Below are 72,089 nucleotides of genomic sequence, written 5' to 3' on the forward strand. Positions count from 1 at the left end.
GTGTATATCAGAATCTTCATGCTAATTCTAAAATATGTAGGGCATTAGAATTTGAGAGTTAGCTTCCTTCCAGTAAAAGCAACACTTGTACTTAATAAACATTGTTTTTCCCAGTTGTCTGTTTTCTAAGCAAGTTATGGAATTACTAGCATTAAAATATTTTAATTGAAACAAAACCTTTGGCACTGTAAGATAGTCTTTAATCTTTGGTAAATAAACATATGACTTCGCAAGCAAACACATTACGGGATAAATGCTCCATGTTGAATGGATCAGGCCCATTTGTAGAGAGTGTGTTGCCAGTTAATTGGTTATACAGAGCACGCTTTTTACAAAATAATGGATGATGCATCTATTCCCAGGGCCATCCCTTAAATTGCCATGTGAAGGTTTCTTCGTCATTACTATTCTAAACTATGGAATCATGGCTCAATATGCCTGTAACTCAATTATGAATAAATTCTGTCTGCATGGCTCTTTCTTTTAATAGGATTTCTTTTTCAGGTTCACAGAAGAATGGAGCAGAACACTGAGAGTTCCTACATACTCCCAACCATACCATCCACATCCCACACAAGACTGGTATATTTGTTATAATCTATGAACCTATGTTGTTACACATTATCACCCAAAGTCCGTAGTTTATGTTCAAGCTCACTCTTGGTGGTGTGCCTTTTATGGGTCTGACCAATTTATAATGACATGTGTATTCCATACAAAATAGAGTAGTTTCACTATCCTAAAAATCCTCTGTGCTTTGGCAATTCATCCTTTCCTCCTCCACCACTCCCCAACCTCTAGCATTGATCTTTTTACTGTCTTCATAGTTTTGCCTTTCCAGAGTGTCATGGTTGGTATCATACAATATATAACTTTCTCAGGTTGGTTTTTTTCAGATCGCAATGTACATTTAAGGTTCTTCCATGTCTTTTCATAGCATTTCATGACATTTCTTTTTAGTGCTGAATAATATTCCAACTGTCTAGATGTAACACTGTTTATCCATTCACCTATTAGAGGACATCTTGGTTGCTTCCAACTTTTGGCAGTTATAAACAAAGCTTCTATAAATATCCATGTTCAGGTTTTTGTGTTTTGTGTAGACATAAGTGTTCAATTCATTTAGGTAGATACCAAGGAGTGCAATCGATGGATTGTATGGTAAGAATATGTTCAGTTTTACAAGGAACTGCCAAGCTGTCTTCCAACGTGGCTGTACCATTTTGCATCCCCACTAACAATGAATGAGGGTTTCTGTTGTTCCACCTCTTTGCCAGCATCTGGTGGTGTCAGTGTTTTGGATTTTTGCCACTTTCATAGGTATGCAGTAGTATCTCATTGTTATTTTAATGTGAAATTCCTTAATGACATATGATGTTGAACATGTTTTCATATGCCTATTTGCCATATGTATATTCTCTTTGGTGAAGTGTCAGCTCAGATCTTTGCCTATTTTTTTAATCAAATTGTCCATTTTCTTATTGTTGAGTGTTGGGAGTTCTTTGTGTATTTTGGATAACAGTCCTTTACCAGATATGTCTTTTGCAAATATTTTCTTCTACTCTGTGACTTGTCTTCTCATTCTCTTCAGTGAACATATATATTTTGTTTTCCTTGTTATTTTATATACCTGACATTTAAGTATATTTCTCTTTCCATTATAATGTTTATTAATTTAATGTTAACTATAATGATTGTTTAATTAATGTTGACTTTTAGAGGCATTTGAAAGAACTTCCTGTGACGTTCAGATACTCAATACAATGGCAATATAAAATCCTCACTATAAATTGTGTGGGTGACAAGGCGTTACATGTTACAGAATCACACTGTGATGGATGTTGGGTCAGACAAGGCTTACTTATTAGCAGTGACTAACTTGGACATACCAGTCTCAAAGCAAAATTCAAATGGTTGCCTCTGCAAAATGACAAAGTACTGAATGCCAAGAACCTTCTGAGTTGCTTAAAAATAGCTGAAATATGGAATGCTACATACACAAATGCTGAGAAATTACTATATTTCAAAGGAAGAAATGTAAATATATTTAAATCACATTTGTTAAAGCTTGATTTTCTTCCCAAAGTTTTATAGACTGGATTTCATGGATCCTTAGGAGATGCACAGATGCATTAGCAGTGTTTCTCAAACTATCTATCGTGAAGGGTTTATTTTCTAATTTGTTGTAGGTTGATCATTTGCCTTATATATACCTCTCCTTTATTTTTACAATTATGAGTGTGTGTTTGTGTGTGTGTGTGTGTGTGAGAGAGAGATAGTGATAGTGATAAAGGTTGCAGCTTTTTTTTTTTTTCGGTACGCTGCTGTGGCCTCTCCCGTTGCGGAGCACAGGCTCCGGACGCGCAGGCTCAGCGGCCATGGCTCACGGGCCCAGCCGCCCCGCGGCATGTGGGATCTTCCCAGACCGGGGCACGAACCCGTGTCCCCTGCATCAGCAGGCGGACTCTCAACCACTGTGCCACCAGGGAAGCCCAAGGTTGCAGCTTTAAAAAGCATTTTGACTGCTTTCTGTTGTTTGTAGTCCCTGGTAAAGAGAGTGCTATTGAGATTGGTTCCCATATTTCAGAGAAATGAAAGAATCTCAAGTTGTCGGAGACAAATGGCAGTTCTAAATTTCCAGACAGTAGATGGGCTATGTTTATCAGAGTAGGCAGAAAGTGTGTAAAAGTAATCAGAAAGATCTGAGCACACAACAGAAATATATGTGTAACCCACTAGTTTTATACTTGATTTTTATAACTGAAAGGACTCTAGTTCTGTCCACCAGAGACCTGATTTAGGCCATCACCATATAAAGTCAAAATATCTCACCCCTAATCCAAATCTAGCATCCCCCGAATTAAAAAGAAGCTGGGTAACTTTGAGGCAGGATGGATCAATCACTTCACAAATACTTTCTGTAAATTTTCTTCTTACTTTTCTCTAATATGCTTACATCCATTTATCAGAGTAAATGTGCACTGGGCAAAGGGAAATAACCAGACCCTTCAGGTTTCATTGAGTAGAGACTACGAGTCAACTCCAGCTCCTGAGATCACAAACACAACAGCCAACCAGGAATAGTGGAGCCTTGTGTAGTGAGCTGATAAATGTAGTTTTAATTTGATTCCATCTCACAGTAAGCCCAGTATATACTGAATCCATCTCTATTTCCAAGTGTATGCTTGAAATAAATATTCTCTACAACTAGAAGAATCCCAGCCTGAGTTTCTGTCACTGTGAAGAGCCATACCAACCCGGATAGGATATCTCCAGACCCTTGACTATGAGATAGTAATGAGTAGCTAACTTGTTTAAGCCACTGTGATTTTGGGTTTTTCTCTTACGGTTAAAATTAATCTTAACCAATATATTATTTAGTATCCTTTCATAATTATTCGAGAAATGCAAATAAAAACTACAATGAGGTATCACCTCACACTTGTCAGAATGGCCATCATCAAAAAATCTACAAACAGTAAATGCTGGAGAGGGTGCAGAGAAAAGGGAACCCTCTTGCAATGTTGGTGGGAATGTAGATTTATACAGTTCCTATGGAGAACAATATTGAGGTTCCTTAAAAAACTAAAAATAGAACTACCATATGACCCAGCAATCCCACTCACTACTGGGTATATACCCTGAGAAACCCATAATTCAAAAAGACATATGCACCCCCAATGTTCATTGCAGCACTATTTACAATAGCCAGGACATGGAAGCAACCTAAAAGTCCATCTACAGATGAATGGATAAAGAAGATGTGGTACGTTTATACAATGGAATATTACTCAGCCGTAAAAAGGAATGATATTGGGTCATTTGTAGAGACGTGGATGGACCTAGAGACTGTCATACAGAGTGAAGCAAGTGAGAAAGAGAAAAACAAATATCATATATTAACATATATATATATGGAATCTAGAAAAATGGTACAGATGAACCTATTTGCAAAGCAGAAATAGAGACACAGTCATAGAGAACAAACATATGGACACCAAGTGGGGAAAGGAGGGGTGGGATGAATTGGGAGATTGGGATTGACATACATACACTAGTATGTATAAAATAGATAACTAATGAGAACCTGCTGTGTAGCACAGGGAACTCTACTCAATGCTCTGTGGTAATCTAAATGAGAAGGAAATCCAAAAAGGAGGAGATATATGTATACATATAGCTGATTCACTTTGCTGTACAGAAGAAACAAACACAACATTGTACAGCAACTCTCTACCCCAATTTTTTAAAAAATCCTTTCAATTCTTTTTTCTAAGTTAAGTTGTTTCTTTATTTATAATCAAAAAAAATTAAATAGGACCTATTCAAATTATATCAATTCTCAAAACTCCAAGAGTTTGGCATTATTATTTTTATATGTTAAGGCTCTGGTGCTCAGAAAGGTTAAAGATATTGGAAAACATCACAGGGGAGGAAGTAGTATATCAATGCTACAGGTCATTCTCTCTTGATGCTTATACAATATTACCTCTTAAGTTGAGAATACCCTACTTTATGGGGTCTATTTTCTCTGTGAAATAATGAGATAATTTCCTGACAGTGACAGGGATAGTGCTAGGTTAGTGGAGAGTGATGATGAATATTTGAAATAAGGGAAGGCGATAGAGCCTTGTGACTCAAAGAATAGCCATTAGTCAAGTAGCTTTGGCATCCCCTGGTAGCTTGATAGAAATGCAGCTCTCAGCACTCCACCAACTGAATCAAATCTTTTTGAAATATCCCCAGGTGATTTGTGTGTACATTAATGTTTGAGATGCACTGGGACAAGCAGGCGTATTGTCAAGTACCACTGAAGCGCCAGCTGAAAATGGAGACTAAATGGAGACCATTTATAAGCATCAATGTTCATGTTTAGGAAACCCTCATTGTTGCCTATCCAGAAGCCAATCCATGCTTGGTGACAAACCTGAACTCCTACTAAAACGCCAGATCCTTGCTTTCTCTCTTGCATTTATATCAAGGGCTTATGACCCAAACCTGGCCAATGAAAGCTTAGGGGAAATACACCGAGAGAACTTTCAGAGACTTTCATCTCATTCAAACAAATGAATAGGATTAAACTCGTGCTTTCTTGTTCTGAATATTTTTCTATCTATGTGTGATGCATAAAACTGTAGCAACCATTTTGCAGTCTTAAAGGCATAAGCCCAAGGACCAAGCCAAGATAACAATCTGATGAATCAATGTTAGGAATGAAGCAGCATTCCTTTGGATTTCTTGTTATATGAAATAATAAACATCCTTATTGTTTAAAGCATTTTCATTTAGTTTTTCCATAACTTGAAGCTAAGAATTTCCTAAGTAAAAGAAAATGGTTTTGTGGTTTTTCTGTTAAAATGCTCAGAACAGGGGGCTTCCCTGGTGGCGCAGTGGTTGAGAATCTGCCTGCCAATGCAGGGGACACGGATTCGAGTCCTGGTCTGGGAAGATCCCACATGCTGCGGAGCAACTAGGCCCGTGAGCCACAACTACTGAGCCTGCGCGTCTGGAGCCTGTGCTCTGCAACAAGAGAGGCCGCGATAGTGAGAGGCCCGCTCACCGCGATGAAGAGTGGCCCCCACTTGCCACAACTAGAGAAAGCCCTCGCACAGAAACGAAGACCCAACACAGCCATAAATAAATAATTAATTAAAGTTGCAACCTCCCTTAAAAAAAAAAAAATCCTCAGAACATAAGATTAAGGTAAAATGAAGCAAATTACCGAATTACTGGTGGAACTTGTACAGGGTGAGTTTGTCTGAGTAAAAGCAGTTGAAGGTGTAGGCAAGTGTTTCCCTAAAGTACTGAACCACGAGGTTGGTGCTGGGTAGGGACATGCCAACAGCCAGGATGGTGTTTATGGGATGACCAAAAACAGAAAGTCAATATTTGATGAGACTAAAAAATTGTCACATTGGGAGAAAGAGTTAGAGGGGAAGCTGTAGTCAGAAAAAGGGCTTTAGAGTTTAAGATTCCAGAGGTGAAACAATTGCTATGGATGCCATCCATGTAGATGGATGAAATGGAATAAATATGAAGACCACTGGGGTTCAGGAAGTCAAAGAAGTGTCAAACTAGGTTGTCAAACGAGTCAACCACATGGATATTGGAGACACTTGGAATTATAATAGATCTTGAGGTCGAAATAGAATTTGATGAATATGGGGGAGCGATTAGGACATTGGGGAACAACGAAATCGAGAAAAGCTTCATAAAAGGGGGGACATCTGACTTGGATCTCATAGAAAAATAGGAATGATCTACATAGAGAAAATGTAATGGTAGGTATGTCTGGCAGAGGAAATAGTACGTGCAAAGTTCATGGACACAAAAAACCACTCAGGGGATGGTGGGTGGTTCTATGCTGCTAGAACAGAGAGAGGAAATACAGATTTGTGCCAGCTTACGAAGGCTCTTACATGTTATAAAAAGGGGGTTGGATATACTCTGGTTAACAACTGTTGCTGATTATAGTTTTCTAAACCTAGGGAATCAAAAGCTTTTATTTTATGTGTGTGAAAGGAAACATTCTCCACAATACAGATAAGACAAATATCCCACCTCCACCCCTTTCTTTTTGGACTCTGCATTGCTTGGGACGGTTAGGAGGCAAACAGGTCTGACTTAATTACAATTTTATTTCCTTTGCTTTATTGAATCCGTTTGGGCCTGGGTAGATGTAGTTTATCACCCATGTCTGACTGAAGGACGGGGAAAGGTCAGGTGATAAAGCATCTTCCAGGACAAGGATTTCATGGCTTATCAGTCAGCTTTGCTACAGCAGTAAACGATAGCATATAGGAAACAACATTCATTTCTTGCTGTGATTATCTGCTACTTTCCCGGTTTCTTCTGGGATCTATTGGATGTCACTGGCTTCACTGGGCTCTTTTGGGCTTTTCTAGGCCTTTTCGAGCTCTGTTGGACTCTACTTAGCCCTACTAGTAGGCTTTTCTGAGCTCCATTGGGTTCTGTGGGCTAGACTCAGCTCCATATATCTTTTGGTAGTTACTTTTGGGGATATACTGTTACCACGATGGAAGGCCAGAGGAAGAGGGCAGCAAACAAGTCATTCTGTGCTGTTTAAAGCTTCTTCTGGACAGCGTGATGGCAAAGAGGGTCTCTCTGACCAAACTCTAGTCAAATTCCTCTGATCCTCTGATCCTTTTTCTCCACTAGGAGAATCTTGGCTCATAAAAACATCAGAATCTTGGCTCATAAAAACATCAGATCCTCAGCACACCCCTCTTCCCTTCCCCACTCACACACATCTTGGATGACCCCAACCCTTCTTAAAATGCATGCCTGAGAAAGCTCAGTACTGCCAGGAAAATTTACTGTTTGTTGCAGCCCAAACCTGGTGATAGGTAGGTTCCTAAAACCCCTCTTAGAGCAGTTACTTGAGAAAGCTTGCAATTATAAATCCCTTCTCTGCCTCTTTGACATGTAACTCTTTCACCAACTAGAACCATCTCCTCTGGGACCTGAGAGCCATCTCTTTGAAACTTAAATATTTGACGACTCTAGCTTCTGGTCCCCATGGGAAGATAAGAACCTAACTTCTTACATCACTACCTCCTGTCATAAAGATACAGAAATTTGTTTCTCCTCCAGATAAGCACCAGTTAACAAATCCAGATGGCCTGGTCACATTATATAACCCCCTTCCTGCTTTCTGTAAGTAAGTTTTCCCTTCCCCGATTCTGCTCAATCTCTATTCCCTCACTCTTCCCTAAAATCCCAGTCACCTCTGCGAAGTTGAGTTCAGTTCATGTTAGACCCTTTTCCCTATTGCAAGAGTTTATTACTGAATAAAATCCATCCTCACTGCTTTACCTAGTGTTTATTTATCTTCGACAGTGACAAATGTCACATTTCTCATACAAGGGCAGAGAGAATAAGCAACTAGATAAACCAATGATAACACACATAGCTTTTTAACAAAAATGAGTTCTTTAGATTCCAGGAAGTGGTCTTCCTATCAGATTTCATGAAAGAAATGTTAAAAAAGTGTTTTGACACAGCAAATATGAATAGAAAAAGTTACAGCCGTGTGGCTTTCTTAATTGGCCAGTACAAAATTTCCTCAAGGGAACTAAACCCATAAATTGAAAAAGTGTATAAACTTTAATATCAGAAATATTTTAGGGCTCCCCTGGTGGTGCAGTGGTTGAGAGTCCACCTGCCAATGCAGGGGACATGGGTTCATGCCCCGGTCCGGGAAGATCCCATATGCGGCGGAGCGGCTGGGCCCGTGAGCCATGGCCGCTGAGCCTGCGCATCTGGAGCCTGTGCTCCTCAACGGGAGAGGCCACAACAGTGAGAGGCCCGTGTACCGCAAAAAAAAAAAAGAAAAAAAAAGAAATATGTTATTCATTTTCATTCTGAACTGATGAGTAATGTTCAAATGCTCTTTAAATCAAGCCAATTAGATGTACTGCCTTGTTATTATTAAAAATGTGTATTTGGTAGTGAAAACTAGGAAAAGCCATAAAAATTGCAGGCAAATCAGAAGTTTAAAAAGCATCTAAGATCCCTACTTCCTGTAAATTTTGTTAAATATCTCTCCACCGATTTTATTTTTAGTTTACTTAACAAAATCAAGGTACACTGTGTGACTGCCACTTAATGTGCCTTGTCAGATCTTTTACAGCCATTTTTTTTAGGCCACATTAGGATAGATAAGGCCAACTATTTAAGACAGTAGGGTATCTAGCGAAATTGTTCAGCCTTTTAAATTTCAGCTCACTATGCTCCAGCAGACAGTACAAAATGTACTACTTGGATCATATTCACAGCCCAGTGTTGACAAACAGTCTCAGAATATTAAATTCCATCCTAGTGTGTGTTCCCTTATGTCCTGTGATATTTGACTTGAAAGGAAAATGCCTCTGCAATGTAGTGACAAATTTGAAGTGAGAGAGGTAATATATCTTCACTTCAAATACATATGCTTAACATTTTTAGTAATTAGTCGGCGGGGGGGGGGCAAGAACACAATAATAAGTGGATAATTATATTGAAAGATTTGAAATTACTTTGTTCAAGGCATTAAATGATCACCTATTAGGTGTAAAGATTATCTGCATTTTGTAGGTGGGGGAATAGAAAAAAAAGGGAAAAATTAATGAGGTATCATCTTTGTCCTCCATGAATTTGTTGGGTAGTGAAGAGTTCTAGGAATTGATGTTAAACATTTGTGTGTTTGATGTTGCTCGTGACATAATCTGTGTTCACAACAATATCATACTGAGTGGAGAACAGGAAAAAAAAGAGGAGGAAGCTGCTCTTTAGAGAGGGTTAGATTTCAGAATCATTTGAACAAATTGGAACCATAAATGAACACTGCCAAAATAACATTTAAGGAGAAGCAAATTTATCTAAAAATAACTTGTAGTAAATTTGGAGAGATTGTTTTATATAAATATGACTAAAATTTACACGGTTACAGCAAATCAAATAGGAAGCCAAATGATCTAAGGAATTAGATCAGATTTAAAATAAAACTAATGACAGAAATAACAATATTAACAATAGCAAAAGCTACATATTCACTGAGTATTTGCTCTGGTGCCAGTCATTGTGCTAGGCCATTTATATACCTTACTCTTTTTTTTTTTAATTTAAAAATTTTTTGCAGCCGTTTTTAAAATTGACATATAGTTGATGTACAATATTTTACAAGTTACAGGTGTACAATACAGTGAATCTCAATTTTTAAAGATTATGCTCCATTTATAGTTATTATAGAATATTGACTAATAAGAAAATAAATAAACATTAACAAAATACTCTTTTGTATTTAAAGGAAAAAGATTTGTATTTAAAGACATTGCTTTCAGTGTAATTTATAATGATGAGAAACTGGAAATAACCAAGTTTTCCAAATAAAGAAAGCTGGTTAAAAAGAAAAATTGGCTATATTCCCTGTGTTGTACAACATATCCTTGTAGCTTATTTTATACCTAATCATTTGTACCTCTTTATACATTACTCTTTTAATTCTTAAAACTGGCCTGTGAGTTTTGGTGCTATTATTATCCCTATTTCACCAGTGGTGAAAACTAAGGCTTGGCATGATCTGGTAACTTTCCCAAGTTTGAAAACTGTTAAGTTAGTGGAACAAAGATTTGGATCTGACTCCAGAGTTTGTATTAGCCTGAATAATCAGCTGGGGTACCTTTTTCAGTAGTAAGAAGTAAAAAGTCTCTAGTTATATGATCACAGTATCATAATACTCTACAGACTACCAAATAGGGTACCATGAGTTTTTGGTTTTATTTTCTCTACAGAATAACTCATAGTTGGTCCCAGGAGAGTAATTCTTTATGTTGGTCCATGTCATCCTAGGGGGAGGTAAGTGACTTTAAATGGGGGTGAAGGGCAGGCACAGAGAACAGACTTGTGGATGCCAAAGGAGAGGAGGGTGTGGAAGGGAAGGATTGGGAGTTTGGGATTAGCAGATGCAAACTAACATATAGGATGGATAAACAAGATCCTACTGTATAGCACAGTGAACTATATTCAATATCCTTTGATAAACCATAATGGAAAAGAATATGAAAAATAATGTATATATATGTATAACTGAATCACTTTGCTGTACAGCAGAAATTAACACAACACTGTAAATCAACTATACCTCAAATTTTTTTAAAAATGGGGGTGAAGGAGATGAGATTTTTCTGACTTGATTAGCTAAAAGAGACATGATTTTAGAGAAGACAAAAACTGGAACAATCTTATTCTGGAATCTTTCTTGCTAGAAAGAAGCTATTTACAAATATTATTTTGCCTTATTGGAATTTTGCTATTTAGGAGTGAGGCCTGACTTCTCCCAGCTGTTGCGTGAGTCTATAGAGGGTAAATTATCCTGAGTCCTGGCATTTGGGAAATACATGTGAGATTGTCCGAACTCCTGGGGTAACATTCCTGCCATCTAAAGTTCCCTGAGCTGAGCATGGGGTCTTGGTGGCAGTTGAAGCGACACTTCCCCTCATCACTTGCTCAAGAGAACCACAGTATAAAGTCAAGTCAGTCAAGGAAAACTATTGATCAAATAGATAAACTCTGGTTTATGTAGAGAAATCCCAGACTGAGACTCCTGCTTCCTAGAGAGACACTTCTACCCCAGGAGTGATTTCAGTGATGCTTTACTGCTAATGCCCCTTCCTCACTCTCCAAACCTAGAGAATGCTCTCTGTGCTGCAAAGATTTTCCCAGGATAAGCCCAATTCCTGGTATAGGTCTTGGACATTGTCTTCTACAACCCCAAACAAACTGGCCCCGTCAAGACACAGAGGAGACTTGACAAACTCAAGAAGGTCTCCAAAGACTCTCTGGGGTCAACTCTTACTACAGTTTCAGCAATATTATGGTTTTAAAATGGTTGGATTAGACGATTTTTTAAGTCCCCTTAGCTCTAACACTTTATGACTAAACAGTTCTTGGGCAGGCCTAAGAACACACCCATCACATTTCTCTGGGAAAATACATTACAAATCCACACAGGCTCAATAAATGGACTTCTGGAACACAACTTATTAACGCTGGGAATAGGCTAAGTGGGGGCAAAGCATATAGGCTTTGGAAGAGAACATGTTGTGTCAATATTTGGGAGACCCTAGGGTCACTTTGCTACTCCAAATGCTGAAGTAAACATGGGGCCCATTCTTTTGGTCTAAGAATAATCCTGAATACTTTGACTGAATTTGGTGATGATTTTTTTTCTCTCTGAATTGATCTACTTAGCTGGTTGTTTTATTATTACAATGACTATTCACTCACAAGGAGAGTTTTTAAAGTAATAGAAACTTTGGAAAACTGACTTCATGAGGAAAAACTCAAATATTCAGTATATGATTCTATGAAGGAACTTAAATTTTTTATTTAATTTGATGCTATGTAGGTAGCTATATAGATAAAACAATGTTACTTCTTGTACCAAAAATGAGGACACAAAATAAGCTAAATATGAATATTCTTAAAGGGCAAAATAGAAAATAGTTTTTACTATCCTTCAAAATCTGAGAACTATATGAGTGTCAAATTTATAGGTTTTGTATTTATTTCCTAAGCTTGGAAAATGAGAATGTGAGATCAGTGGACTAAAAGCTAAGAAAGAGACAAAATCCTGGTTATGAAAAACAGGAGTTTTAAATGGTGAATAGTTGAAGATTCTTCTTTTTAACTTTCAGGGAATAAATTTCCTCTTCCTCCTCCTTCTCAAATGTTGTATTTCACCAAGGGGGTGAGGAGATGAGGTTGGATTTTAAAAGTGAAGTGAGGTAATGTTTGGTATGAGACAGTGATGGTCTGAAACTTGGGAATCATGCATGCTGTTGATAAAGATTTTGAGCTGAGATAGAGGAGCACTGCCAGAAGATGACCCAACCCCAGAGATAGACTATCATAGCAGTAATGTGGTGAACTAATGGTAAGAATGCAGTTGAGAAATCCAGCCTGGATACTATATATGGTCAATATTTATTACATGTTTGTCCAATGAATGAAAGATCCTTTATATCAGGGATTCTTAATTGGGATTGCAAGAGGATGAGGCTATACCCACAGGGACAGAGTAAATCACAATCATAAATCATTTGGGGGATCATTTTTACACTATGTACTGTACTTCAGAAATGTATATCTAGGGTTGTGTTTTGTATTTTCTGTCCTCCTTCTCTCCTACCCTGACATTAAAGCAGTAAGAAACCCATGTGTTTGGGGTGGGAAGAAGAAATCCTGACAACTAGTGTCCTATATGAAGATAGAATGTACATGAGAAGAATAGTTGCTGGAAGCAAACCAGAAAGAAAAAATACCCTTTTTTAAATATAAAACTTTGGTCACTCTGGTATCTCTGTAAAATACTTAGTTTCTATACATGTACCCACACCTCTATTTCTTTCTTTCTTTTTTAAGTGTATTACCCAGGTAACAGTTGGATTCTCCTGGCCTTGGGAGCATCATATGAACCTTGACAAGATTTTTACTAGTTCTCAGAGTTTATTCTATCTTGATGCTGTTTGGATCTGTGCACTGGCACAATTTGGAGTGGATAATATTTTTTGTCAAAATTCTGCTTCTACATGATAAAGTATTCTTAATGCTAATCATGAAATTAAATAATACTAGTGGCCAGAAAAGATAGTGGAAGTTCTCAGGTATTGCACTGTATATATATACATATATATTTTTTTCTTACATATATACAATTATGACCATAAAAACATGAAAAATAGAATAAATACAACAGTACTGAAAGAAAAACTTATGGGCTAATATTTTTAAATTTCATTGATTCATTTTTGAAACAAAGACATAAGGACTTATAACTACATATTAGTCTGTCACAATAATAAATAACATTACTGTGTCTGTTTTTAATCTCTAACTTCTGAAAAATTGAAGTGACTTCATAGAAATTATTTTTCTTTGTGTATTTATGTTCAATAGAAAGCATAGTCAGATTTTCTCATACTTAATGAAAGAACAATTTTTACTAATTTTAGCTTCAAAATTTTTCTTCCACATGCAGTAATAATTATATAAATAATCATGAAGCTAGCTCAAAGAGTTCCCATACACGAGCACCCATTTCCCCCTATTAACAAGCTACATTAGAATGGTATATTTGTTACAATTAATAAACTGATATTTAAGCATTATTATTAACTAAAGCACGTACTTTATTTAAATTTCCTTAGATTTTTACCTAATGTCCTTTGTTTGCTAGTTAGGAAAAAATGTAAGCATAAGAATGTTAGGCAGAGATCCATAAAACCCCCCCATTTTACAATACATTCAAGAAGTTGCAAAACTGTCATGTCTGCCTAGATCAATTTTAGTTAGTGGCTTTCAAATGATATATTCACCAAAAAAATCATAATTTCTGTATATGGTTTGAAGAAGTTTGAGATCTAATATTACATATTCCTGAATTTAAATAGTCAATTTGAGTTGATCAAGATGGCAGAGCAGGAAGACCCTGAGCTCACCTTCTCCTACAGATACACCAAAATTACAGCTATTTACAGAGAAACAAACTGTCTATGAGAATGACCTGAAGACTAGCAGAAAAGATTTTCCAGAACTAAAGAGAAAAAGAAAGAGCCACAACAAGATAGGTAGAAGGGGTGGAGATGCACTCTAGTCAGGACCCACACACCCTGGTCAGTGACCCATGAATGGAAAGGATATCACAACGACAAAGGTCCTCCCTGAGGAGTGAGGGGTCCAAACCCCACATCAGGCTCCCCAGCCCAAGGGTCCTGCCCAGGAAGAGGAACCTCCCAAAAGTCAGGCTATGAAAACTAGTGGTGCTTACATGAGGGCTATAGGAAACAGAGACTTCACTTTTTTTTTTTTTTGGCTTTAATCAGCAAAAATTTAATATTGCTCATAATTCCATGAATTGGCTGGGCAATTCTGGCCTTGGCTGGCTCAGTTGGGACTGGAAGGTCTAGAGGTCCTCTACATTCACATGTCCAGCAGTTGGCTCGATGACCATGCATCTCTCATCGTCCAGTGGGCTAGCCCGGCTCCTCCCCACAGTGGTGACTGCAGTGTTCCCAGCAACAAGAGGCAACAATCCCCAGTGCACAAGTGCTTTTCAAGCCTTTGCTTGCATCATGTTTGCCAACATCTAACATGCCAAAGCAACTTACATAGACTGGAGAAATGGACACCACTTCTTTTTTTTTTTTTTTTTTTTTTGCTCATGAATGTAAAATTTTTTTTTACATTTTAAGTTATTATCAATTTACAAGGTGGAAACCCATTGTTGTTTATGAGACCCCACACTTAAAGGGAGCATGCAAAAATCTCACATGCCCCGAGTCCCACAACAGAGGAGGCAGCAGGGACACCCCCTGGGGACTGATACACTGGTGGCAGCCATTTTGAGGAGCTTGGATTATTTTTTATTTCTTTCACTAGCCTGATTGCCTTGGTTAGGATATCCAATCTTCTTAGATTTAGTGCGATTGTTTTGTGGCCTGTCATGTGATCTATCCTGGAAAATGTTCCATGTACACTTGAAAAGAATATGTATTCTATGTTTGGATGGAACATTCTATACACAAAACTATTAAGTCTATCTGGTCTAATTTATCTTTAAAGCCAATGCATCCTTTTTGATTTTCTGTCTGGATGATCTGTCCACTGATGTAAGTGAGGTGGTAGAGTTTACTACTATTATTGTATTACTATCAATTTCTTCCTTACTGTCTGCTAATATTTGCCCTATGTATTTAGGTGCTACTATGTTGAGTGCATATGTATTTGCAAGTGTTCTATCTTCTTGTTGGATTGGTCCCTTTATCATTATGTGATGCTCTTCTTTGTCTCTTATTACAGTCTTTGTTTTAAAGTGTAATTTATAGGTATGCTACCCAAGCATTCTTTTTGTTTCCACTTGCATAGAATATCTTTTTCCTTCCCCTCACTTTCCATCTATGTGTGTCTTTAGATCTAAAATAAGTCTGTTGTAGCCAGCATATATTTGGGTCTTGTTTTTTTATCCATTCAGCCACTCTTTGCCTTTTAATTGAAGCACTCAATCAAAATTAACATATGGAGATCTGTTACATTTTTATACACTAATAATTAACCATTAGAAAAAGAAATCATGAAAACAATTCCCTATACAATTGCATAAAAAACATAAAATACCTGGGAATAAATCTATCCAAAGAGGTAAAAGAATTATACTTGAAAAACTATTAAGACATTGGTGAAAGAAATTGAAGATGACACAAACAAATGGAAAGTTATACCTTGCTCAAGGATGAGAAGAATTAATATTGCTAAAATGACCATACTACACAAGACAATCTACAGATTCAGTGCAATCCCTATCAAAATACAAATGGCATTTTTCACAAAACTTGAACAAGTAATCCTAAAATTTGTATGGAATCACAAAAGACCCTGAAGAGCAAGCAATCTTGAGAAGAAAGAAGAAAGCCAAAGGTATCATGTTCACTGACTTCAAACCATAATATAAAGCACAGTAATCAAAACAGTATGGTACTGGCACAAAAACAGATACATAGGTCAGTGGAAGAGAATAGAGAGCCCAGAAACAAACCCATTCTTATATGCCCACTAGTCTATGGCAAAGGAAGTAGGAATATACAATGGATGAAAAGACAGCCTTTTCAATAAATAGGGCTGAGAAAAATGGACAGCTACATGCAAAAGAATGACACTGGACCACTTTCTCACACCATATACAAAACTAAACTTGAAATGTATTAAAGACTTAAATGTAAGAGGTGAAACTAAAAATTCTAGAAGAAAACATAGGCAATACACTCTTTGGCATTGGTTTTAGCAATATTTTTTTTGACCTGTCTCCTCTGGCAAGGGAAATAAAAACAAAGTTAAACAAATAAGACAGCATCAAACTAAAAAACTTTTGCACAGCAAAGGAAACTATCAACAAAATGAAAAAGTCAGCCTACTGAATTTGCAAATGACATATCTGACAAGGAGTTAATAACCAAAATGTACGAAGAACTCATACAACTTAATACCAACAAAACAATAGGATTAAAAAAGGGCAGAGGACCTGAATAGACATTTTCCCAAAAATGTGCAGATGGCCAACTGACTCATGAAAAGATGCTCAACATCACTAATCATCAGGGAAATTCAGATCAAAACCACAATGAAATATCACCTCACAGCTGTCAGGATGGCTATTATAAAAAGTAAAATAAAATAAAATAAAAATAACAAGTGTTTGCATGGATGTGGAGAAAAGGGAACACTTGTGCACTGTCGATGGAATTGTAAATTGGTGTAGCTACTAATGAAGATGGTATGGAGGTTCCTCAAAAAATTAAAAATAGAAGTACCACATAGTCCATCAATTTCCTTTCTGGGAAGGAAAGAAAACCAGAAGCAAAAAAGTCTCACTAATTAGAAAAGATATATGCACCCCTATGTTTATTGCAGCATTATTTACAATAGCCAAGTTATGAAAGCAACATGTGTCTACTGACACATGGATAAAGAAGATGTGATATATATAGTGAACTATTACTCAGCCATTAAATATGCCATTTACAATAACATGGATGGCTCTAGAGGGCATTATGCTAAGTGAAATAAGTCAGACAAAAGAAATACAAATACCATATTTTATCACTTACATATGGAATCCAAGACACAAAACAAATGAATAAACAAATAAATGGATAAACAAACCACAATGAAAATAGACTCATAGACACCAAGAACAAACAGGTGGTTGCCAGAGGGGAGGAGGTGGGGGGATGGCAAAATAAGTGAAGGGAATTAAGCAGTACAAGCTTCTAGTCATAAAATAAGTAAGTCATGGGGATGTAATATACAACATTAGCCTTATGGTCAATAATACTGTAATACCTTTGTATGGGGTCAAATGGTTACTAGACTTACTGTGGTAATCATTTTGTAATGTATTTAAACGTTGAATCACTATGTTGTATGCCTGAATTTAACATAATATTGTACATCAACTATATTTCAATGGAAAAAAAGGAAATTTGAAATGAACAATGATACCACAGTGACTGTAAAATGAAAGAAACAGTTGACTTCTTGGTCTTGAAATGAATACATGACACCAAGTCTGCATATTTGGGGGTTGATGGTTTAATTGGAATTTCTTCAAATTAACTTCTATGTAGAAGACAATGCTTATTAAAAGATAAGTAATAAAAGTGTGCCCATTTTTAGCTTACTTATATGTTATTAAATTTCAACAGTAATAAGGGAAATTGTTTAGATTTAGAACTTAGAGCAAGAAAAAAACAAAATTTTTTCCAAGGAAGAGTACTGTATCACTCATGTTGTTTAGAATTGGTAGCCTAAACAGACAGACATTTAGTTCATTTTAGTAGTGCCTTTAAAGTCCTACTGGCAATCCCCTTTCCCATCATTCACTGTGCCTCTCCCATTACCCACAGCTCTGCACTTCGTACCTCAATGGGTATGTCAGGGCTCATAGCACCTTAGATGCAAATCTCAGCTTCCTTCAGCTGTTTTCACAGGAAATCTGTTTACTCCAGTCCAAGAAAGCATTTTCCCTCCTCCTTTATTTTGGTATAATTGACAAATAAAATTGTGAGATATTTAAAGTGTACAGTGTGATAATTTGATATAAATATATATTGTAAAATTCATCCCATCTCGATTCATCCCATTGAGTTAATTAATACATCCATCACCTCACATATTTATCTTTCTTTGTGTGTGTGAGAACATTTAAGTTCTACTCTCTTAGCAAATTTCAGTTATACCATAACAGTGTTATCAACTATAGTCATCACGTTTTACATTAGATCCTCAGAACTTTTTCATCTTATAACAAAGTTTGTACTCTTTTATCAACCTCTCCCTATTTCCCCCACCCCTAGCCCCTGGCAGTCAATTTTCTAATCTCTGTTTATATGAGTTCACTTTTTTTTTTTTAAGATTCCATATATAATTGATACTATGAGGGTATTTGTCTTTTTCTCTCTGGCTTGTTTCACTTATCATAATGCCCTTTGGGTTTATCCATGTCATTGCAAATAGTAGGATCTCCTTCTGTTTTAAGGCTGAATAATATTCCACTGTCAAATTTTAGAAGATGTACTGATGATGTGATGTGTTAAGGGCAGCCTCACAGAGTTCCATCTCCTGTTGGGGTCAAGGCTGACACTGCCCCACCCAACCATATTTTTCCTTCCTCTCAGAAGCAACAAACAAATCCCTATCTCTCTTTGTCACTGCATGCCTGACAATGCCCCTTACCAACCCCCTTCCCCTCCACTTTCAAGATTATAACTGATTGTTTTAACAAATGTGTGTCCCTCCATAAAAGAATTCTCATAGGGACTGCCAAGAGAATGGCATTTTACCTATTTTGTTACATAAATGACAGGTTATATGTAATTTTTTCAGAGAGTAGTTCTTTTTTTTCCCCAAAGGATTTTAGCTTTGAGAATGTATTGATAGTCATCACTGGTCAAGTTCATGATCTGTAGCTAGAAAAACATAAACACTAAGAAGCAAAATTGGTTTCTCCTTTCTAGAAAGACTGACTGCAAGCCTAATTCTACAGCTTGTCCCAGATGCTTAAAAACTATTGCATTTAAGTTTTGTCACTGATTAAGCCCCTTTATTAACATTTTGAGGAAATTAAAGGAAACACAAGAATTCTTTTATATATTTTTTGCATATTTATAAGCAATCATTAATAAGTGCTTGCCTGCCTTTTCCTTTTAAACTGATTGCATAAATTTCATGTGAAACTTTCTCTCCTGGTTACCATTTTCTAAAACTTTAATCATACCTCTTGCTCTTTTCCTAACTTTTCTGCATTTAACATTCTCTGCACTTATTTGATTAGTTGTGATTAAATAGTAAAACTGTACACAAATAATTTGGATATTTTTACTGATTATAACATTTAATAAATATATTTTGATTTTAATTATATTTAATCCACATGAATTAGTGGATTCTAATTTCATATAAGTACTTAAGTGTCTTCCATGCTCACATTTTGGTTATTTCCTTTACACAACCCATTTCCTGCTTTTACTGGAAGTTGAGCAGGGTTTTTCTATTTTTGTTTTTAATTTTACTGTTCCCCAAGGCTTTCTTCATTGTGTTTTTCTTGGGTAGGCAACATCTTGCCATGGAATATTTGAGCAATCACTAAAGTATACCCACATGCCACTTATTAAATGAGTTGCTTTTTTTTAAATGAAGTATTTGGTTAATAGGTAACAAAGACAATTTCCAATACATCACTCCACAGCCCAGTATCTAGAATTTTCCTAGTGAAATATAATTCTAGAAATGATCTCCTTTCATATTTGTTATTTAACTTATCACATTATGGATCTCAAGAGTTGGTGGTAATAGCCAATGAAATACTACGCTTAAGAAAGACGGTAAATAATGTTATTTGAACGCATTCATTAGTTTTGTGCTTTACATAAAATATTTTATTCTATTCTCTCAACTCTCATAATATAATTAATTCCAAAATTTAGAGATGAGGAATTTAGGATTTATAGATATTCAAAACCTTGGCCAAGGTCGTATTAGTAAGTGGTAATGCTCCTCTCCCCTACTGCTTAAGTTTTTTCGTGATTTTTGCAGAGTCCGTGAATTTTAAGACTAAATTGTTTTATTTTCCTGGTGTACTTAGGCCTACATTTTTTAGAAGAATGATGTATCAAAAATAGTATCAAAAGGATTTTCAAATGAAATCAGCTCTACAGAAAGTCTTCCTGTTCCTTTCCCTTATTCACTCCTGTGATTGTGATGAGTGCAACAATGTGTTCTATTCCATATGCTCTTCTTGCAACTAAATTTTGACACTGTTCCCACTAAGGAAAGGGATCTGTGTTCTTTCCACTTAAATCCGGTTGTCAGTGGTAGTGACACTTTGTGACTTCCAATGCTAAATCATAAAAGGTGACTTTTTTATTTTTTGCCTTGTTCACTTGGGACCCTCACTCAATTCAGTCACCATAGTGTAAGGAAGCCCAAGAAGCTCGTAGAGAGGTACACATGGAGAGCCTCCAAGGCTCCAGTCATCAGCCACATATGACTAAACTCCCAGCAAACAGCCAGCACCAACTTGCCAGCCATGTGAGTGAATCACCTTGGAAGTGATCCCATAGTCCTCAGCTGAGCTGATGCCACGTGGAGCAGAGATGAGCCTTCCACACAGATCACAGTCCAAATTGAAGGTATGAAAGCTCAATAAACTATTGCTGTTGTTTTAAGCCACTAAGTTTTGTGGTGATTTGTAATTCAACCACAAATAACTATTGAAAAGATACATGCACCCCCATATTCATAGCGGCACTGTTTACAATAGCCAAGATAATGAAGCAACCTAAGTGTCCATCAACAGATGAATGGATAAAGAAGATGGGGTACATATATATAACGGAATATTACTCAGCCATAAAAAGAATGCAATAATGCCATTTGCAGCAACATGGATGAACCTAGAGATTATCATACTAAGTGAAGTAAGTCAGACAAACAAAGACAAATATATGATATCACTTATATGTGGAATCTAAAAACTAGTACAAATAAACTTATTTACAAAACAGAAACAGACATAGACATAGAAAAAAAACAACTTATTTTTACTAAAGGGGAAGGCAGAGAGGAGGGGAAAATTGGGAGTATGGGATTAACAAATGCACACTATCATATAAAATAGCTAAACAACAAGGATTTACTGTATAGACCAGGGAACTATATTCAATGTCTTATAATAAACTATAATGGAAAAGAATAAAAAAAGAATATAGATATATACATATATGTATAACCGAACCACTTTGCTGTACACCTGGAACTAACACAATATTGTAAATCAACTGTACTTCAATTTAAAAAAAACAACCTAAACAAGTATCAAATATTCGTTTGGATTCATGGAAAACTTACTTTTAAAAATCATTTTCATTGCACTATATTTCTGAAAGTTTCCTATCCATTAGGTGAACTCAGAACTACTCTGATAAACATGACCCAAGCAAAATTGCCCAGCTCCAGGAAGACTTGCACAAACAGAAATCATTTCTGTTTTGTACTTTTATACTTATTCTGCTTTACTGTAAAGCCCTGTTTGTCTATTTTGACCAGAAAGTTCTAGGAAAAAGGAAATTAATTTATTTGACCTGGACTTGCTGCAGTGGTATGAATAGAGGAAGTAACCTTTGTACTAGTTAACAATTTAAAATAAATGTATTTGAACCTCAGACTGTTCTATTGCTACAAGTTATCTAACTTCTATTAATTCTATAATTGGATAAATATTTTATTTAAGTTAAGGATTTTTTTCCTTCTAAAAACCTGCTTCTTTCAGTCACAGCTTATCCCCCTTTAGTCCCTTTTTTGTATTTTATTCACAGATTTTTTAAAATGTGATTTTTCTTAGAAATATAATTTTTCTTTCTCATTTTCCTTAGTCTTACCATGATAATTGGTCATAAACATCAAGGTCATGGTTTGCAATTATCCAGATTAGACATCCATTTGATAAGCTTGTAAGATCATCAATTATATTGTCTATTTGCATATTTTAACATGACATAAATAGACCATATTCTGCAATGTTGTTGAATATATGTACCAATAAATACATAACTCATATTAACTATTTGAAAGGGTAAGTGGACAGGAACTCAGGAAATTTGTATAGGTGGCCTCAATTGTTTCTGAGGGTCCATTTTCTAGGGACACTAAATCCGAGTGTCTAGTGTCGCAACTGCCCTAGCCTCGGTTGCCCTTCCCTTTCAAACAAAGCTTGAAACAGGGGCTTGTGTGTAGGTAATTCATTTAGGAAGAGACCCCAGGTAACAGGAATGGGGACTGAGGGAGTGTAACCTGGAAGGAGGGAAAGGAATGATTGGAGTAATTTATCAAACTGGTCATCACTGTAGCTACAGGGGCTCAATTCCAGCTTCTGATGAGCTGTTTAGAAGGTACATGCACCATTGTCCCGTCAGACTTCACTTCGGAAACACAAGTTCAAAGACAGAATAATTAAGAATTTCAAGAGAGTTACAACAGGGGACTAAACTCACGTCCTTCTGAATGCAGGACCATGCATAACTGCAGTGGTTACATGCTCATGAAGCTGGCCCTGCTTGTGATCTTTGAGATGTGGCACTAAAAGGCTGGAGATGGTTGTCTCAAGGCAAAGCAGAGACTGAAGTGTGAACGCAGGAGCTGGGGGGCTGAGGGGATTGTGAGAACATGAGCTCACAAGCTTTAGGAATGCACGGAAGTCCAGGGAAGCATTTATATGTAAGCAGCTTAGAAATTGGCAATTCAATGCAAGATCATCTAAATCTAATTGAGACGAAGTCCCAGCCGGCATTTGGGATACACCTGTATTAGGACAGCTTTGGCTATATTACCTTTTGGAACAGCTTTAACACATTTGCAATTCATATAGCGTTTTTGATGATAAACTCTTTTTTTATGTTTATTTATTTCCTTATTAGTCAACCATCTTATACACATCAGTGTATACATGTCAATCCCAATCTCCCAATTCACCACAACACAACACCCACCCCCCCGCCGCTTTCCCACTTTGGTGTCCATACGTTTGTTCTCTACATCTGTGTCTCAATTTCTGCTCTGCAAACCGGTTCATCTGTACCATTTTCTTGGTTCCACACATAAGCGTTAATATACAATATGTGTTTTTCTCCTTCTGACTTACTTCACTCTGTATGACAGTCTCTACATTCATCCATGTCTCTACAAATGACCCAATTTCGTTCCTTTTTATGGCTGAGTAATATTCCATTGTATATATGTACCATATCTTCTATATCCATTCGTCTGTCAGTGGGCATTTAGGTTGCTTCCATGACCTGGCTATTGTAAAGAGTGCTACAATGAACATTGGGGTGCCTGCGTCTTTGTGAATTATGGTTTTCTCTCAGAATATGCCCAGTAGCGGGATTGCTGGATCATATGGTAATTCTATTTTGAGGGCTTTAAGGAACCTCCATACTGTTCTCCATAGTGGCTGTATCTATTTGCATTCCCACCAACAGTGCAAGAGGGTTCCCATTTCTCCACACCCTCTCCAGCATTTGTTGTCTGTAGATTTTCCGATGATGCCCATTCTAACTGGTGTGAGGTGATACCTCATTGTAGTTTTGATTTGGATTTCTCTAATAATTAGTGATGTTGAGCAGCTTTTCATATGCTTCTTGGCCATCTGTATGTCTTCTTTGGAGAAATGTCTATTTAAGTCTTCTGACCATTTTTGGATGGGGTTGTTTGTTTTTTTAATATCGAGCTGCATGAGCTGTTTATATATTTCGAAGATTAATCCTTTGTCCGATGATTCATTTGTAAATATTTTCTCCCGTTCTGAGGGTTGTCTTTTCGTCTTGTTTATGGTTTCCTTTGCTGCGCAAAAGCTTTTAAGTTTCATTAGGTCTCATTTGTTTATTTTTGTTTTTACTTCCATTACTCTAGGAGGTGGATCAAAAAATATCTTACTCTGATTTATGTCAAACAATGTTCTTCCTATGTTCTCCTCTAAGAGTTTTATAGTACCCAGTCTTACATTTAGGTCTCTAATCCATTTTGAGTTTATTTTTGTGTATGGTGTTAGGGAGTGTTCTAATTTCATTCTTTTACAGGTAACTGTCCAGTTTTCCCAGCATAACTTATTGAAAAGACTGTCTTTTCTCCAATGTATATCCTTGCCTCCTTTGTCATAGATTAGTTGACCATAGGTGCATGGGTTTATCTCTTGGCTTTCTATTCTGTTCCATTGATCTATATTTCTGTTTTTGAGCCAGTACCATGTTGTCTTAATGACTGTTTTGTAGTAGCTTTGCAGTATAGTCTGAAATCAGGGAGTCTGATTCCTATAGCTCCATTTTTTTTGCTCAAGACTGCTTTGGCTATTCAGGGTCTTTTGTGTATCCATACAAATTGTGAAATTTTTTGTTCTAGTTCTGTGAAAAATGCCAGTGGTAGTTTGATAGGGATTGCATTGAATCTGTAGATTGCTTTGGGTAGTATAGTCATTTTCACAATATTGATTCTTCCAATCCAAGAACATGGTATATCTCTCCATCTACTGGTATCATTTTTAATTTATTTCATCAGCGTCTTATAGTTTTCTGCATACAGGTCTTTTGTCTCCCTAGGTAGGTTTATTCCTAGGTATTTTATTCATTTTGTTGCAATGGTAAATGGGAGTGTCTCCTTAATTTCTCTTTCAGATTTTTCATCGTTAATGTATAGGAATGCAAGAGATTTCTGTGCATTAATTTAGTATCCTGCAACTTTACCAAATTCATTGATTAGTTCTAGTAGTTTTCTGGTGGCATCTTTAGGATTCTCTATGTACAGTATCATGTCATCTGCAAACAGTGGCAGTTTTACTTCTTTTCCAATTTGTATTCCATTTATTTCTTTTTCTTATCTGATGGCCATGGCTAGGACTTCCAAAACTATGTTGAATAATAGTGGTGAGAGTGGATATCCTTGTCTTGTTCCTGATCTTAGAGGAAATGCTTTCAGTTTTTCACCATTGAGAATGATGTTTGCTGTGGGTTTGCCATATATGGCCTTTATTATATTGAAGTAGGTTCCCTCTATGCCCACTTTCTGGAGAGTATTTATCATAAATCGGTGTTGAATTTTGTCAAAAGCTTTTTCTGCATCTATTGAGATGATCATATGGTTTTTATTCTTCAATTTGTTAATATGGTGTATCACATTGTTTGATTTGTGTATATTGAAGAATCTTGCATCCCTGGGCTAAATGCCACTTGATCATGGTGTATGATCCTTTTAATGTGTTGTTGGATTCTGTTCGCTAGCATTTTGTTGAGGATTTCTGCATCTATATTCATGAGTGATATTGGTCTCTAGTTTTCTTTTTTTGTCATATCTTTGTCTGGTTTTGGTATCAGGGTGATGGTGGTCTCATAGAATGTGTTTGGGAGTTTTATTTCCTCTGAAATTTTTTGCAAGAGTTTGAGAAGTATGGGTGTTAGCTCTTCTCTAAATGTTTGATAGAATTCACCTGTGAAGCCATCTGGTCCTGGATTTTTGCTTGCTGGAAGATTTTTTTTTTTTTTTTTTGTGGTACACGGGCCTCTCACTGTTGTGGCCCCTCCCGTTGCGGAGCACAGGCTCCAGGTGTGCAGGCCCAGTGGCCATGGCTCATGGGCCCAGCTGCTCCGTGGCATGTGGGATCTTCCCAGAGTGGGTCATGAACCCATGTCCCCTGCATCAGCAGGTGGACTCTCAACCACTGCACCACCAGGGAAGCCCTGTTGGAAGATTTTTAATCACAGTTTCAATATCATTACTTGTGAATGGCCAGTTCATATTTTCTATTTCTTCCTGGTTCAGTCTTGGAAGGTTATACCTTTCTAAGAATTTGTCCATTTCTTCCAGGTTGGCCTTTTTATTGGCATTGAGTTGCTTGTAATAGTCTCTTTGGATCCTTTGTATTTCTGCGGTGTCTGTTGTAACTTCTCCTTTGTCATTTCTAATTTTATTGATTTGAGTCCTCTCCCTCTTTTTCTTGATGAGTCTGGCTAATGGTTAATCAATTTTGTTTATCTTCTCAAAGAACCAGCTTTTAGTTTTATTGATTTTTGCTATTGTTTTCTTTGTTTCTATTTCATTTATTTCTGCCCTGATCTTTACGATTGCTTTCCTTCTGCTAACTTTGGGTTTCGTTTGTTCTTCTTTCTCTAGTTCCTTTAGGTGTAAGGTTAGATTATTTATTTGAGATTTTTTTTGTTTCTTGAGGTAGGCTTGTATAGCTATAAACTTCCCTCTTAGAACTGCTTTTGCTGCATCACATACGCTTTGGATCATCGTGTTCTCATTGTCATTTGTCTCTAGGTATTTTTTGATTTCCTCTTTGATTTCTTCAGTGATCTCTTGGTTATTTAGTAACGTATTGTTTAGCCTCCATGTGTTCATGTTTTTTACATTTCTTTCACTGTAATTGATTTCTAATCTCATAGCATTGTGGTCTGAAAAGATGCTTGATATGATTTCAATTTTCTTAAATTTACTGAGGCTTGATTTGTGACCCAAGATGTGATCTATCCTGGAGAATGTTCTGTGCGCACTTGAGAAGAAAGTGTAATCTGCTGTTTTTGGATGGAATGTCCTATAAATACCAATCAAATCTCTCTGGTCTATTGTGTCATTTAAAGCTTGTGTTTCCTTATTAATTTTCTCTTTGGATGATCCATCCATTGGTGTAATTGAGGTGTTAAAGTCCCCCAGTATTATTGTGCTACTGTTGATTTCCTCTTTTAGAGCTGTTAGCAGTTGCCTTATGTATTGAGGTGCTCTTAAGTTGGATGCATATATATTTATAATTGTTATATCATCTTGTTGGATTGATCCCTTGATCATTACGTAGTGTGCTTCCTTGTCTCTTGTAACATTCTTCATTTTAAAGTCTATTTTATCTGATATGAATAATGCTACTCCAGGTTTCTTTTGTTTTCCATTTGCATGGAATACCTTTTTCCATCCCCATACTTTCAGTCTGTATGTGTCCGTAGGTCTGAAGTGGGTCCCTTGGAGAAAGCATATATATGGGTCTTGTTTTTGTATCCATTCAGCAAGCCTGTGTCTTTTGGTTGGAGCATTTAGTCCATTCATGTTTAAGGTAATTATTGTTATATGTGTTCCTATTACCATTTTCTGAATTGTTTTGCATTAGTTTTTGTAGGTCCTTTTCTCCTCTTGTCTTTCCCAGTCAGAAAAGTTCCTTTAGCATTTGTTGTAGAGCTGGTTTGGTGGTGCTGAATTCTCTTAGCTTTTGCTTGTCTGTAAAGCTTTTGATTTTTCCTTCGAATCTGAATGAGATCCTTGCTGGGTAGAGTAATCTTGGTTGTAGGTTCTTCCCTTTCATCACTTTAAGTATATCATGACACTGTCTTCTTGCTTGTAGAGTTTCTGCTGAGAAATCAGCTGTTAACCATTATGGGAGTTCCCTTGTATATTATTTGTTGTTTTTCCCTTGCTGCTTTCAATAATTTTTCTTTGTCTTTAATTTTTACCAGCTTGATTACTATGTGTCTCTGCGTGTTTCTCCTTGAGTTTATCCTGTATGGACTCTCTATGCTTCCTGGACTTGGGTGGCTATTTCCTTTCCCATGTTAGGGAAGTTTTCGACTATAATCTCTTCTTGGGTCCTTTCTGTCTCTCTTCTCCTTCTGGGACCCCTATAACGCGAATGTTGTTGTGTTTAATGTTGTCCCAGAGGTCTCTTAGGCTGTCTTCATTTCTTTTCATTCTTTTTTCTTTATTCTGTTCCACAGCAGTGAATTGCACCATTCTGTCTTCCAGGTCACTTACCCATTCTTCTGCCTCAGTTATTTTGCTATTGATTCCTTCTAGTGTAGTTTTCCTTTCAGTTATTGTATTGTTCATCTCTGTTTTTTTATTCTTTAATTCTTCTAGGGCTTTGTTAAACATTTCTTGCATCTTCTCGATCTTTGCCTCCATCCTTTTTTGGAGGTCCTGGATCATCTTCACTATCATTATTCTGAATTCTTTTTCTGGAAGATTGCCTCTCTCCATTTCATTTAGTTGTTTTTCTGGGGTTTTATCTTGTTCCTTCATCTGGTACATTGCCCTCTGCCTTTTTATCTTGTCTATCATTCTGTGAATGTGGTTTTCATTCCACAGGCTGCAGGGTTGTAGTTCTTTTTGCTTCTGCTCTCCACCCTCTGGTGGATGAGGCTGTCTAAGAGGCTTGTGGAAGTTTTCTGATGGGAGGCACTAGTGGTGGGTAGAGCTGGCTGTTGCTCTCTGATGAGAAACTCTTGAGTCTTTGTCACATTTTCTATTCATCTTCTCTCTTCATCTTTTATTAGTATTGTCTTAGTCAGATCAGGCTGCCATAACAAAGTACCATAGTATAAGTGGCTTTAAATAACAGAAATTTAATTCTTACAGTTCTAGAGGCTGAGAAGTGTAAGATCAAGGTGTCAGCTGATTTGGTTCCTGGTGAGAACTCTCTTCCTGATTTACAGATGGCCACCTTCTTGGTATATCGTCATATGGCCTTTCCTCCATGCATACTAGTGTGAAGAGAGAGATAGAGAGATAGAGATAGAGAGAGAGGCACTCTTTTCCTCTTTTTATAAGGCCTCTAATCCCATTCTATTAAGATCTCACTCTTATAAACTCATTTTAACCATAATTACCTCCTAAAAGCCCTATCTCCAAATACAATCATAAAAGTGGGGGGGCATGAGTAGGGCTTCAATATATAATTTTTTTTTTTTTGGCAGGGGATGCAATTCAGTCTATAGCAAGTATAAACTTTAAAATCCTAAGTGATGGATTTCATATTTATCAATATTCAATCTGATATAGTTTTATTTTGCCCATCTTTCTAACTGTCTGTAATACTTTGAGCTTTTATTCTGTGGAGTAGATACTTATATCGGTGTATTGCCATCTCATGGCCCTATACTTTTGGGAAGCTCTTCACATGGAAAACTGGATGGGCTCCACCTCTCCCCCAAATATATCAAAATGCTAATGAGAATAAAGGCTTCTTGCATTTCTCAAGATTTACCTCATTGTAAGGCAGTTTGGGCTGTAATAGTAATATTTTTCTGTATCAGAAGAAGTGTCTATACACCAGAAAAGCTGGTTCTGCTTTCATCTGTTCTAAGGAGTTGACACTGGGAATTTGGCTTTCACTTCTGGATGCTACACTTAGGAGGGACACTGGGATGCCCAGCAGGGGTGGTGAATGTCTACAAGAGCATGGTCTAAGAGGAACAGTTGAAATTCTTGGTAGAAAAGAAAATGGGGGCACATGTATCTGATTTTAAATGTTTAAAGGCTTATCATATGAAAGAGGGATTAGGGTCCTCCTGAGTGCCCTCATAAAACAGAGCTAGTATTAATGGATAGATGTGAGAAGAAGGCAAATTAGTTTATGAGGAAAAACCCTTAAACAGCCAGAGCTGTGCAAAAAATGGTGGCGATGGGAGGTTCTCTGAATCATGACATAAGAAGCTTTTCTTTATTGACAGTATTGAAGCAGGGGAAGAGTATTTTATACCAGCGTCATTGTCCAAGACTGAATTTGTCCTAGGGCAGTGGAATTGTATGTAAATAGTAGGGAATGGTTCTTAAATTGTGCAGCACCACTTGGTGCTCTGAGAAGGCTGATTTTCTGTTATTAAGTGCTGTGTCAAAGAATGCATAGTGTCTGTATTAATTTCCTAGGTATACCATAACAAAGTACTTAAAACTAGGTGGTATCAAACAACAGAAATTTGTTGTCTCAAAGTTCTACAGGCTAGAAATTTGAAATCCAGGTGTTGGCAGGGCCAGACTCCCTCTGAAATTTATAGGGGAGAATATTTCCTTTGCTTTTCCTAGTTTCTGAGGATTGCCATCAACTCTTGGCATTCTTTGGCTTGCAGCTTTGTCACTCCAATCTTTGCCTCTGTTGTCACATGGCATTTCTCTTCTCATAAAGATACCAGTAATGTTCGATTAGGGCTCACTCTAATGATTTCAACTTAACAACATCTACTAACACCCTGTTTCTAAATAAGGTCACATTGACAGGTACCAGGGATTACGACTTCAACATATCCTTTTGGAGGACACAATTTAACCATTAATGGCATCTCCAGGAGGCAGATATACTGTGCTTTCATACTGGTTCTGTCCTTGCCATGCTCAATTACCTAAGCAAGTCAGTTTACCTCTTGGCACTTCAGTTATGCTTCTGTAAAATGAGAGCAGTAACTTTCTCTGGCCAGACATAGATAAAGGACATGTGGACACAGTGGGGAAAAGGGAGGGTGGGACGAATTGGGAGAGTAGCATTGACATATATACACTACCATGTGTAAAACAGATAGCTAGTGGGAAGCTGCTGCATAGCACAGGGAGCTCAGCTCAGTGCTCTGTGATGACCTAGAGGAGTGGGATGGAGCTGGTGGGAGGGAGGCTCAAGAAGGAGGGGATATATATATATATGTATCTCTTGTGTGTGTGTATATATATATATATATATATATATATATATATATATGTAGCTGATTTACTTTGTTGTACAGCAGAAACTAATACAACATTGTAAAGCAATTATATTCCAATAAAAAAATAAATGAATAAATACTATAATAAAAAAATAACTTTCTTTGGCCAACTGACAATGTCTGATGTGACTACGTAAAGTGTTCACACATGGTCATGTGATCTCAGAAGCCCTCATATATAGATATGTTTATTGCAACCCTCTCAATATAGGTGCATCTCCAAATGATAACCTTTTTTCATTTGAACATAATTAAAGCATGAAATGCTTAATCTCTAACAGGTATAAAGATTCTCATAGACACTAACTACAAAAGGCCAAAAGGCAGGGTCTGCAATAAGAACATGAGAAACAGCACAGCTTTATTTCATTTTGGAAGAGTCTGAGAGAACGAACTAACTTAATCAACACAATCTACCCAGTCCACATGAGGAAGAGGAAAACACAAGAGATCTGTTTTAGGATTTATTCTAAGATTTATGATCTAATTTTTCACCATGACAGTCACTTTGTTCCCACAACATCCTATTCAAAGACTTTCTGGTGACCTAAATCTGTCATTTTCTTTTAAAAGCCCCTGTTTTCCATCCTGTCCTTGATTTCCAGCTGTTCTTTGTGCTCATTGTTAATTACCATGAGTGATAATTTGGGGAGGCATGCAACATGTTTGCAAGCAAAGGGAATGAATGGTCTGGCATTTGAGGAAGGACTAAAAGAAACATTTCAGTCTGGAACCAGGCAAGCTGGAAGAATATGTTCTCAACAGCTTAAAGTAATGGATATGGACTGAAAATGGCAAAAACAATCTTGAAAAAGAAGAACAAAGTTAAAGGACTCATACTTCCTGGTTTGAAAACTTATTACAAAGCTACAGTAATCAAGACAGTGTGGTAGTGGCATAAGGATAGACATATAGATCAATGGAATAGGATTGAGAGTCCAGAAGTAAACTCTTACATTCATGACGAATTTATTTCCAACAAATGTGCTAAGATAATTCAATGGAAGAAATAATTATCCTTTTAACAAATGGTACTGGGAAAATGGAATATCCACATGTAAAAGAGTGAAATTGGACATCTACCTCACACCATACACAAAAATGAACTCAAATGGATCATAGACTTAAATGTAAGAACTACATCTAGAAAACTCCTGGAAGAAAACATGAGAGTAAACCTTAGTGACCTTAATTTAGGCAATGGTTTCTTTGATATCATACCAAAAGCAGGAAAAAAATAGCTAAATTGGACTTCATCCAAATTAAAACTTTCTGTGCTGTAAATGATACAATCAAGAAAATAAAAAGATAACCCACAAAATGGGAGAAGATATTTGCAAATCATATGTCTGATAAGAGATTTGTATCCAGAATATATAAAGAACCCTGACAACCCAATACTATAAGGACAAATAGCTCAATTAAAAAGTAGGAAAAGAATATTGAATATACCTTTATCCTAAGAAAATATACAAATGGCCAATGTGCACATGAAAAGGTGCTCAACATCATTAGTCTGTAGGGAAATACCAGGCAAAACTACAATGAAATACCTATAACTTCAAACTAACTAGGATGATTATAATAAAAAAAGGTGGATAAGCAAGCTTAGTGAGAGGAGAGTGTTGGAGAGGTCTCTGAGCCCTGACGTTCCAGGATGATTTCATCAGGCATAAGAATCTTAGACCACAGAAAGATGAATGGAAACAGAGGCAAAAGTTTCAGCCAGCCTGCGGAGGCCAGTGCAAATACCCAGAGTATGAATCACTGATCAGACACTCTCCACGTGCCTTGTGGCCTGATGAGGGGCCAGGGCCTCAGAAACCAGAATATTCTTAGCCAGTTGATGGAGATGATGGTGCATTTGCTGTAGATCACTGAAGAACATATCATGCAGCTGATGACCAAGCACATGCAGCAGGACCTGGTGCTGGAAGAGCAGAGGCATAATCAGGCCAGCCAGGAGCAGGAAGCCCTCCTGGACCACTTAATATGCCAACTGGTCTACCTCCTGTAGTCTGGGGCCATGGGTGGCCTGGGACTCCAACTGCTTTGCCCTTCCCAGGACTCTAGGGGTGAAGTCAGAGGTGGGCAGTGGGCCCATCATCCAGGCAGCCTGACCAGCTAGTTCCTCAATGGAGTGATTTTGAAGCTGCATTTGCCAGCCATGACCTATTCAACTGTGGGATTGACATCTCTGCCTTGTACCATTCCAGCTTCTAGGGCTACAAGAACTGCCATGGAGACAAATACCATGAGGACAAGAACACTTTGGGTTTCATTAATCTTGGTACCAGTGAGAATAAGCTGTGCTTTGATCTGATTACTGAAATTTTGAATCACAGTGACATGAACTGCATTGAGGAGATCCTGCTGCAATATCCTGATTAGAGAGGGCAACCATCCCTGGGAAGAAGTGGGCTCGTTCCTGACCTACTACTGCAAGACACCTGCCCACCTGGATCCAGAAAACTTGGTTGTTCTAAATGGCTGCCACTCTGTCTTCTCCGTGCTGACCATGGTTCTGTGCAATTCAGGTGAGGCCTTTCTGACCCCTCACCACCTTCTATGGTGGCTTCCTCTTCAGCTCCCACCGGTATGTGAAAGTTGAGCTGATGCTTGTCCACCCAGACAGTGAGATCACCGGTGTGAACATCCATCCTTTCCAGCTCAAGTGTAGAAGGTGGAGCAAGCCCCACTTGAGGCTATGCTTAAGGGCAGTAAGGTCAGAGACCTTGTGTTAATTAACCCTCAGAATCCTCTGGGTGACCTCTACTCCTGGGACTCACTGAAGGAATACCTAGAATTTGCCAAGCGGTGCAACCTACGTGTCATTATAGATGAGATTTACATGCTATCTGTGTTGGATGAATACATGATATTTCACAGTGTTCTGGGCATGGAAAGTTTGCCTGGTTTCAACAGGGCCCATGTGATCTGAAGCACCAGTAAGGATTTTATCATTTCTGGCTTCTATTTTGGCACTCTGTATACCCACAACAAGGAGGTGGGCTCTGCTGTGAGCTCCTCTGGCTGCCTCTGCAGCGTTTCTGGCATCACCCAGCACAAACTGTGTTGGCTACTCCAGGACAGAGAACAGATTGACAAAGTGTATCCACCTGCTAACCCCCACAGGTACATCATTAACAAGTTGAAGGCATTGAAGATCCCCTTTCTCAATTGTGGCTCTGGCCCCTATATCTGGGTCAACTTGGAAAACTTCCTGGACCTGTGTGCATTGGAGGAAGAGCTGTTCCTCCATTGCTGCTTCCTGAACAATAAGCTGATATTGTCCCGTGGTGAGACCTACAAGTATTAGAAGCCTGAAATTTTCCACCTAATCATGGTGGATAAGCTCATCTGGCTAAAACACACTTCCCACATCAGTTCTATCAGGTGCTAGTGGAGCAGAAGCAGGATTTGATAGCGAAGCAGCTGGAGGATGCACAGAGGGAGTGAGCGCTCTGCCCTCCAGGCAGTCACTCCAGCCAGTCACAACGCTCAGGGATCCCTGCTATCAGCCTCTGGTCTAGAAGGCTGGGGCACTGAACTGGTGCTGTGACTGAGGAAACAATGGGCTCCTCCAGAAATGGGCTCATGTGACGCAGTCATCAACCTCCTTCAGCTGAGCATGTGTAATTTTTGGAAGCTTTGCATCTTTTTAGTCTCTGCTAGCCGTTGTGTGTGCAAAACATTTTTATGGGGTTGGGGTCGGAAAGCCTACAGGAATAAAGGGAACTCCCTGGGGCCCTATTTAGATGGGTGTATTTTTGTATTTGATGTCCTCTAAATTCTATATTCTCTTAAATTCCGGGCCTGCTCTATGTCTTGTTGATATTTTTTATAATCACCTTTGGGAGCTAGATGATTTTTTTGTCCTTCAAAAATTCTAAAGCAGGTTGAATGTGAAGAATAATGTCAGAGGTAGGCCAGAAAGGAAGGGAAAAAATGATCTCTAACTGAAGGAGCACATTCCAGGCGTTGGAGGCACTGTCCCATAGGATCCTGACAAGATCACACCATCCTTACCCATGAATGACTGAATGGCAGGGTGGGGATAGAATTCCAGAAGTTCCTGCTTCCAAACATCAGTTCTTTCCATTCTTGCCTTTTCAAAAGACTTAAAATGAATCTCTGTGACAAGCCTGGGGTTTTCCATTTCTATCTCTAGTGTTTTCAACTGTTCTAATCACACTGCTTGTGAGTTTCTCTGCAAAGCTTTTGCATATCTGAGCTTCAGGCCGAGCACTGATGCTGTGAGATGGGTGAGGCAGGGACCACCATCATTTTATAGATGATGAAAGGGCTTTTAGCACCAACTGGTGGCTTTGGTCAATCACTTCGGTTTGTGGCCATCTTCCCTCCCTTGAGTCTAGGTTTGGTGGTTCTTGTTCTTCAGTGACAATTTTCCTTTAAAAACATCAACAAAAAGCAGCATAACAACAAATCCCAATTCTTGAAGGGTTTTTTTTTTTTTAATACCAGAGAGTGTTCTTTAGAAATCGACTACAGCTAATAAAAACATAAAGGGAATTCATTGGAAAGATGAAGGAGCTATTGTGACCAGAGATGCTCTTGGGATCTCTGTTAACAGCAGCTAATAGTCTCATCAGGGAACTGTCCCTGGGTTGGAAGCGTGGTGCCTTCCATGTAAGGGATAGGCTGTTTCTGTCTTCTGATCCACAGATTCAAGTAAGAGAGTGGAAAAAAAGAACATTTTCACATCTACACGCATCTCTCTCCATTATTTAGGTCTTTAATTTCTCTCAGCAACGTTTTTCTAGATTTCAGTGTAAAAATCTTACATACACTTTGTTAAATTTATCACTATATTATGCTTTTCATGTTATTTTAAAAGTATTGTTTATTAATTCATTTTCTAATTATTTGTTGCTAGTATATTGAAATAACTGATGTTAGTATATTGTATCTTGTATCTATCAAGAACGTTGAAGGCTCTAAGGTTTTACCCACTTGCAAACTAACAGGTTTCACGAATGCTGACAGAAGGCATGAGAAGCCTGGGTCAGAGACAAATGACAACTTATTACTGACAGTAATAGCAGTAATCAGAGTATGACTTTTGCTTTGGTAGCCCAAGCCCTGCTTTCTACAGGGCAAAATGTGGAGGACCAAGTGATGCCTGCATAGGCAGTGGAGTGTGTTGCAGGAGAAGAGACCCACACGTAGGGAACCTGCTTCTTTTATAATCAGCAGTAAGCCTGCCTGAACTTTAGCTCTGAGAGAGCCATTATTTTTCCTATGCTGAATAATCATAGTCATAATTTTAGTTCAACAATCTTTGTTTTACAGGTAAGGATACTGAGCCCAGGGAGGAAACCCAAGCTTTTACATCCACTTCTTTTCTTCTTTTTGTCCCCATGGTGCTTATTCTTGGTCAGTCTATTACCTCTTGTCTAGTTTATTGTCACAGATTCCCATATACTATGCCAATCTTCCTAAAGTTCTTCTTTGACTATTTGTTAATTACTTAATTAGTTAAGATGTTATTAATTCTTTAACAAATACATGTTGAACATTCTGTTTGTTTCACCCATGTTCCAGTCTCTGAAGTAAACATGACAGAGTTGTGCTGTTCATGCTGCATGAAGTTTATTTTTCACCTTCTGGTAAGGGAGACAGATGATAAATAAACAACAAAATGTATGTGTCGCTGTGTGAGAAGGAACTATGTTAGGTAATGCTATGAAGGAAACTAAAGCAAAGTATAAAAGTATAGAATGGTGGTGTGGAAGGTGCTATTTTTGATTTATCCCAGCAGGTACAACAGTGAAGTGAGGGACCCAGGTAAGCAAAGATCTGAGGGGAAAGCACGGCAATAATGATGTACCAACCAACAAGTGCAAAGGCCCTGAGGCAGGAAAACCTTGATGTATTTGACAAAAAGCAAGAAGGACAGTGTGGCTGGAACAGAGCAAATCTGGTGACGACTGGTAGGAGATAAAGTCAGAAAACATACAGAATGGCCAGGTCATCAGAGTCCCATGCCCCAACCTGTTCAAATGTTTCCATATATTTCAATGAACAAAAGTCAAACTCCTTGATTGGGTAACCGAGGCTCCCCACTGCCTATTTTTTTTTTTTTTACCTTTTCTAACTTTACTTTCATAGCCCCCTAACATGAATTCTTCACATCAGCCCAGCTAGTGTATTCATCAGACCCCAAGTTACTTTTCATAGCTCTGCTACTAGAGCTTTTTTCCACTATACAACCTCTGACTATTGAAATTGGCAAGATAGGTCTAGTTCAAAAGTCCTGCTTGTCAGTGCCATGTATGAAGTTATATCTCCACGTTAGACTTTATATGTGTGTGTGCGTTTTGTCTTTTCTATAGTGCATTCCAAGCTCCTAGAGACTTGCTCATAGCACCTTTGTATCTCATTTATATCTGGTGTGGAGCCTTATAGATATTAAAATATGATTTAAAGGTTTTTTGATTGAAGAACCATATGTTTATAACTTTGGAAGACAAAAAGATTGCAAAGTTGCATCCTTTCATCTGAAGGATAAAATAGGGGAATGATAGAAATATACATTATAATTTATTTCTAGATTGTTAGTTAGCTGTTATTGAGTAAATACTTATATGAATGAGAAAATCTCATAGATGAATGCTCTAGGTTTTTCTCAAGTGTGGTAAGTTCTCACATCCTTAAACAAAAAATACTTTTTAATCGCTTTTCATCTGGAGAATAGACTGTGTAAACTAAACCATCACTTATGAATCTCTCATTGTAAATAATGAAACTATAAAATTGTAGATGATATACATTAAAATAATAACGTATTTATTATAATAATAATATATTATAATATTTGTTATAATAATAATAAACTCTTAAAATAATATACGTTTCTTTTAAGAGTTCCAATACTCTCAGAAGATTTTATCAGTGGTATCATTGACAAGGAAACTGTACAGTTTGTTTCAAATACATTTAGGAAACTGGAATCAATTTTTTCTCAAGGCTTTACAAACTCATCTTTCAAGACCTGCTATAATTTTGATGTCTCAAAGTAATACAAGCAACTTTGTGCCCAGTTTGTCTCTTTTTTTTCTCTTTTTCTTGTTCTTATTCCTTTTTCTTTCCTTCCAAATTGTGAGTTTTCTTTGTTGTTTTGTTAAAAGCATGCATACTAATTTTGAAGATCAAATACTATGGAATATACATAACCAAAAATATCATTCACATAAAAATATTATTAGCATTTTAATTTAATATTCTTTAATCTGTATCTCTATTTCACTTAGTATTATTGAATGGATATCAATAAATATAGATCTATATCTTTATTTTAATTACCTCACAATATTTCTTTGCATGTTTATGTATACTTAGTTCCCACTTATTTCTAAGGACCATATTTCTGGTTTCAGAAGGAATGCATTATCTTCCACTGAAATAATGAAAGAATTATTGTTACGAAATAATGCTTCCATGAAATAATTTTACAAGCAATGTCGAACATTTAAGGATGCTTTAGTATTTTGTAGTGACATCAATTTTTCAATAGAAAATATTTGGCCAAGCGTGACATAGACAACATACATTTGAGCTTGGGTGAGTTTCTAGAGGTGATTTAAATGTTATGTGATAAAGTTATTTTTACCCTAGCTCACTGGTTCTTAATCCTGGCTGCATATTATACTCATGCCTTGAACTTTTAAAAAATATTGACACCTAGACTACCTCCCAAACAAATGAGATTAAATCTTTGGATGAAACCAGAGCTTCTGCTGGTTTTAGAAGCTTCTAGGTGAATATGAAGAGAGAGGGTTGAGAACCACTGAGACTATTTCTAAAATAATTTGTGCAGAATTTGTACCAGAAGCTTAATAAAAAAAAAATGTTTCTTTTTAATTTTGAGGAGAATGGAAGTTTATCTTAAAATCGGGGAAATGTGTATACATATAGAGTTTGTTCATTCTAGTTTGTAAAATCTCTTTTTGTGTATGCAACTTACTCCTAGATATTCTATGTGAATCAAAATTAAAGCTACTGGATGGTTTGAAAAGAATATCTTATGGCTACTTATCTTTCTACTGAGTACATGCCACAGTGGTTACCTTGAAAGCTCAAAGCTCCTGGAAATACATTAGTTTGTGAAAGTTTTATTCTAAGTGGAACATTTTGATAATGCAGCATTTTGGATTAGCTGAACTGAAGTATATATGGCTTCCTTTGAAAGAGGACAAAATGTAAGAAGGGGGAGGAAAACAGGAAAGGTGAGAGGGAGTCTACTCTCACTTTAAGTCACGGAACTGGATTTTGATATGAATGATGCCTCAAGGCCGTAAGGATAGGTAGGGACAATATCTTACTTTTCATTTCACCAGCTACAGAAATAAATGGAATTTTGTCTGCTTGCACAAACTTCAAAGCATGAAAACCTAAAAGCATCCAATAAAGGTGGTTTTCATTGAAATAAAGTCTATAGAAAGCAGTGTTTTCAATGAAACATTGACAAATGATAGGCAAAAATATCTCACGAAAACACTGATTTTTTTTTTTTGGTGTTTCTCTTTCTTGTATATATATGTTTTTTAATCACACATAAAATGATGGTAGGGTAATGGCTAAAGGGCAACTCTGAACAAATGGAAAACTTTTGTCTTCGAATTAACGTTATCTCAATTCTCAAATACCAGGAATGTTTGCATTTTGAATAGAATTTTAAGACATACTGTCATGAAAGAAAAGTAATGAAAACATATTTGCTGCTGTTAAGAGTTTGTAAAACAGGCTAAGATGCAGGAAATAAATCAATATAACTGGATTTTTCCACCCAATTATTACTGTTCAGGTATGGTTTTTTGAATCTAAGATTATTATAGAATACACCTCTCACAAAATAATTCAGGGGTGGTTTTTGTTTGTGTTTTTAAAAAATTTCATAAGCAGTTTTAACAAATTGGAATAAATTATTTGATGCCATTCAATGATAAGTGTACTTTGCAAGTTTTCTTTTTGAATTGTTTGTGTTTAAGTCCGTAAAGAACCCACATTACTGTTATAGCATAATTTATTGTTGTAGCAAATATTCACTGATCAGGACTGACTATTTAATAGTAGGTGGTCCTACAATTTCATGTGAAAATTATGTGGAAAAAAATAAACAGGATAACTCAGACAACTGTGGAGGTTTTCAATATCTAGAAATTTGACAATATGTAGATAAAATGGTCAAATAATTATTTCAATATTTTAAAATGTTGGGATAACCTTTAGGTATAAAATTATACTTCCTCTTCTCCATAAATTAAATGATCTTTCACTTAAAGAGTTGGCTTTAGATAACAGCACTTCACAGATAAAAGGGTTTTATAAAAACTCTTGAAATTCAGACAATTAACACTCCTGGAGCACTGGGTTCACAAAATGATTTAGAAGACTATCAAAAATAGAAGAGATAAATGAAAAGTTTTAAATGAGCAGAATTTCCAAATTGATCACTAGAATCAATCAGAGTTTAAGTCATTTTTCCTGGGAATGATTTAGGGCAAATAGGTATGAGATGGTGGGACTGGATCAAAAAGTGTTCTTTTTTTTTTTCTTCCAGTTTTATTGAAATATAATTGACACACTGTATAATTTTAAGCACTATGTAAGTTTAAAGTGTATAGCGTAATACTTTTACTCAGATATATCATGAAATGATGACCACAATAAATTTCGTGAACATCCATCATCTCAAATAGATACAAAATAAAAGAAAAATATTTTTCCTTGTGATGAGAACTCTTAGGATTTACTCTTTTAACAACTTTCATATATAACTTACAGCCTTGTTAATTATATTTATCATGTTGTACATTACATTCCTGGCCCTTATTTATCTTATAACTGGAAGTTGGTACCTGATGACTATCTTCTTCCAATTCCCCCTTATTCCCACTCACTGTGTCCTTCTTTTTTAATCCTAAGAGGGCATACTTATATCAGTCAAAGAATTTAGTTATGATCATGTGATTTTTTTCACATCACTATTTTTTGTTTCAGTTCTGTTCTAGCCTGAGCTCAGAATTGTACTGCTTGAAGCAGTGTTACAGTAAGTCTCCTACATATGAAACTTCAAGTTGCGAACTTTCAAAGATGCAAACGTGCGTTCGCATGTCCAGTCAGGTAAGTTAGTTCACGTGTCTGGCGTACACTGTCACGTGCACGCATCCTCTACAGGTAGTTGTGCTTTTGTGTTCTTTACTGTACAGTACTGTATAGAGTACAGTAGTACAGTATCTTTATTTCAAGCCCAGGATGTCCGGAAGCAAGCGTAAAAGCAGCAGTGATGTAGCCGGTAATGCTAAGAAGCTCCAAGTGTTAATGATGGAAACAAAAGTGAAAATGATTGAGAGAGTGGAGCGAGGCAAAAAGATGGTAGACCTGATGGAACTGGAGGCCCAGAGAAAGGACAAAGAAAGAAAAGAGGAAGAAGAAGTAACTGAAGAACCGAAGAGATTCAGGATGCATGAAATGGCGAGGGGATTTTCTTTATTTGAGGAGGCACTGTTAGTTTTTGAGGCATAGGACCCAAACATAGAATGGTACACGAAGGTTGGAGCAACTGTTCACAATGCAATCTAGTGCTACCGTGTCATCTATGATGAGCAAAAAAGAGCTACTACCCAGACATCACTGGATCACTTTTTCAAGAAGGTAGATAGAATTGAATCCAGCAAGGAACCAGAACCTGTGCTATCAACGTCAGGCGTGAGTGAAATTGCAGCTTGCCCTCCGTCTCCTATTGCTGATGATCCTTCAGCTCTACCATCTCCCACCTCCTCTCCCTCCTCCAGTCAGTAACTCTTCTTGCCTGTTCACTCGATGCCAGCCCCTGTATGCCAGCTGTTGTACTGTACTATTGTACTTTTCATGGTACAGTACTATAAGATTAAAAATGTTTTCTTTATCTTTTGTGTTTGTTTTTTAATGTATTATTTGTGTGAAAAGTATTATAAACCTATTACAGTGCAGTGCTATATAGCTGATTGTGTTAGTTGGGTACCTAGGCTAACTTTGGTGGACTTAACGAACAAATTGGCCTTATGAATGTGCTCTCGGAATGGAACTTGTTCGTATGTAGGGGACTTAACTGTAATTTCAGCCTATGTGAAAATTTTGTGTTAGAGTTAAATATTACTTTTATTTTGCACTAAATATGATAGTGGGTGGAGGGAAGCTATGAAAAAAATGTACAGTATTAGGTAAGCCTAATTGCATATGGTGATGAGAACATGTAAGTGGTAGCCAGGAGCTCTGAGTTCTGGCTTAAAATTTGCCTCATTCTCCTTGTGTGACCGTAGCAAATCATTTAACTTCCCTGTGGTTCTGTTACTTCATCAGTCAGACGGAGACAATAATATCTACGCATTCATTTACAGATTACAATTTCCTTAAGGGCAGAGATCTTGTCATTTTCAAGAGATTTTTCCTAGCATTTTTTATAGTGCTAGGCACTGATAGGTACTTGAAAACAATTGGTCTAAAGTTTAATACATGAATGAAATGAATTGAGGCATTAGGCATTAAATTTATTGAAAATTGTAAATATTAAATAATTATACCATGGTATTATCAAAGAAAACAGGTAGATGGATTATGGAGACATATGTCAATTAAGTTTGATTATTTTCATTAAATCGAAGATGATAACTGTATGATTCAGCAGAAATATCACTGCACTGGGAATCAGGAGACTTAGGGTCCAAGAACAGCCTGGAGTCCCCCCAAAGGCATTGAGTCATGGAGTTGTGTAGGTGGAAATGTTCTCCGAGATGTACTTCTCTTTGTTATTTTATGGAAGAGGAAAGCAGCACTCATGTATCTGTGGACCTAGAGCTGCTGATAACCAGGTCTCTTTGCTTCATCTTTTGAGCTCTTCCCTCCATGACGTGGCCAAGTCCCTGACTACACTAGCTGGTTGTCTTCTCTAAAAGGTTGAGCTAGGTGATCATAAGAGTTTCTTAGGGTTACAAATTTCAGATCATTTATGGGGGATATCTCTTCCTTTCTTGGTTTTTATCTCCTATTTGCATCTTTAGTAAATTCAAACAAGGCTTCCTTCAACACATGGATGGATAAGATACTTCAATAATGTTTGTTGTCACCTTGCTGACACTTTATTTCTGAATGAAACAAATGAACCACAAAATAACAACAGCAACTCTATAATACATTTTAAAGGAGCTTGATTCTCAGACTTCTTTGCCAAGGAATATGTCTGGCCTTTTCCCATTCTAACTTGTGCAAGGCTTAATCCTGTTTCAAGGCAAAACATTTCCAAAGTTGCTAGTGAATATGGAGCAAACAGTTCTGGAATCACTCCTGGTAACCTGAACAAACTATTCTGCAAACTTTCATTATATGGGGGGAAGGAGACCACAGTGACAGGAAGGCCCTTCTTGCCAAATGGGTAAAGTTAGAAAGAAAACAGGATGTTGACATGGAGAAGAAACAAAGAGTTGCCTGAAATCCTTCAGAGAATGCAGAAGTTTCCACAATTGTTTTACTCTCTGGTAATGATTAAGGATGCTTTAAATTTGTTGTGCCTTAGAAAGTTAGGTGTTGAAACATTGAATATCCATTAACATTTTAAAATATTATTTTTCTATCTTTCTTTTAAAAAAAATTCCCTTCTAAGAGATTTATTAGTTTCCAAGGAACCTGGGTCCTTGACGATTTTGTCAAGTTCGAGACTTCTTTTAAGTGAGAAAGAAATCAATTTCTAGTGTTTAAAGAACGCCATTAGTTTAGATTTTCTTGCTTTAGAACAGAATTCTAACTGAAACTTCAACTTTTCCTCAGAAAACAGTCAGTTTTGGCTTTACTGTATAAACTTACACTCATCTAGAAGAGGGATATTCCCTACATCTGTTCTGATTTGGACAGTTCTGGGATTTCTGGTGCATTTCTAAGTCATTCATAGATCAGAGGACTCTTCAGAAATCAGTCCTTTGATGGGGGGGGTGGAGGCAATTTAGAAATTTTGAAATTGTCGTTTTACTGTCGTTCACCTATAAGTATTTTCTGATTTGCTTTATTTCATTCTCCTTTACACAAGGATTACTAAGTATATGTTATCTATTTATTTCTTTATGTACTTTTTCTTTATTTATTTTAGTTTCCATATGGTGGGGTTTTCGTTGCTTCATTTTGCTACTTAACTCACTGCAGTTCCAGGAACTGATTTCCTGATACTCACAGGGCTAGGCTGGATCTGGATTAGATGGTGCGGTAAGGCCTTTGAATCCTCCTTATGTTGGCATTCACCCAGCTGTAGGATATTAAAGGAAAAGGTCAAGCTCAGCCCTTCCATTGGCTCTGTGGGATTTCTTGCTCAGTTTGCCCAATCTAATAGTTTTTCCTAGTTCTAATAAGCCTCAATTTTTGATATGCATATGTTGGAATTGTTTTCCTGAAGCTCTCAATTCCTTGCTGCTTTTGTCCAATAAGAACATAGAGTGGGGGACCATTAGCATCCTGTGGGCCAGCCTCCTGCTTTCCATTCCTATTGGTATTACAAACGGACTGCTTTTCCTTCCTTCATTCAACAAATCTTTATTGAGAATTCACTATGCTTCAGTGCCTGGGATGTAGCAATAAAATGGTAAATAGTACAAATAAACTTTCTTGATTCTTTCCTTTTAAAATTGTCTTCCTTTTTTTTTTTTTGTGAGGAAGATGTTCTGTTCCTCATTTCTTGATTTGAATTCTTGACTCTTATGTTTTCAGTCTTTCCTGTTTTCTAATATGACTATAGCCATTTGTCATGTAAAAGGACTGCTTAGCTGCAATTCAGAAATTTTGAAATTGTCCTTTCATTGTCATTCACCTATAAGTATTTTCTGATTTGCTTTATTTTTTTCTCCTTTACACAAGGATTACTAAGTATGTGTTTATATATTTATTTATTCATGTACCTTTTCTTTATTTATTTTAGTTTCCATATGGTGGGGTTTTATTACTTCATTTTGCTTTTAAGCCACTGTAGTTTTCCTTCAACCATATAAATATAAATAATACATTTATATAAATAGAAGTTCCCGAAACATCTCTTCCTAATCACCACCCATGATTTCTTAGCTTCTCTCATAGATCTTTCTTCTCCTACCATTCCTTCAGTTTTATTTCCCCCCACGATTGATTCTCATTTCTCATGTGAATTCAGTTTAAAAATAAAGAAATATAAATAAAATAATGAAACTCATAACTCTGAGTAGACAAGGGGCTTTATTAACCTAGAAATTAAAATGTGTCAGGAAGTGCAGGATGGTTTAGACCAGTGTGACTTCTAGCTCAGAAAAGTTCACAAGGATGTTTCTGAATTTGAATGTCATTCAAATGCTTTGGAAGACTTATTGACTGATGCGGGAAGAATGGCAGAGGAAATGTGACAGGTTCCAAGGAAATGAAAATATTTTCTCTAATATAGGATATAATAAATGGTAATAATAATAAAAATAAATTAGGTAAAAGGTTTTGGTGTGTGTTTGATTTTTTAGAGGAGTGGTTCATGATAGGAAGCTAAGTGATAAATTTCCTTGGCTGGGAAAGAGGAATCTACCTTGTCCCAGTTAACAAAATATGACCAATACCAGGAGAGACTCATTAAAACGTTGTCCACATTCTCTGAGCAGAATGGAGAGTTTGAAGACAAACATAATTTATTGAATGTCAGATTATTTCAGGCCTATGAGTGTCATGCATTTTTACCAGTTACTTAATTGCACTGTCTCAATTGTATACATTTGAAATAATGTCACCTGCTCAAACATACCTAGAACTCTTTTATGTATCAGATAAAGATGTTCTAAAAATCATGTAGTTTCAAAAAATGTAGTATATCATTACTATTACATGTCGCATAGTAATAGTAATCATCTTGTTGGAATTAAAGGTCCACAATGACATGAAATTTGTGTTATGACATTATTTTTAAACATAATTCTTAAAAAATACTGCCCAGAAAACAGTAGATAGAAATAATAACAGCTTGCACAAGTTGAGCATTTTCTCTGTGTCAGGCACTATGTTAAACAGTTTTCATGATTATATCATCACATTCTCACAATACTAGCTATCGTTGCCCTTTGTAAAGAGGAAATTGAAGCTTAGGGAAGTTATGCCAACTTGCCTGGGGTACAAGTATGTAGGGGTAATAAGTGGTGGCTCTTGAATTAAAACCAAGCCAGTCTGACTCCAGAATTCAAGCCTTTAACCAAAGTGCCCAACTGCTTCGCCAGTTTGAAATCTGAAATTTGATTAAACTAAGTGTATGAGAATCATGAGCTTGGCCAGTGGTGACAGAAAAATAATTGTTAGTTCAATATAACAAAGAGTCCAGAATTGTTATTGCCTCTGACAACCACACCTTAACTCTGGTCTAGACCTACATGAGACTGGTCATTCTGGGCAAGGGAAGTCAAGGAGATCAGGTGGGGTCATAGCTGCATGGAGGCTATTGTCAAGGACCTTGCTTTTGTTTGTGGTGGTGGGTTCATCAGGTTTACTACATTATTGAAAATTTTCAGTTCAAGAATTCGCTAACTGGGGCTTCCCTGGTGGTGCAGTGGTTGGGAGTCCGCCTGTCGATGCAGGGGACACGGGTTCGTGCCCCGGTCCGGGAAGATCCCACATGCCGCGGAGCGTCTGGGCCCGTGAGCCATGGCCGCTGAGCCTGCGCGTCCGGAGCCTGTGCTCCGCAATGGGAGAGGCCACAACTGTGAGAGGCCTGCGTACCGCAAAAACAACAACAACAAAAAAACTCACTAAGTAAAAGCAGACCTTGCCTTAAATGCAACAGTGATGACTCTGTCATGAACCGGGATTACGACTAATCCAAACTCCAATCCTCTGTACTCAATGATGCAAAATAAATGATAATAAAAGGGAGAGGGAGAATTAAATTTGAGTGTTCTCAGTTTGAGAACTTTCCTTTAAATACCATTTTAGAAGTATCTGAGGAGACAATATTCTCTTTTCCCAGTGTGTGGCACTCTTCTTCCATCTGATCTCCTGCCTTCTCAGAAAACCATCTCCAGAGAACTTAAAAGTTCCTGTCTCACTTCTCAGTCTCACCTGATGACTTATTTTGTCTGGAGTCTACCTGTTAGAAGTTAAGCAAATTATTTTATTAAAGAATCTAATCTTGAAGAGAATTTGGGAAATTGGACATGTGGGGAAATTTTGAATGATCGGGTTTTAAAAATGGGGAGGGAACAAAATATAAAGCTGACCTGCCTGATGGACTTATGACCATGGATCAACAGTTTTAGAGAGAGTAGGACCAAATCTTCTACTTTGACTCACTGAATGTAGATCATGGCAGTTTGTGTGTGGTCTTTTCCACCTGGGAATCTGGAAACCTGAGCACTTTTCTCCTTGTCCCTAACTTTTTGAGTTAAGAAATAATAAACAACTCTGGCTTAGAGTTTCTTTTCTTTAATATTAAGAGACTTGAGCAGATGGTATTTAAGCTTCTCTTTACAGAAATAGATACATAGATAGATGGATGATAGACAGATAGAGATATAGGTCTCTCTCTCTCGAAGTACCTTGGCATATTGAATAACGAGTCAAGTTTATGTAACAGTATTCTTACTTTGCAAATTATTTGTTGAATACTGAATACTACATGTCATAAGAAGGTAAGTTTCTTCTTTGGAAGTTTATACTGAAAAAGTCCTCTCTAAGTAACCTGCGACATATGTGAATTGACTGCACATTCACAAATTGCTTTTATTCAGCCTAGGTTCCCTAGGCTCTCTGCTATGCCTCAACCCCTTCCTTTCTATGTATATTCTACTCTCTTACTTCCTCTGGAACCCTTATTTATCCCTCCTTAGAGTATTGCAAACAGGAGTCCTTGTGTAGGCAACTTGCTTAAAGGAAAAGAATTGCACATAAATTAGTCTGTTTTACTCTTTATTCTCATTCCCTGTGATTCCTCTGCCCAAGTTGGGGGTGGGGAGGGTGGAAGTTGGGGAGGAGTACTTCCATTTAAACAAAAGAAGTGTTTTTGTTTTAGACTTTGCAGCTGGCTTGCCTTTGGGTGGTCATAGGTTAGGGGGAAACACATGTCTATAAAACTCAAATGAGGAAGATCATTTACAATCAGTGTTTAACATTACTTCTTGTTCTTACAATAACTCTGCAAGATAGATTATTACAATCTTTATTTACGAATGAGGAAACCAAGGCTTAATGAGTTAAATAAGTTGTCTATGGTGGCAACATTAGTGAGTGGCTGAACTAGAGTTGTGGCCAGGTTCACTGACTGCAGGGTGTGGCACCCCACAGGTACGGTGTGTTTCGTGAACAAATTCAAGAGAGCAGAGGTTGTGGGGTGCCCTCTTGAATTTATTCACCAAACACCCTGAACATTAGATCAGTGATCAGAAAGAGAAGACATCTAATTACTGTCTACAGTGGAACTTTAGCTTCCTAACCATCATATCAAAGAATCTCAGAAAGAAAATTTAAATTTTTTGCTGAATTGTAAGAAGAAAATGATTCATATTACTTATATAACTAATATCCTAACTTGGTTTCCCCACACAGTTGATGATATTGTTTCTTGAAGCACCTGAATTGAATTTAGCAGTATGACTATGTAAAAGGATCACTTTTCACATCTCACTGATATTAATATGGGAGTGAATCCACTATAACCATGGCAAATTCTGAAGCTAAAGGGCATGCTAAGAGAATTAAATTCAACCCTGGCTTGGCCTCTTCTTACTTTTGACCTTCAGTGACAATATATCCATGAATATGAACACATATACCTTACTTATTTCACACAGTAAAGAATAAAATTAATAAGGTTACAAACAAAAAAAGAATGTCCCAGAAGCTTTTAATGCAGTTCTAAGATAACTTCTTTAATTTGATTTTGGCCCTTATCACCATTATTGTTTTTAACTTTCTTTTTTTTTTAATTTTTATAAATTTATTTTATTTATTTTTATTTTTGGCTGCATTGGGTCTTCGTTGCAGTGCGCGGGCTTCTCACTGCAGTGGCTTCTCTTACTGCAGAGCACGGCGTGCGGGCTTCAGTAGTTATGGCGCACGGGCTTAGTTGCTCCGCGGCCTGTGGGATCTGCCCGGGCCAGGGCTTGAACCCGTGTCCCCTGCATTGGCAGGCAGATTCTTAACCACCGTGCCACCAGGGAAGCCCATTAACTTTCTTTTTTGGTCTGTATTCTTTCCTCATTTTGAAGTCCAATGACGGATGAACTCAAGGGATGAACTTAGACATACACCATCAGTGTTCAATCATATCTGTATCATTTCACTGGGCAACAGTTCTAATGCAAAATTAACGGCACACGATAGTGGCAGGAAGATGTAGATTGCTTTAATTAGTGCTATAAATTGTCTAAGTATCTGTACATAAGAATCAAATGGGATTTACATTCAGCCTCCCAAGTTTCCTTACATGATCTAATTTTTAAGATTTATTTCATGTTTTACTTATCTAACTTTGTCATTACTTGGGATACAAAGGCTTAGTAAATCAAGAACAAACATTACATGACATAATCTGCCTCTGGAACTACTGCAAAATGGTCAATTCTAGAAGTGTTGCTGCTGGAATATTTTAATAAGCCAAGCTACATTTTATGATTTGAATGCCAATTGTAAATATATGAACTAGATACAGTTCATGGCATCTTTGGGATATAAACAGAGCTTTAACATGAATAATTTAGTTACAACTCCTACGTAAAACTGAAGTTAGTTAGGGGTGCTGGTGGACTTTCTTTAGGAATCTTTGCTAGTCACAAAGGAAAATTGCTGGGAGGATCTAAAACTGTGGCCTTAATCTAATAAAAACAACTGTTTCCTTACTCTCATCCCTCCTCTATAGTTTCTGCTGCCCCAAGTAGAGTTGATAATGTTGTGGGATTGACTTGGAAGACACGATCAATGGACTTGGAAGAGAAGCTACAGATCCTCTTACGAACTCTTTTTTGATTTAACAGTGAGAAAAACCAAGGCTCAGAATCCAATTAGGCAGCCTTCTGATTCCCAGTCCCTTGTTCTCTTTTCTACTCTCCCTCTACTTCCGTTTAGCACCTTCAAACCACACAAGGTCAACAGCTTATTTGATGCATTAAGTCACTAACTGTCTGCTTTCTACCCAACCTAAACGAGGTTTCTAACAGGTTGTTGAAGAGCTGCACAGCTCTTGTTTCTACCTATAATAACAAAATTCCCCTAAAGCAAAAGATCCCTTACTCAAAAGCTATGAGAGCCAGAAATATGTATTTCTTGTTATGCAGTAACAAGTTTTGAGAAAAGAAAAATAAACTTTTTAGGTGCTTCAAATACCACTACACTCTGTTAGGTTAGATTTTTCCTAGCTTACTCCCGTTCATCTCTTTAGGCATTTAGACTTTAAATTTTAACAATGTTTGACTTCTATGATAATTTCATGATATTTAATGATAAGACTCTCATGCCATTGCACACTTGAAAAATCTATATAATGCATTTTGGACTTCATAGACTCTTGGAACTAGGAAGATATTGTAAATAATAAAATGTAAAACAAATCCACTAAGGTACACTTCTCTGTTGGATGACATATGTACTAGCAAACCACGTTTTAAGAAATGTAAGTACTCTTTAATGACATATGACTAAGAGGGCCCATTTAAAAATGCTATTCGATATGTACTTAGTAGCAAATCAAAATCAAATGATTCCAGTGTCAAGGATGCCCCCTTTTCATATTCTATTATGTACATAATTGAAATCTGAAAGGGAAAAGTTTGTTTTTCTCAAAGAATGCTACATTTACTTTGAGCTCTAAGTGATTTATAAAAACAGATAGGAGTACCAAAGTACTTTCCAGATAAATGAATTACATGCTAATTTTTAAAAGGTAATGTCTTCTAAACTATTTGTCTTATAATTTTTAGTATACAAAGTAACTATTCTGGGTAGCGTCAGGGAAAAATGAGATGTGTGAAAAAAGTATTTCCCTGCATGATAGGATATACATTAATAGGAACAGACAGAGGAAAAGCAAAGGGGCACATTTTGTCCTGAGCACCGCAGCTCTCTATGTTCTAAGCCTCTCATCTAGGTCAATGGAAGCGCTAGCCATCACAGACCTTCCCCGAGTCGTGGAATCAGTGGGAGGACCCTGACCAGGACAGCCAGCCACAGGCTCCCAGCCAGACTTCCTTTCACCTCTCCTTCCCTTCTTCTCCCTGCAATCCTATGCTGGTACTCTTTATGGAGTTTCTCTTGGCTAATTTCTGGAATAGGTTGCCCTGGTTGGACTTTTTATAAGAAACTATTTGAGACTGAAAACAAGGTCTTTTGTTTTTAAATTTCATTTGATCAGATGATGCCTTGTAGAGATGACACCTTAATGGTAGTATTTTAAGCATCCGGGGGAGGACGTAGGTGAGACATTTAAAAACACAGGCTTTCCTGGTTCCTCTACTCAAATTATACAGTCAGCCACCATAGCAAGCTGATTGGTTCCAATAATGTGAGTCTCCCAGGCAGTTTGTATTTTCATTCATTTATTCATCCAACAAAAATTTACTGAATGCTGACAAAGGGTCAGGCACTGTCCGAGGTGTTGGGCCAACAGCAATGAACAAGATAGGCACAATCTTTGCCTTCACGGAATTTATAATATGACAAGTGAGATACATGTGATGCATATAATGAAAGGTGAAGGACAGGTCGTTATGGGAACACAGGACAGGGAGAGCTAACGTATCTGAAGAGGCAGAGAAAGACTCTGGGATGAATAAGCCAGAAACAAGGGCTGACCAGGTAAGTTAGCCACCCAGCAGAGCCCCAGATGCCTGCTATCTCGCTAGCCAAAGACATTTCTCTGCTTTCTGTCAGGCTGTTCTCGTCATTCCCAGCCTAATGATGGTTGGCACAGAAATGAGAGAAACCATAACCTTTGCTGAGGATTGACATTTATACTTCACTTTCTATTATTTACTTGGTTGATTTGGCTTGTGCTTCATTAAAGAGTAGAAACTTAGGACATTTTTTGTAAATGTGGTAGGTCTTCTGATCAGTTTTCATTAGTCTGACATGAAACTGAAGGTTTGGGAAACAGATAAGTACTGAGAATTATAAAAGATTAATATATAGTAGGGGCTGAGCCAGAAAGAATGCTTAAAAATAAGGCAAAGTCAGAATATTTACTTAAAACACGACTAAACAGTTCAAAGACTACATTCAGAAAAGAAGACCTTTTAAATGACCTGGTAAGAATTATAATTCACTTTTCATTGGACACTCCGCACTAGAATACACACACAACACACACATACAACTCTCTCAATGACTATGTGTTTTTCTTAAGGTTAGAATGGTGCTTTAGTAATAGGAATGTTTTAAACATTGTGCTGTTAGAAATTTTTGTTTTAAAACAAAGTCAATATTCTTTAAACAAGTACTTTCTGGATAGCTGCGGGTGGCACTCTGCCACACGCTAGAAACGAGGAAGGGCACAGGACAAAAGCAGTCCTGCCTCTGCACTGCTTGCAATGTATTTTGATTGTTTTACTCAAACTCAGAGTGTTTTCACTGCTCTAAAAACTTTCAAATATGCTCTTTTATTGGAAAACTTCAAAACATTATTCTAAAATAATACCACGTAAAATGCTGTCGTCTACTTCATCCTAAGTGTTCTATAAAATACTCTCAAGTTCAAACGTGTAAGGTTTTCATTTGACCAATCCGCCCAATAAGCACTAGATTGCTGAGAATTCTATACAGTACCTACTTTTCACCTCTCAAGGGTTGACACACTGGTCTACTAGATTATTTCTTATATGACTGTACCATTAACAGATTTGAGGAAGTTTATTTTCTTTATTGGACCCCTTGTTTCTTTAAGGCCTTTTTAAAAAATTATTAATTCTTGTTAGGTGGCAATCACAAGTCAGGCCCTCTCCTATGTCTGTGTCTTTTGCTTCTGTATGTGCCATTTTTTCTGACTTTGAACTCTAAGAAGAAAAGCATCATCATTTTTTACTCCACTCAGCACAAGTTTTGTAGGTGAAAGCAAGATACTCTGGGCAGAAATCTAATTCAAATAAAATTAAGCACTGTGAAGAAGAAGCTATATAGACCTCCTTTTAGGAAATATTTAATGAGTGTAAGACAAGTATATATAGGAGACACTAGTTAAAATGTGAAGGAGTTAGTTTTAGAATAGGCAGGTGCTAATTTTAACAAGGGAATAAAACAATGTATGAAACTCATTAATTTTAATGCCTGGTATAGACCTCCAGTAATCTTTACATCAGGGTTGTCAAACTGGCCTGCAGGACAAATCTGGCCCATGGTCGCTTTTTGTAAATAAAGTTATAGTGGGACACAGCCTTGCCCATTCCTTCATGTACTGCCTATGGCTGCTTTTACACTATAATGTCAGAGTTGAGTAGCTGCAGCAAAAACTATATCACCCACAAAGCTGAAAATATTTACTATCTGCCACTTTACAGAAAAAGGCCTACTCTAAATAATTTTGCTTTGTTTCTCCTTTTTTGATTAACAGTAGATCAACTTCTACTAGTCAAAGACAGTTGTCCAACAGAAGCCTGCAGTGTTATATAAAATTGGGCAAAAGAATCAGATTTATAAACCGATCATGAATTATATTGCCTTTTAGTACAGACAGTAAGTTATATGACATACGAACCCAACTGATCTCTGCAAAATTCTCTGGAACTCAGATACAGGGAGGCAAAAGTTTGTAAAAATGCAAACTTCAGAGAAATATTGTGTCTCATTATGAAGCGAAAAAAGTCAGAAATACCTCTGTGACATTTTTCACAAACACAGATAGATATAGTGATTACACCCTCAGGCAGCAATCTATTACCCTCAAGCAGCAATCTATTTCAAAAAGAATAGGCTATGAGGATAAGTACATCTGCTTTGAATTCTTATTGATTTTCTAAGTCAGTGTTTATACAACAAATGACCTGATGACTCGCAAATGTCAATTTCATCTAGGACTCAAGTAGAAAAAAATGCTAATTGAATGACTATTGTGAAATGTTTCATAGGTTTGTACATGACTCAGGCTTAATCCATCAAAAATCATCTTCCTGTCTAAATTATTTACCTTTCCAGCCTACGGCTTTTTTGATGAGCATCTTTATATTCCTATTCTCTATATAGCTTTCTATTCTTTATAGTCCTATAACCTCATGCCTGAGCTTGATACGTGGGTATATGATAAAATAACAATACTAAGCTATATCAAATATAAATTATTATAGCTTATACAGAGCATGTGAATATTATCTGATCCCCTCAACAACTCCCTGAGATAGAGCAGATATCCTCAATTTGTATGTGAAGAAACCGAAGCAGAGAGAAGGTAAATTCTTTGTCTATAGTTTAATAATAATAAGTAGAATCAGTATAAAAAGCAGGTTTTTTTCCTAAATCCAGGGCTTATGTCTTTGAATCTACTGCCTTCTCAGACAGAGAATCAGATTATTTTCAATCTGTGAAATGTCATGATATATAACTATTATGTTTATTACTATTATTGTCATTCATAATGCAATAGTTGGTTTTCCCACTGTGAACACAAGCTAAAATTTGAGTGTTGAGAGGATCACAATAAATAGCTATGTTAAAAATATTTGTATAATTTGTAACTCTGATTTAATCAGGCACCATACTTGATTTTCATGGAACAAGTTTAAGGGTTCCCTGAGAGAATCAGTGGGTTGGGTGGGATCATTATAGAAATTCCATTTGTGTATTATTTTATTATCTCTATAAAGCAAATTGTATACATTTGCAAGATAGCAGCAGATTTTTAAGGAGTAAGGGTGAGACACAAAGGCCAATGATATTTAATTAAATTTGTAAGCTCATTTCTTTCTTTCATTCTTTCTTTCTTTTCTTTTTTTTTTTAAACTGATGTATGATTGACCTACAACACTATGTTAGTTCCAGGTGCACAACATAGTGATTCAATAGGAGTTTTATGGTTTCAGATCTTATGTTCAAGTCTTTAATCCATTTTGAATTTATTTTTGTTTACGGTGTAAGAAAGTAGTCCAGTTTGATTCTTTTACATGTAGCTGTCCAGTTTTTCCAACACCATGTATTGAAAAGGTGGTCTTTCCCCCATTGTACATTCTTGCCTCCTTAGTCATAGATTAATTGACTATATAAGTGTGGGTTCATTTCTGGACTCCCTATTCTGTTCTACAGACTTTTTTGTCTGTTTTTTTACCAATACCATACTGTTTTAATTACTGTACCTTTGTAGTATAGTTTGAAATCAGGGAGCATGATAACTGTAGCTTTGTTCTTCTTTCTCAAGATTGCTTTAGCTATTCAGAGCCTTTTGTGTTTTGTGTTCCATACAAATTTTACAGTTATTTGTTCAGTTCTATGAAAAATGCCATTGGTATTTTGATAAGGATTGCACTGAATGTGTAGACTGTCTTGGGTAGATGATCATTTTAATAATATTAATTCTTCTGATCCATGAGCAAGGTATGTCTTTCCATTTGTCTTCGTTGTCTTCTATTTCTTTAATCACTGTCTTATTGTTTTCTGAGTACAAGTCTTTTACCTCCTTGGTTAGATTTATTCCTAGGTATTTTATTCTTTTTGATGCAATTCTAAATGGGATTGTTTTCTTAATTTCTCTTCTGATAGTTCATTGTTAGTATATAGAAATACAACAGATTTCTGTATACTAATTTTTTTTTTTTTAGATTCCACATATATGTGTTAGCATACAGTATTTGTTTTTCTCTTTCTGACTTACTTCACTCTGTATGACAGTCTCTAGGTCCATCCACCTCAATACAAATAACTCAGTTTCATTCCTTTTTATGGCTGAGTAATATTCCATTGTATATATGTGCCACATCTTCTTTATCCATTCATCTGTTGATGGACACTTAGGTTGCTTCCATGTCCTGGCTATTGTAAATAGAGCTGCAATTAACATTTTGGTACATGACTCTATTTGAATTCTGGTTTTCTCAGGGTATATGCACAGTAGTAGGATTGCTGGGTCATATGGTAGTTCTTTTTTAGTTTTTCAAGGAACCTCCATACTGTTCTCCATAGTGGCTGTACCAATTTACATTCCCACCAACAGTGCAAGAGTGTTCCCTTTTCTCCACAATCAATCCAGCATTTATTGTTTGTAGATGTTTTGATGATGGCCATTCTGACCGGTGTGAGATGATATCTCATTGTAGTTTTGATTTGCATTTCTCTAATGATTAATGATGTTGAGCATTCTTTCATGTGTTTGTTAGCAATCTGTATATCTTCTTTGGAGAAATGTTTATTTAGGTCTTCTGCCCATTTTGGGATTGGGTTTTTTGGTTTTTTTTGATATTGAGCTGCATGAGTTGCTTGTATGTTTTGGAGATTAATCCTTTGTCAGTTGCTTCATTTGCAAATACTTTATCCCATTCTGAGGGTTGTCTTTTCGTCTTGTTTCTGGTTTCCTTTGCTGTGCAAAACCTTTTAACTTTCATTAGGTTCCATTTGTTTATTTTTGTTTTTATTTCCACTTCTCTAGAAGGTGGGTCAAAAAAGATCTTGCTGTGATTTATGTCATAGAGTGTTCTGCCTATGTTTTCCTCTAAGAGTTTGATAGTTTCTGGCCTTATATTTAGGTCTTTAATCCATTTTGAGTTTATTTTTGTGTATGGTGTTAGGGAGTGTTCTAATTTCATTCTTTTACCTGTAGCTATCCAGTTTTCCCATCACCACTTATTGAAGAGGCTGTCTTTCCTCCACTGTATATTCTTGCTTCCTTTATCAAAGATAAGGTGACCATATGTGCATGGGTTTATCTCTGGGCTTTCTATCCTTTTCCATTGATCTATATTTCTGTTTGTGTGCCAGTACCATACTGTCTTGATTACTGTAGCTTTGTAGTATAGTCTGAAGTCAGGGAGCCTGATTCTTCCAGCTCTGTTTTTCTTTTTCAAGATTGCTTTGGCTATTCGGGGTCTTTTGTGTTTCCATACAAATTGTGAAGTTTTTTGTTCTAGTTCTGTGAAAAATGCCAGTGGTAGTTTGATAGGGATTGCATTGAATCTGTAGATTGCTTTGGGTAGTACCATCACTTTCACAATGTTGATTCTTTCAATCCAAGAACATGGTATATCTCTCCATCTATTTGTATCATCTTTAATTTCTTTCATCAGTGTCTTATAATTTTCTGTATACAGGTCTTTTGTCTCCTTAGGTAGGTTTATTCCTAGATATTTTATTCCTTTTGTTGCAGTGGTAAATGGGAGTGTTTTCTTGATTTCACTTTCAGATTTTTCATCATTGGTGTATAGGAATGCCAGAGATTTCTGTGCATTAATTTTGTATCCTGCTACTTTACCAAATTCATTGATTAGCTCTAGTAGATTTCTGGTAGCATCTTTAGGATTCTCTATGTATAGTATCATGTCATCTGCAAACAGTGACAGCTTTACTTCTTCTTTTCCAATTTGGATTCCTTTTATTTCTTTTTCTTCTCTGATTGCTGTGGCTAAAACTTCCAAAACTATGTTGAATAAGAGTGGTGAGAGTGGGTAATCTTGTCTTGTTCCTGATCTTAGTGGAAATGGTTTCAGTTTTTCACCATTGAAGACAATGTTGGCTGTGGGTTTGTCACATATGGCCTTTATTATGTTGAGGGAAGTTCTCTCTATGCCTACTTTCTGCAGGGTTTTTATCCTAAATGGGTGTTGAATTTTGTCAAAAGCTTTCTCTGCATCTATTCAGATGATCATATGGTTTTTCTCCTTCAGTTTGTTAATATGGTGTATCATGTTTGTTGATTTGCATATATTGAAGAATCCTTGCATCCCTGGGATAAACCGCACTTGATCATAGTGTATGATCCTTTTAATGTGCTGCTGGATTCTGTTTGCTAGTATTTTGTTGAGGATTTTTGCATCTATGCTCATCAGCGATATTGGCCTGTAGTTTTCTATACTAATTTTGTATCCTGCAACTTTACTGTATCCATTTATTAGTTCTAATTGTCTTTTGATGATGTGTTTAGGATTTTCTCTATATAGTATCATGTCAACTGCAAACAGTGACAGTTTTACTTCTTCCTTTCCAATTTGGATTCCTTTATTTATTTATTTATTTATTTTCTTGTCGAGTTGCTGTGGCTAGGACTTCCAATACTATGTTGAATAAAAATGGCAAGAGTGGACATCCTTGTCTTGTTTCTGATCTTAGAGTAAATGCTTTCAGTTTTTCATCATTGATTATGATGTTAGCTGTGGGCTTGTCATATATGCCCTTTATTATGTTGTGTTATGTTCCCTCTATGTCTACTTTGTTGATAGATTATGTCATAAATGGATATTGAATTTTATCAAAAGCTTTTTCTTTGCAGCAACTGAAATAATCATATTATTTTTATTTTTCAATTTGTTAATGTATTGCATCACTTGGATTGATTGATGATGGGGTGTGATTCTTTTAACATGTTACTGAATTTGATATAGTATAATTTTGTTAAGAAGTCTTGCACCTATGTTCATCAGTGATATTGGTTTATAATTTTCTTTTTCTGTATGCTTTGTCTTTGGTCTTGGTATCAGGGTAATGCTGGCCTTGTAGAATGAATTGAGAAGCATTCCTTCCTCTTCAATTTTTTGGGAATAGCTTCTTTAAATGTTTGGTATGTAAGCACATTTCTTATGTAAGCTAGTATATCCTTCTTTGTAGCTTCATGTTATATCTCTAGGATTTTTATTATTCTCCTTTATCATGAAAGAACACGAGCATATATTGATTGAATATGCTCCTATAATAAATATGCATATTTTCATTATTCTATGATTTATATGTGTATTTATAGTCTAATACATTATGCAAGTTTTAAATAAAAATGAAATAGAAACAAAATAGTATGAGAAAATAATTTTAAATTAGTTTTTAATTTTAGCTATTTGCAGTCATCCTGTCTCTTTCCTTCCCCCCTAAACAAAAACAAAACTGAGCCCATACAGACTTCTTGACTGCTATTTTTATATTAATTTCTATGTAGCTCTTTGTGATACTTATTACTACTGGTTATCATAGCTGAGGAAGATTCCCATAAGTGTATGCAAACCAGAATAAAACAAGTGTTTTATTGGTTGCTTTACTAACTCAGGATACTATTATTTTTAAATGTCAGTCACAGATTAAATAAAGGGCTTATTTGGTGATTTTATCAGTAAATTTATATAGTCCTTAAGGTCAATTGTTTATTCATACAAAACAATCAGATTTTGTACAATTTTAATAAACTAGTTCAAAATCCACTGAAATATCTCACCTGAAACATTTTTAAATGAGTCAGATAATTTTATGTCCAGGTGATATTTTTCCAATGTTTTTGCACATTGCACGCAAAGTTTTATTAATTTATTTCTGAATCCAATCATGTAATAATGGAAATTTCTCCAAACATCCATTTTCAACATACTCTTTCCACAGCACAGATATTTTTTAAAAAGCAATTACTTCTTCAGTGATTAAAAAAAAGTCTTCTTTACAATACGGATATGGAAAAAGATCTTTTATTTTTTTCCCCAAATACATCCTAGGTAACATTAGCTTACGAGATCATTACTCGTCACCCCCTTGCGCCCATGTGGCTAACAAAGACAGAAGAAGTCAGCTCTGCCATTTTTTTTGGTTGACTGCTTTTGTTGATATGTGTAATAATAATGATATTATGTTCAATCCCTAGTTTCCTAGAAAAAAATTTTATGGACCTTCCACATTTTAAAAATAAGTATGACTTTAATTAAAACCACATAATATAGTTTACTAAACCACTTAACTGGCTAGCTTCAAACCGTGGGACTCTTACTTTTCCATCAGAATAATTCTCTTCTTTATGCTATAGAGGTCTAAGTGAGCCTGACAGCATCAGCTTTATATTCATATTAGCTGAGCTTAATCTTGTATTTTTTCATAATAATTAAATATACAAAATATATTTTGTTCCAAAATATATTTTGGAACAGGGTTCCAAAATTTTCTTCTCTTGTTCTAGTCTAGTAGACGACCTTATACATCAATAGATGCACACAGCCCACTTTGGAGCAAACATGGATGCATGGTTCTACTGGTGAGACAATTGTAGTTGACTATGGAGCATTTGAAATGCAGATGCCTAAGCACTGACACCAAGCCTCTGGAATCAGATCCAAGGGTTGGAACCCCACTTCATTTAATGTATGAATCTAGAGCTTATGGAACACCAGGTCCTGGGGCAACAGTGTATGCCCCCATTCTGGTACCCTTTTGAGTAACTGCAGGAACTTTGGCAGCATTGGAGTTTGTCATACCTCAGAGCCTAGAGAATTGTAATGACCTGTTGTACCCTAGGATCATCTCTGTGACAGCTGGAGAAAATGAGTCCTGAGTTTTCAAAAATACTTCCAGCAAGATAGTAGCAAAGCTGGTCCAAATGTGATGACAAACAGGACTGCTGCTTTCATTTAGAGCTCTTACTCTTTTTTTTTTTTAACATCTTTATTGGAGTATAATTGCTTTACAATGGTGTGTTAGTTTCTGCTTTATAACAAAGTCATTCAGTTATACATATACATATATCCCCATATCTCCTCCCTCTTGCGTCTCCCTCCCTCCCACCCTCCCTATCCCACCCCTCTAGGTGGTCACAAAGCAGGGAGCTGATCTCCTTGTGCTATGCGGCTGCTTCCCACTAGCTATCTATTTTACATTCGGTAGTGTATGCGTGAAGTCACTACAGGTTTCTGTCAAAGTGAACTTTACTTGAACCTGTTTCAAAGGAAAATACAAGGGGCTTACATGAATGCATAAAATTTTCATAATTTGGACATTAAAAAGAGCCAGATGTCCTTTTATTAAATATATACTCCTATTCTGAGCATAGTCAATATTAAAGGAGGTGAGTAGGGATGGGAACATTCAAAACAGAAGCAATAACACAGTGTAGTTGTTGCTGGAACATTTTTAGTTCTTGGATATGATTACAGGTGTATCTTTGATGCTTGAAATTGAAATTATTTTATACAAAGTTGTTAAATATCTATGTCTAAGAAAAAAACAAGTTGTGTTACAGTTAATGATATGTAGCTTTTGTCAGAGACTAGTCAGATGTTCACCAAAGGCATTTATTTTTCTTTCTGGATAAGCAGTTAGGCTACAAATCCCATTCTCCCTTGCAATCAGGTCTGGTCCTGTGACTGAATTATAGCCAATGGAATATCAGTGGAAGAATGGGTCCTACTTTAAGGCTTGGGCTATAGAATCTTTCTGTGCATGATTATTTCTTCCTCTGTCTGCTAGCCAGCTTCTGAGAACCTGGCAAAGACCTTGGAGATGGCCTAGTTGTAAGATGGAAGGAGCTGGGTCCCTGAATCACTGATTAGAAGATTCTGCAGTAAACACCTCATTGGACTGTGATGGACTCTGTATGGATGTCCAGTGGATTGTGTTAAGCCACTGAGAGCTGTCTGGTTAAGCAGCAAGACATTCTGCTGGCTGATACATCGTGTACCAGTCCCTTTCTCTTCTGCAAACTCATGCCACATCAGTGCCATGTACAAAAAAGAAATGGTCAATTTTATTTAAAGAGATGGAAGATACTATCCTTGAGTGGTAACTTGAAAAATCATAAGGTGAAGAGCAGTGTTATGTACAGGAGGACAATTCTTCTAAAAAGGAATTTGGAGTTTTGGGTAAGACAACTTTGAATTTATAAAATTGATTTTTTATGTAGAATAATATGAAACACAATAAAACCCCTTCCTTCTCCTTCCAGAAATACCTCTCCTTCTTGGTTTGTTATGGTGTACAAAGGCCCCTTTAGCTTAAGAGATTATCTTTAGAAATCTGGTACTAAAACACATATTTTTAACTAAAAGGGAACAAAGTTATGGGGACCACCTTTTTTCTAAGATACTGCGCATGTGTTCATTTATCCTAGGAGCTTGTCGCTTTGGAAATCAGAGAGTAGAATATCTAAATATACAGAAATCCTTCAGCGGGATTTCTCTTTATTAATATCCAAATAAAAAGCTTGAGCTTCCAGTCCACATTTTGTGAGACGTCTCCACCCTCTCTCAAATTATGTAATTTCACAGGGGACTATATTATTGGGTTTATTCCTTAGTCCACATTTCTGATAATGCTGAGTCATTAATCATGTCAATTGTTGCCTCATTTCCTTGGCTGTCTTCTTTTCTTCACACCACTCTGGGTACCATTCTTCCTTCCACTCTTCTTTAATTCTTCAAAATAATAATGTAAAACTTTTGAGTGCATCTGATTATGAAAACAATGATACTTTGCCCTGCTGACATCACGGATAAGTGGAAACTTCTTTCGATAAATAGAGAGAACAATCACTACATCCTGAGATAAGTCCAAACAGCAAAACAAAACCAACAGCAACAGTAGCAACAACAAAATAGGTTTCTGATTGAATTCTAGTCTTCCGAAGAAATGAAAACTCCAGCATTCGCCTTAAGTTGTTGACTTCCTAACACAAAGAGCTTTATTCCTGAATTTTGCAATGTAGTACCTGATGATATGAAGACATTTGTGGGTCTGATATTCATGTAAGAAAATTGCTTTACATTATGAATAGATGAAGTCTAAACTCAGTAATATGGTTAAACTTTTACCATAAAGTACCTGTTTTATTTTTAACATCTTTATTAGAGTATAATTGCTTTACAATGGTATGTCAGTTTCTGCTTTATAACAAAGTGAATCAGTTATACATATACATATATCTCCATATCTCCTCCCTCTTGCATCTCCCTCCCTCCCACCCTCCCTATCCCACCCCTCTAGGTGGTCACAAAGCACCTGATCTCCCTGTGCTATGCGGCTGCTTCCCACTAGCTATCTATTTTACATTTGGTAGCGTTTATGCGACCTAATGAAACTTAAAAGCTTTTGCACAGCAAAGGAAACCATAAACAAGATGAAAAGACAAACCTCAGAATGGGAGAAAATATTTGCAAATGAAGCAACTGACAAAGGATTAATCTCCAAAACATACAAGCAACTCATGCAGCTCAATATCAAAAAAACAAACAACCCAATCCCAAAATGGGCAGAAGACCTAAATAGATATTTCTCCAAAGAAGATATACAGACTGCCAACAAACACATGAAAGAATGCTCAACATCATTAATCATTAGAGAAATGCAAATCAAAACTACAATGAGATAACTGTTTTATTCTTATTTGATTAACCAGTCTTCTAAATTCTAGATCCCTTGTAATCCTTTGCAAATAACTTTTTTTTTTTCTTTTTCAAATCCTTCCTCTCTAAAGGGAACCCCCCTACACTGTTGGTGGGAATGTAAGTTGGGGTAGCCACTATGAAAAACAGAATTGAGGTTCCTCAAAAAACTAAAAATATAGCTGCCATATGATCCAGCAATCTCACTCCTGGGCATATACCTGGACAAAAATATAATTAAAAAAGACACATGCACCCCTAGTTCATAGCAGCCAAGGCATGGAAGCCAAGACACGGAAGCAACCTAATGTCCATTGACAGATGAATGGATAAAGAAGATGTGGTACATATATACAATGGAATACTCTCAGCCATAAAAAAGAATGAAATAATGCCATTTGCAGCAATATGGAAGGACCTAGAGATTATCAAACTAAGCGAAGTAAGTCGGAAAGAGAAAGACAAATGCCATATGATATCACTTAATGTGGAATCTAAAATATGACACAAATGAACTTTTATGAAACAGAAACAGACTCACAGACATAGAGAACAGACTTGTGGTTGCCAAGGGAGGGGTGGCGGGAGAGAGATGGGGTGGGAATTTGGGGTTAACAGTTGCAAACTATTATATTTAGTATAGGTATGGTCCTACTGTATAGCATAGGGAATTATATTCAATTTTCTGTGATAAACCATAATGGAAAAGAATATAAAAATTGCATATATACGTATAACTGAATCATTTTGCTATACAGCAGAAATTAACACAACATTGTAAATCAACTATATATATATATATATATATATATATTTTTTTTTTTTTTTGCGGCACGCGGGCCTCTCACTGTTGTGGCCTTTCCCGTTGCGGAGCACGGGCTCCGGACGTGCAGGCTCAGCGGCCATGGCTCATGGGCCCAGCCGCTCCGTGGCATGTGGGATCTTCCCGGACCAGGGCACGAACCCGTGTCCCCTGCATCGGCAGGCAGACTCTCAACCACTGTGCCACCAGGGAAGCCCAAATCAACTATATTTTAATAAAAAAAATTAAAATCTGGGGAAAAAATCCCAACAAATACTTCATCTCTGAGTATGAGAAAACAGAGAAATCTTTCCACAAATTTAAGGGATTTATATGTTTAGAGAAATGTAGGAACATATTTTTCTTCTCCTATTTGACCAGGAATATATGTTTTCTAAAAGCATGTGGTGACTGATCCTACAAACATAATTTCACAGGTATTTGGGAAACCATTTCAAGTGAATAAATTCATGCTAGCTGAAGGCAGAAAATAGTTTTCTTTCTTAAAAATCAGAGCTGAATCCAGCACACTGTCAGCTAATGTAGTAGCAGTAATTTTAATACAAGAATATTATTACATACAATAAAATAAAACATAATTCAGAAATTCTTGTTTTGTGTTTCTCAGTATAATGTGGCCCAAATCCTTACCAATATGGGCCTCTTTTCTCATGTTCTTTTTTTTTTTAATAGATCTTTATTGGAGTATAATTGCTTTACAATGTTGTGTTAGTTTCTGTTGAACAACATAGTGAATCAGCTATAAGTATACATATGTCCCCATATCCCCTCCCTCTTGAACCTCCCTCCCATCCTCCCTATCCCACCCCTCTAGGTGGTCACAATGCATTGAGCTGATCTCCCTGTGCTATGCAGCAGCTTCCCACTAGCCATACATTTTACATTTGGTAGTGTATATATGTCAGTGCTTAAAGATGTGTTTACTGTAGAAATAGGTCATATGGTTCTCTAGTAATGAAGAAGCTGGACACTGGTCTGTGATCTCAAGCTCACAACAATGAAGATAATTCCTGGCTGCTTATTTTTTGCTGTAGCCCTGGTTGGGCCCCCCCAATTATAGATGAGCACACATAGAATTTTCCAAATGAAGACAAGTGCTACTGCTAGACTGTTGGGTCCTGCTGTCTATTATGCATTTGTTATTCATTATTTTGGAGTCTCCATTCCAGACTCAATTTTCATTTGCAAGGATTACTACATTAAAAGAAGTAGTTCTATTAAGTCAAATGTGCAATAACAGAGCTACCTGCTTTCACAGGGAAGGAACTATAGGGAGAGGGCTTATACCTCCAAAAAACAAACCATAAGATCCTTATTTTATCTCAGAGTGATAGGAAAAATAGTGAAAACAAGAGGGAAACTACTGGCAACTGAACCCACTTCCCATTTGAACAACTTAGATCCTTACAGACATCGAGTTCTGGCTCCATTGGACCTTTCTGAATCTGTACCTCGGGAAGGGACTCAGGGTTTGGAAAAAGTTCTCCCAGTGGGATCAGTGTTTGACCAAGTTCTATTAAGATTATTTCGATGTTCACTCTATGCTTATTCAGTTACGAATAGATTCTAGTATTCTAAATTAGAAGTAGGATGATGTTCATTGTATTATGTTTTCTTCTCTATTGCAGATGACTTTTTGAAAGCAGGCCCGGAAAGTTGAAGTAGAAATATGTCTTTGAATTTGTCTCTAATGAAATGGAAATGGATTCCAAGCTGTTGGAAATTTTGGTTCCTTCTAGAAGAGAAGCAGGGCTGCCCACAACAACAACAAAAATGGGGAATTGCTATATAGTAAGTAGGATAAATAAACTGGTACAAGGTTCCTTATGGGATGATTCTTTTAGCTAAATTTGTCTTCACCCTTCACCCTCTTCCTTCCCACTCAAAGAGGGAATCTCAACCTCATGTCTTCTTTTCCTGGCCTCATTCCAATGATGCCAAAAAAGTTGCTCAATTTAAAAGTTCTAAAGGTGTCTAAGGCATTGCAGCGTATCAATGACTCAAGATTCTTACAGAATCCTGCTCCACTGTGTCTGACTGCCATTCTCAAGATCACCTCATGACCCAAGATGGCTGTTGAAGATCTAGCCATTACATCTGCATTACAGCAATCAGGAAAGAAGGCAAATAAGAGAATATAGTTTCTCCCTCTACAGCCACTTTCTATCACTTCTACTTTTACCTCATTAGTCAGAATATAGCCAAGTGGCAATACCTAGTTCCAAGGCACTGTAAGAATGTAGTCACTATTTTTTTTCAGCTAAGACTCAGGGGTCTAGTAATAGGAGAGAATGAATATAAGAAGACAAATACAAGTCTCCATTATAATTACATATATAATGTGTGACTTTGGACATGTTACTTTTCTCAGTCTCAGTTTTCTCAGCTATATAAAAAGGATGATATTTTCTACCTTTTAGAGTCATTGGCAGGATTATATGAGATAGTATATATAGACACATTTGCAAGGTGTTTGACATACGACAAATTCACAGTAAGTCCTCTTATTGCAATATACAGCATTTTGGGTCCAAAAACCTCCCATAAGTGTCGGTGATCCTTTATAGCAATGGTTCTTAACATCTTCCATAATCTATGGAACTATAGGGGTATAACTATACCCCTAGATTTCCCTGTGATCCTTTCATACCAATATGACCTCAGGATTAAGAAGAGTACTTTGAACATGCTAAAGCATGATGTTGAGAGACAAAGGAAGCAGTCTTAAAGAGACTGAGAAATATCTAAGCATTTAGCAGTAAATCATTTACAATAATGCTAGGCCTCTCACAAGTATTAGGTAAGTGTTAGCTATTACTATTATTATTATTGTTTTAATATTACTATCATCATCATCATTTTAGTGGATAGACTCTATGTCAGAATGTGGTTGGAAATATCTCATTTGAGAGGGTTGAAATTAGAGATCATAGGTCTAAAATAATATGAATGCATTAGTCAGGGTTAAGTCACGGAAGCAGAGCTCCTTTGAGCATTTGGGGATTGAGAGAGTTATTACAGACATTAGATCTTAGAGAAATGTGGGAGCAGCTGGTGAAGTGAAGGTCTGGAACAGGGAGTAGAGATCAGACACAGACTTCTAACCAGTTCATCTGCCAAAAACATTGGCAAGAATGGATAAGTCAGAGCTTGAAGGTAAATACAAAAGCTAAGCGTGCCCAGACAATGAAGTAGGTGCAGAGGGGAATGCCACGGAGATGTCTACAAGAAGCTCTTAACCTCCATGTAGCCATTGCCAAACACCTACTTGTGGGCCCAGAACAGCAGTTGCCCAGCCTGGTCCTGGGCTGGGAAGGCAAGCTGATTAGAGAGCAGGAAGGAGTGGGGACAAGCTAGGATCGCTGGGTGCCTCTGTATACGAACATCTTTGTAAATGATCTCACTGTCCTTCAATGAATCATGGCTGCTATTTAACTTCCACCTTCCAAGTCCCATCTAGCACAGAGAAGGAGATTCAGGAAAACATAAATCCCAGCTTCACCAAGTTGACGTAGCACAGTCCAGCACCGGATTTAATAAATGAAACTCTTGTTTTCAACTAGAAGTTCACATTAGTTAGTAAATTTGCTCCCCTTAAATCAATATGTATTTAGTAACTTTACAGTTTTTAGATTCTTTAACAATTTATTTATGATGTTACAGAGAACTATTCTTAACTTGGAAGTAAATCAGCAAGATGATTGTGCAACCTTTTTTTTTTAACATCTTTATTGGAGTATAATTGCTTTACAATGGTGTGTTAGTTTCTGCTTTATAACAAAGTGAATCAGTTAAACATATACATATGTTCCCATATCTCTTCCCTCTTGCGTCTCCCTCCCTCCCACCCTCCCTATCCCACCCCTCTAGGTGGTCACAAAGCACTGAGCTGATCTCCCTGTGTTATGCGGCTGCTTCCCACTAGCTATCTATTGATTGTGCAACCTTTCAATACTATGCCAAAGCGTTATCCAACACACCTGCCTCCCTCAGAAAATGGAACTTTCACTGTAGTAATCAAAATTGATTAAGATCCAGGCATTTTACAGATTTGAAATACAGAATTTAAGTTGTGGAAAACTGATAAGATGCAATGATTTGTTTTTCTTCTGTCAGACTTGAGGACTTCAAAGTCACAGTTTTATTGCTCTGTAGAACATAACTCAATTTGCATTTAATTTAGCCATTTTATTTCAGCACCTTTCTTCACTGACCATATTAAATTCCTATTTTTCATTCTACTGGTTCCCTTGTTAATGAGTTAAATAAAACTGTTAGGTATGCTCACCACTATCTATATGTATGTGTGTGTGTGTATACACACACACACACACACACAATTAATTTTTTAACATTTTGAAAATTAAACTTTGACAATCATCACAGGCTATTATTATTTTTATAAACAAGAGGACTTTTCAAAGCCTGATAACACATAAAGGTAGGTAGGACTGAATGTGGGGAATCTGAGAATATTAGCACTGAGAATCTCACTGGAACGGTGTAATGGAGAAAGGAGGCAATTGCAAAGATACTTAGCAGGAGTGGGGAAAACAAGAGTGTTTGGAGGAACACTAAACCCCATAGAATGATGAGGCAATAGAATGGTCACCTAAAGTAAAATGAGCCTGGTTCCCATATGGCACTATAACTTTGGAAACGTGGGACTCATAGGATGAAATCAGAAAATTACTTTATGTTCTCCATTTCTCATACAATCTTGCTCAGCCCTAATCCTTGAGTGAAGTCCAGTACAAGCCTCATAACTCATAGGTAACAAAATAGCCTTTAGTCAGTCCCTTCTCAATTGGTTCAGTAATGATACAACCAGGTCAACCTGGCACTTCTCTGGGCTGGACACCTGCAGTTGGAGGAAGGAGCCATAGACTATTTCATCCCTATTGTTCTGCCTATTTCCTCAGTTACAGTTATATTCCCCCTTCACCACCCACTACATTTCCCCACTGGACCCTTCAGACTTGAAAAAGGAAAAGCAAAGAGAGTAATGCTAGTTTCCCATTGCTGCTGTAACAAATGACCACAAAGTTAGCTAAAACAACACAAATTTCACAGATTTGTTTTCTGATAGTTTAGAGCAGATACCGGTCTGTGACCTGTTAGGAACCGGGCTGCACAGCAGGAGGTGAGCGGTGGGCGAGTGAGCGAAGCTTCATCTGTATTTACAGCCACTCCCCATCGCTCTCATTACCACCTGAGCTCCGCCTCCGGCCAGATCAGCAGCAGCATTACATTCTCATAGGAGCGCAAACCCTCACAGCATGAAGTGTGCATGTGAGGGATCTAGGTTGTGCACTCCTTATGAGAATCTAACGCCTGATGATCTGAGGGGGAGCTGAGGGGGAGATACTAGTGCTGGGGAGCGGCTGCAAATACAGATTATCATTAGCAGAGAGGTTCGACTGCACAGAGACCATAATAAATCAATTGCTTGTAGACTCAGATCAAAACCCTATCAGTGAGTGGCAAGTGAAAACAAGCTCAGGGCTCCCACTGACTCTGCATTATGGTGAGTTGTATAATTATTTCATTATATATTACAATGTAATAATAATAGAAATAAAGTGCACAATAAATGTAATGCACTTGAATCATCCCAAAACCATCCCCCCCACCCCGCATCCATGGAAACATTGTCTTCCATGAAACCAGCCCCTGGTGCCAAAAAGGTTGGGGACCACTGGTTTAGAGGTCAGAAGGCTAAAATCAAGGTGTTGTCAGAGTTGTGTTCCTTCTGGAGGCTTCAGGGGAAGATCTGTTTCGTTGTAATTCTCACCTTCTAGTGGCCTTGTGCATTTATGGGCTAATAGCCCCTTCCTCCATATTCAAAGTGCATCATCCAACCTCTGCTTCCATTGTCCCACCTCCTTCTACCTTTGACCCTCTTGCGTCCCTCTTATAAGGACCTTTGTGATTATATTGGGCCTTCTTGGATAATTCAGGGTAAACTTTCTATTTCAAGGTCCCTAACTTAATCACATCAGCAAATTCTTTTACCCTGTAGGGTAACATTTCACAGATTTGGGGGATTAGGATGTAAACGTCTTTGGGAAGGCAGGGGCATTATTCTACCACAGAGGGAAAAATCTTATTTGTACTTGGAAGTTATCTAGCACTGGTGATCTCTGGGTTTGGTAGGTATTTAAAAGTGATTCTTTCTGTTAGGAAGTTTCCACCATGTGTTCTTTGAGGACCACTAACCCTCGGCCCCGTTACTGAGAATCTGTCATTCACGGGCTCATTCTTGTGAGGAACAAATACAACTCTGCATCTAGCAGAGTCCCTAGTTGTTTGTTTGTTTCCTGCCAAGGTCTTCACAGTCGTCCTGGAGGCCCCTTTGGGCAGACTCTAAGTCAGCTCTAGGCGGGCTGTCTTACCTGGATGGCTTATATCTGGTCCATGGAAAACATCCTTTGCTCTTAGAGTATAAGTTTTAGAATTCACAAAATAGGGTTTCGAGACATGGAGTATGACATAATAGAAAAAAATGGCTTTGGGTGGGGGCAGTCAGAATGTAACTGAAGCTCTGTTCTATCAGACAAAAGTGGTACAATCTTAGGTAAGTTACCTTTATGAGATAATTTCCTCCTATTTTAAAATGACAAAATAATAATGCTTACGAAAACACCTAGCACATTTTAGGCTCATAATTGTCCTGAAAAAAATTTGCTATTGTATTACATTCACATGGACAATGCTTTGCCTAAGCAGAAAGAATCATCTGTTGAAGAATCATCATGAATTATTCAAGATTTAATTGCATCAGGATAAAATAAGCTTTCACATGGTTTAGATACAACAGATCTTTGCAAAGCTAAACGAGCTTACTGACCGCTGAACCTTTTAAATTAACTGAGTTTAACTTTCACATGACCAATTGTTTTTATGGCTTATATAATCATTGACCATTTTTTCAAAAGCATTTGAAATGACTGAGAAACAAAGGTTTCCAAAGTCTATGAAATAAGTAAAATCATATCAATTAGAATTAGAACATTTACGTTCTTCAAGGAAAAAAATGTTACTGGCTTGACCATTTCTGTCTACTCTGAGCTGAGAAAATGAATTCCCTCGGAATTTTGTCTCAATTTTGCTAGCAAATATTGAACTACTTAGAAGCTACTCACCAGTCTTAAACTTTTAACTCACATCCCACATCTTAATCATCCCAAGCTGAAGGGATGATTAATATAAGAGCTCTTCCCTTCCTTTTCTTTACTTTCTTTCCCTAATTTTAAGCAAGAATCTCCATGACTGTCAGGTATTCGGTGTGTGTTTTTTAAGCTATACATTCTTTTGGTTACCAGACATTTTAGCGATGATCAAATATTTGGGAAGCATTCTGAAAAACAAGGTCAACAAGTTCACCTCAAATAGTTATTCAAACTTCAATAACAAAATTTAAAATATTGGGTTAATGATACACTACATGGATAGAGGAGACAGGACTAGTTGTAGAAATTAATTCCTATGAGATGTGAATTATAATCAGTTCCAAGATAATCCAGGTATCAGAGAAGCATATATATTCTCCACAGGGATTAATGTGCAATTCTGTGGAATCGAATGTAAACAAGGCAACATACCTCAAGAAGATCATAACTACGTTTTCAAATTTTACATCCTGTAGAGTGTTTCTTTGTCATAAGGTTTCTTATTCTAAGTGATTACTTATTAATCTGGATCAGAGTAAACTCCTGGAGAAAGGGGCTACGGATTATTCATCTTTCAATGCCCAGTGGATAGCCCAGATCCTGGCCCTAGGGCAGACTCTTAATAAATGTTTATATGATTCATAATCATAAAAAAAGAAGAGCATAACTACTAAAAAACTAAGTGAGAAATTTGATTTATATACTGTGGTATATAATGATAAATCAGAAGAAATAGAGAGCTATGCAATCTGATCTTTCACATTTCTAGATCCTGGTAGTTGAAAGTCTAACCGTCCCTCTTCTGTACAGGATACTCTTAAAAGACTAGAGGTTTTTATGTTCTTAATTCAGTGTTGTAGTTCTTAGATAATATTTCTTGCATGTTTTATATTGTATATGAAAGTATAATACGAAGCACACTTCAATGGACGATTTTAATAACTTACTCTCTTTTTTCTTGTGATGGAGCCAAGGGTCACTATTAACTTCATACTTAATTCTTATTATTTCATCATGTAATCTGTCACCCAGTCCATGGCAAAAAATGTTTCCTACATTTCCTGTTGTAATAGTATAATGATCTCAGGAATCACCACTCTCATTGGGCCCCACTATTTATTTTCTTAGTAACTTTTATTTTTTGTATCTACTATTAATTCAAAATAGAAAACACTTAAAATTTTATCATTTCTGTTCACGTTCTTAT

The 72,089-nt window shown here is 36.8% G+C and overlaps 1 pseudogene; it reads left to right on the forward strand.

Annotated features, from left to right (window-relative positions):
• The first annotated feature begins 32,376 nt into the window (after window positions 1-32,376).
• LOC115866438 (probable inactive 1-aminocyclopropane-1-carboxylate synthase-like protein 2) lies at window positions 32,377-34,076 on the forward strand (annotated as a pseudogene).
• The last annotated feature ends 38,013 nt before the right edge of the window (window positions 34,077-72,089 follow it).

The sequence above is a fragment of the Globicephala melas genome, chromosome 3 (assembly GCF_963455315.2).
Source record: "Globicephala melas chromosome 3, mGloMel1.2, whole genome shotgun sequence".
Lineage (NCBI taxonomy): Eukaryota > Metazoa > Chordata > Mammalia > Artiodactyla > Delphinidae > Globicephala > Globicephala melas.